General features: G+C 45.8%; 2 protein-coding genes across 2 annotated transcripts; one reads left to right on the plus strand and one right to left on the minus strand.

Moving 5' to 3' along the window:
* The first annotated feature begins 31,672 nt into the window (after positions 1–31,672).
* Positions 31,673–39,642, plus strand: LOC125519689 (TAF RNA polymerase I subunit A). The gene is made up of 9 exons (XM_048684421.2): positions 31,673–32,793; positions 32,893–33,024; positions 34,261–34,340; positions 35,573–35,988; positions 36,610–36,794; positions 36,906–36,991; positions 37,173–37,306; positions 38,224–38,523; positions 39,207–39,642. The coding sequence occupies exons 1-9, from the start codon at positions 32,065–32,067 to the stop codon at positions 39,389–39,391; spliced, it is 2,247 nt and encodes a 748-aa protein (XP_048540378.2). The 5' UTR covers positions 31,673–32,064; the 3' UTR covers positions 39,392–39,642.
* A 1,053-nt stretch (positions 39,643–40,695) lies between these two features.
* Positions 40,696–44,168, minus strand: LOC125523744 (spindle assembly checkpoint component). The gene is made up of 8 exons (XM_087537960.1): positions 43,965–44,168; positions 43,694–43,863; positions 43,532–43,594; positions 43,338–43,357; positions 43,200–43,244; positions 42,602–42,690; positions 41,858–41,997; positions 40,696–41,302 (listed from the first exon to the last, which is right to left on the minus strand). The coding sequence occupies exons 1-8, from the start codon at positions 44,053–44,055 to the stop codon at positions 40,958–40,960; spliced, it is 963 nt and encodes a 320-aa protein (XP_087394086.1). The 5' UTR covers positions 44,056–44,168; the 3' UTR covers positions 40,696–40,957.
* Positions 44,169–72,089: the final 27,921 nt, after the last annotated feature.

Here is a 72,089-nt window from a genome sequence, read left to right on the forward strand (position 1 = left end):
CTGTGTGCAAAGCATATCGGTAGAACCAGTCTCATGAACGCGGTCATGTAATGTCGGTCCGGGCCGCTTCATCCAACAATACCGCCAAATCAAAGTAAGACATTGCTGGTAAGCAGTATGACTATTATCGCCCATGATACGTCTCCAACGTATCTGTAATTTTTGATTGCTCCATGCTATATTATCTACTATTTTGGACTATATTGGGCTTTATTTTCCACTTTTACATTATTTTTGGGACTAACCTATAAACCGAAGGCCCAGCCCAGAATTGCTGTTTTTTGCATATTTCAGTGTTTCAGATAAACGGAATATCAAACGGAGTCCAAACGGAATAAAATCTTCGGGAACGTGATTTTCTCACCGAACGTGATCCAGGAGACTTGGACCCTACTGCAAGGAAGCAAAGAGGTGTTCACGAGGGTGGGGGCGCCCCCCCTAGGGCCCACCCCCTGCCTCGTGGGCCCCTCGGTGCTCCACCGACGTACTCCTTCCTCCTATATATACACACGTACCCCCAAACGATCAGAACAGGAGCCAAAAATCTAATTCCACCGCCGCAACTTTCTGTATCCACGAGATCCCATCTTGGGGCCTGTTCCGGAGCTCCGCCGGAACAGGGCCGTCATCACAGAGGGCTTCTACATCATCATAGCCTCTCCGATGAAGTGTGAGTAGTTTACCTCAGACCTTCGGGTCCATAGTTAGTAGCTGGATGGCTTGTTCTCTCTCTTTGAATCTCAATACAAAGTTCTCCCCCTCTCTTGTGGAGATCTATTCGATGTAATCTTCTTTTTGTGGTGTGTTTGTTGAGACCGATGAATTGTGGGTTTATGATCAATTCTATCTATGAATAATATTTGAATCTTCTCTGAATCCTTTTATGCATGATTGGTTATCTTTGCAAGTCTCTTCGAATTATCCGTTTGGTTTGGCCAACTAGATTGGTAGTTCTTGCCATGGGAGAAGTGCTTAGCTTTGGGTTCGATCTTGCGGTGTCCTTACCCAGTGACAGAAGGGGCAGCAAGGCACGTATTGTATCGTTGCCATCGAGGATAACAAGATGGGGTTTATTTCATATTGCATGAATTTATCTCTCTACATCATGTCATCTTGCTTAAGGCGTTACTCTGTTTTTAACTTAATACTCTAGATGCATGCTGGATAGCGGTCGATGAGTGGAGTAATAGTAGTAGATGCAGAATCGTTTCGATCTACTTGTCACGGACGTGATGCCTATATACATGATCATGCCTAGATATTCTCATAATTATGCTCAATTCTATCAATTGCTCAACAGTAATTTGTTCACCCACCGTAGAATACTTATGCTCTTGAGAGAAGCCACTAGTGAAACCTATGGCCCCTGGGTCTATTCTCATCATATCAATCTCCATCACTTTTATATTGTTTTGCTATTTACTTTGCTTTTACTTTTTACTTTGCATCTTTATATCAAAAATACAAAAATATTCTATCTATCAGATCTCACTCTCGTAAGTGACCGTGAAGGGCTTGACAACCCCTAATCGCGTTGGTTGCGAGTAGCTATCGCTTTGTGCAGGTACGAGGGACTTGAGCGTGGGCTCCTACTGGATTGATACCTTGGTTCTCAAAAACTGAGGGAAATACTTACGCTACTCTGCTGCATCATCCCTTCCTCTTCGGGGAAAACCAACGCAAGCTCAAGACATAGCAAGAAGGATTTCTGGCGCCGTTGCCGGGGAGTCTATGCAAAAAGTCAATATACCAAGTACCCATCACAATCCCTATCTCTCGCATTACATTATTTGCCATTTGCCTCTCGTTTTCCTCTCACCCCAATTCACCCTTGCCGTTTTATTCGCCCTCTCTCTCTCTATCCTCCCTCTCTGTTTGCCTCTTTTGTCTGCTTGCTTTTTGTTTGCTCGTGTGTTAGATTGCTTGTTTGTCGCGATGGCTCAAGATACTATTAAATTGTGTGACTTCACCAATACCAATAATAATGATTTCCTTAGCACTCCGATTGCTCCTCTTACCGATGCTGAATCTTGTGAAATTGATACTGCTTTGTTGAATCTTGTTATGAAAGATCAATTCGCCGTCCTTCCTAGTGAAGATGCCGCTACTCATCTGAATAGCTTCGTTAATTTATGTGATATGCAAAATAAAAAAGATGTCAATAATGATGTCGTTAAATTGAAGCTATTTCCTTTTTCGCTTAGAGATCGTGCTAAAGCTTGGTTTTCGTATTTGCCTAAGAATAGTATAGATTCATGGAACAAGTGCAAAGATGCTTTTATCTCTAAGTATTTTCCTCCCGCTAAGATCATCTCTCTTAGAAACGATATAATGAACTTTAAACGACTTGATCATGAACATGTTGCACAAGCTTGGGAGAGAATGAAATTAATGATACGTAATTGCCCTACTCATGGTTTGAATTTGTGGATGATTATACAAAAAATTTATGCCGGATTGAATTTTGCTTCTAGAAATCTTTTAGTTTCGGCCGCGAGAGGCACTTTTATGGAAATCACTTTAGGAGATGCTACTAAACTCCTAGATAATATTATGGTTAATTATTCTCAATGGCATACTGAAAGAACTTCTAATAAAAAAGTGCATGCGATAGAAGAAATTAATGTGTTGAGTGGAAAGATGGATGAACTTATGAAATTATTTGCTACTAAGAGTGTTTCTTCTGATCCTAATGATATGCCTTTGTCTACTTTGATTGAGAATAATAATGAATCTATGGATGTGAATTTTGTTGGTAGGAATAATTTTGGTAACAACGCTTATAGAGGGAATTTTAATCCTAGGCCATATCCTAGTAATCCTTCTAATAATTATGGGAATTCCTACAACAACTCTTATGGAAATTATAATAAGATGCCCTCTGATTTTGAATCTAATATTAAAGAATTTATTTCTTCGCAAAAGAATTTTAATGCTATGATTGAAGAAAAATTGCTTAAGATTGATGATTTGGCTAGCGATCCAGTCCCGACCGCCACCTCCCCTCATCCTGCCGATGACGCCGAGGTGTTGTCTCAAGAGGCACCGGACCGAGGGGAGACAGTCCCGGAGGTGCCTCAAGGTGACCTTCCGGACTCCGGGAGCCGAGGGGACGGGGCCCCTGAGAGCTCCGAGTTCGGCCCTCAGCCGAACACCGCGCGGAACCTCCAGCGGTTCCAGGCTCGGGCAGGCGACCTCCTTCTAAGAGTTGCAAGACGCCTGTGTCGGTGACCTCTGTCCATCTAGAGGCACCGGACAATCTGCTAGAAGCGCTTCGCAGCGCTTCCATCGACGAGGAGCACCGTACTGTTATGAGTGCGGTGGTCCAGAAGGTTCAGTCCGCCAAGAGCGGGTTGACTGAAGCATGTGCCAGCCTTCTAACAGGCTTTGAGGTAAGTGTTTTAAAATGTAGTAGAAATATTACCGCATAGACAGTAGCCCCTGATGCTTTGTTCGGTGTTCACAAAGAAAAGTCGAACAGAGGATCAAATAATATCGCAGGAGTCTAATATAAGTGTGTCAATATGCATATGCAGGCTTTGCTGCTGGTGTTCGCCACACTGACTGCGGAGGTCGCCGTACTGAAGCGGGACCTCGAGGGGTCCAGGAAAGAGCTCGCCCTTGCCAAGAGGCAGCTCGAGGAGAACAAGGGTAAGTAATACCCTGTCTATAGATATGTATAGATAAAAGAAGATGCGATTGCAAAATGACAGGATCATCGTATATTTGCCAGGGGCCACGACTGAGGTGGCGACCCTGAAGCAAGCGCTAACCAAGGCCGAAGATAAAGTGGCCAAGGAGCGCGCCGAGCGAGAGAAGCACGAGGCTCGGGTGGGCGAGGTGCAGCAAGAGCTCCAGGCTCTCGTGGCGAAGCATGAGGCATTGGAGCTTGACTCAAAGACGCGGGAGTCTGAGCTTGCCGCGGCCCTCGAGAGCGCAAAAAGTGCCAAGGCCAAAGCCCAAAAGGCTCTCCAAGAGATCGACGCGATGAAGAAGATAGCGGCGGGTAAGGCTTTCTATATGGAAAGCAAGCATGTAAAAGTAAATTACCGATTACTTACCCGAATCCGGAGCTCTCTAGGAGCATTCGCAGATTTGCCCCGCAGCGTGTCTGATGCCGCACAATTTTACCAGGCCGAGGATGGAAACTCAATGGAGAAGCTGTTCTGGTCTCAGTATGCTGAGGCCGAACACCCGGTGCCAATCAGCGACCAGCTGAAGCAGATGGTCGAGCTACATAGGGCGGCCGATCGGGCCATGAAGAGCTTTATAGTCCAGCTGTGGCCTAGCGACGCCCTTCCGAACAGCTTCTTCGGCCTGGTGAGGCGGCTTGTGGATGCCTGCCCGCAGCTGGAGGTCGTCAAGCGATCTGTCTGCATTGAAGGTGCACGCCGGGCTTTCGCCCATGTGAAATTGCAGTGGGTCAAGCTAGACGCCGTGAAGCTGATCAAGGAGGGGCCGCCGGAGGGCAAGGAGCACCGCCACCCCGAGATGTACTATGAGGGTGTTCTGCCGGGTGCTCGTCTCATCGCGGATGAGTGTTCAAAAGATGTAATATTTGAATGAGACTTGCTCGTTTTATCCTGTATTTATGAAAACTTGTTTCATATGTGCTATGCAACGCTTGTTTGAATTTAAAATATTACCTTCTGTTTGGCTATTTATCCAATCTAAGAGATGGCTAGTCCTCGGCTTCTGCCCCCATGCCACGAGTACTGGGGTGTTCGGGATAAACCTGAGCACTCTTGTTCCCATGTTTGGGTCCTTCGAGGGAGGTGCTCAGCATAGCGAATAAGGCAACCAGACTAATAATGCTTTATCACTCTCGCTTAGCCATAGAATTCTATAATTTTAAATTTCGGCGAAGCCCCTGGTATTCGGAAGGCCGAATTCGGGGCGCGATACACGCCTTTAAGCCGGACAGGGCCAGCCCCTCGCTCTAAGCGGCATAAGTCTTTAGGGACTTGAAAACCTCGCCGAACAGCGAACAGTCTCTCGCCTTATCATGACAGTCAGTTTCAGCTTTCTCTACTAAGGTGCTGAACCCAGCAGAACCGGGGCACAATCGCAGTAGTTCTTCTAGCGCTACCTTAGCCGATAGAGCGGAACGTAAGGTACCAAAACATAGGAGCCGGGCAAACCCAACATTTGACCAAAGACATGATTCGGAGCTGATGCATATAATGCTATAAGTTCGGGGTGCCGCACTTGTGAAAGTGTTCAGACTTTTCACACCGTATTGTGAGGTACGTAAGCCCCTGGTGTATTAGCCGTACCAAGGTGTACAGTTGCAAGGCGTCATTAATGAACACATAGATATATATATAACAAGAATGCAATAATAGTCGTAATGTCATGCATTGTTTATTAAAAAATTGCGTTAAAGCAGAGTGATACAGATAGTGCGATAAGCAAAGAGTAAGACTATGTCCCTTCCAAGGGCAAGCTGAGGAATGATATTAAATCGAATATTTCGCTCGTTACTGTAATCAACCTGGGAATTTCGTGGTATGACGTAGCTGTCTGCCTCCTTGGTTGCTGCATCATGTGTTCGGCAATAGTGTTGCCGGATAGTGTTTCCAGAGATTAAGGTCCTGAAAAAAAAGAAAAATAACCAAACGGGAAGCCCCTAGTGCGGTTTAAGCCGCGTCTTGGGGCGTGCCGCAGTTGTGCCCCCCTCCCCACCTGTGCCCATGGTATTTTTAATGCGTAATTATGTACGCGCGGCATGAGTTTCGCCGTTGGGCTGGGATTGGGGTGGCCGCCATATTGCTACGCGAGCTCAGATCGCGCCAGGCGGTCTATTTGCCGATTGCCCCGAGCGCGCTTGAAGGTGTGCGGGCTTTGAAGCGCCGAACTGGTTGATTGCCTTGAGAGGCTGCTTTGCACTTCTGCTGTGAGGGCCGCGGTGTGCTCCTCTGTTCGGAGAGAGCGCTCTGTGTTTCCATTGACTGTAATAACTACGCGAGGTCCTGGCATCTTGAGCTTGAGGTATGCATAATGCGGTACCGCATTGAATCTAGCAAATGCGGTTCGCCCGAGCAGCGCGTGGTAACCACTGCGGAACGGGACTATATCAAAGATTAAATCTTCGCTTCGGAAATTATCCAGGGATCCGAAGACCACTTCCAGTGTAATTGAGCCTGTGCAATGGGCCTCCACACCTGGAATGACGCCTTTAAAGGTCGTTTTTGTGGGTTTGATCCTTGAGGGGTCTATACCCATTTTGCGCACGGTGTCCTGATAAAGCAGGTTCAGGCTGCTGCCGTCATCCATAAGGACTCGAGTGAGGTGGAATCCGTTAATGATTGGGTCTAGGACCAGTGCGGCAAATCCGCCATGACGGATACTAGTGGGATGGTCCCTGCGATCGAAGGTGATCGGATAGGAGGACCAAGGGTTGAATTTTGGGGCTACTGGCTCCAACGCATATACGTCCCTGAGCACACGCTTCCGCTCCCTCTTGGGGATGTGGGTTGCGTATATCATGTTCACCGTCCGCACTTGTGGGGGAACCTCTTCTGTCCTCCGGTGTGCGGCTGCCGGGGCTCCTCCTCGTCATCGCTATGCGGCCCCTTGTCCTTGTTTTCGGCAATTAACTTGCCGGCCTGCTTGAACACCCAACAATCCCTGTTGGTGTGATTGGCTGGTTTGTCTGGGGTTCCGTGTATTTGACACGAGCGATCGAGTATACGGTCCAAGCTGGACGGACCCGGCGTACTTTGTTTGAATGGCTTTTTCCGCTGACCAGGTTTAGAGCCTTTGAATCCGGCATTGACTGCCGTATCCTCGGTATTTTCGCTGTTAATGCGGCACTTATGTTTGTTGCGACATGGCCTGCTATTTCCGTCCTTGGTATCCAGGGTACCATGGTTCTTTGATATGTTATTACTGCGAGCCAGCCAGCTGTCTTCTCCCGCACAAAAGCGGGTCATGAGCGTTGTGAGAGCTGCCATAGATTTCGGCTTTTCCTGACCAAGGTGCCGGGCTAGCCACTCGTCTCGGATGTTGTGTTTGAAATCCTCTAAGGCCTCTGCATCTGGACAATCGACAATCTGATTTTTCTTTGTAAGGAACCGAGTCCAGAATTGCCTCGCCGACTCTTCTGGTTGCTGAATTATGTGGCTCAAGTCATCGGCGTCTGGTGGTCGCACATAAGTGCCCTGAAAGTTGTCGAGGAATGCGGCTTCCAGATCTTCCCAACAGCTAATGGAGTCCACTGGCAAGCTGTTAAGCCAATGCCGCGCTGGTCCTTTGAGCTTTAGTGGGAGGTATTTGATGGCGTGTAAGTCATCACCACGGGCCATGTGGATGTGGAGGAGGAAATCCTCGATCCATACTGCGGGATCTGTTGTGCTGTCGTATGATTCAATATTTACAGGTTTGAAACCTTCTGGGAATTGATGTTCCATTACTTCGTCTGTGAAGCATAAGGGGTGTGCGACGCCTCTGTATTGGGCTATATCGCGATGCAGCTTAAAAGGGTCTTGCCCGCTGTGTTCGGCCCGGCCGGATTTGCTTTTACTATATCCGGCGTGACGTTTATCGTCTCGCAGAGTAGTGCGCCCTCGTGATCCGTAGATCGATCTTGCATGCTTTGCTTTGTCCTCCAATATGTCTCGTAGATCTGGCGTATCTCCCCATGCCTTTTTATTTGAATGGCATCGGGGTGGAGGCTGAGCTTTTGGCTGGAATGCCTCTCTATTGCAGCCACGAGGCGACCGATCAGCCGTATCATACGCTTCCTCCTCTAGTCGGGGTAGTAACCTGCACTTTGGGTAATTCTTGGAGGGGCGCTCGAGTTTATATTCCTCGGCCGCGAGGACTTCAGTCCATCTGTCAGCTAGCAGATCTTGATCAGCTTGAAGCTGCTGCTGCTTTTTCTTCAGGCTATTTGCCGTGGCCATAAGCCGGCGCTTGAAGCACTCTTGTTCGACGGGATCCTCTGGTATGGCGAATTCATCGTCGCTGAGGCTTGCCTCGTCTTCGGAGGGGGGCATGTAATTGTCATCCTCCTCCTCTCCATCTGCCGCTCTCTCAGGAGAGCTGGCTCCTCCATCCTCCTGCTCTGAATCTTGCTGGAGGGGAATGTTGTTGTCTTTGGCACTATCCGGAGTTTTATTATCTCCTGTGTCGGTATCACCACTTTTGCTTTGGTGGGACCAAGAGCGGCGCCGCTGACGTCGGCGCTTGGGTTGCTTCTTGGAGGGGTCATCCTCCGCTATCTCATCGCCATTGCCTTCTTTAGGTATATCCACCATGTATATGTCATATGCCGAGGTGGCTTTCCAGTGCCCTATAGGCGCTGGTTCATGTTCGTCTCCTACATCGTCGTCCATACCGTCGATGTCTTCAGAGTCGAAGTCGAGCATGTCGGTTAAATCATCGACAGTGGCTACGAAGTGGGTGGTGGGTGGGCGTCGAATTTCTTCGTCGTCCGCATCCCAATCCTATTGGCCATAGTCCGGCAAGGGCTCTCCTGACAAAGAGAGAGACCTTAGTGAATTCAGAATGTCGCCGAAGGGCGAGTGCTGAAAGATATCCGCGGCAGTGAATTCCATGATCGGCGCCCAATCGGATTCGATTGGCAGGGGCCCGGACGGTTCGGAGTCCGGAAAAGAGTCTGGCACCTTGGAGTCATGGGCTTCGCAGAGGATTAGGCTGGTGTTCGGCTCGATCGCCGTTGAGACTGCAGCCCCTGAGGCGGTGTCTAACCACCCGTCCTCGATTGGCGAAGTTGGCTCCGAGCTAAGGTTCAGAGCTGATGCGGGCGCGGCCTCTGGGTTTTGTTCGGCGGCAGAGCTAGGTCATACCTATCGTGACAGTGCGGAGCGCCCGGCTGTGGCTCGAATCCGTCGAAGATCAAGTCTCCGCGGATGTCGGCCGTGTAGTTCAAACTTCCAAATCTGACCTGACGGCCAGGGGCGTAGCTTTCAATCTGCTCCAGATGGCCAAGTGAATTAGCCCGCAGTGCAAAGCCGCCGAATACGAAGATCTGTCCGGGGAGAAAAGTCTCGCCCTGGACCGCATTGCTATCGATGATAGTAGGAGCCATCAAGCCTAAGGGCGACGACACAGAGGAACTCTCAATGAAAGCACCAATGTCGGTGTCAAAACTGGCGGATCTCGGGTAGGGGGTCCCGAACTGTGCGTCTAGGCCGGATGGTAACAGGAGGCAGGGGACATGATGTTTTACCCAGGTTCGGGCCCTCTTGATGGAGGTAAAACCCTCCGTCCTGCTTGATTAATATTGATGATATGGGTAGTACAAGAGTAGATCTACCACGAGATCGGAGAGGCTAAACCCTAGAAGCTAGCCTATGGTCTGATTGTATGTTGTGGTTGTTGTCCTACGGACTAAAACCCTTCGGTTTATATAGACACCGGAGAGGGTTAGGGTTACACAAGGTCGGTTACAAAGGAGGAGATATCCATATCCGTATTGCCTAGCTTGCCTTCCACGCCAAGTAGAGTCCCATCCGGACACAAGACGAAGTCTTCAATCTTGTATCTTCATAGTCTAACAGTCCGGCCAATAGAGATAGTCCGGCTGTCCGGAGACCCCCTAATCCAGGACTCCCTCAGCCCAAATAAAAAATAAAAAAATGAGAGAAAAAGAGAGAAGGGACAATGCTACTATCCTTTTACCACACTTGTGCTTCAAAGTAGCACCATGATCTTCATAGTAGAGAGTCTCTCATGTTATCACTTTCATATACTAGTGGGAATTTTACATTATAAAACTTGGCTTGTATATTTCAATGATGGGCTTCCTCAAATTGCCCTAGGTCTTCATGAGCAAGCAAGTTGGATGCACACCCACTTAGTTTCTTTTTGAGCTTTCATATACTTATAGCTCTAGTGCATCCGTTGCGTGGCAATCCCTACTCACTCACATTGATATCTATTGATGGGCATCTCCATAGCCCGTTGATACGCCTAGTTGATGTGAGACTATCTTCTCCTTTTTTGTCTTCTCCACAACCACCATTCTATTCCACCTATAGTGCTATATCCATGGCTCACGCTCATGTATTGCGTGAAGATTGAAAAAGTTTTGAAAAAGTTAGAGTATGAAACAATTGCTTGGCTTGTCATCGGGGTTGTGCATGATTTAAATACTTTGTGTGGGGAAGATGGAGCATAGCCAGACTATATGATTTTGTAGGGATAACTTTCTTTGGCCATGTTATTTTGAGAAGACATAATTGCTTTGTTAGTATGCTTGAAGTATTATTATTTTCTATGTCAATATAAACTTTTGTCTTGAATCTTTCTAATCTGAATATTCATACCACAATTAATAAGATTTACATTGAAATTATGCCAAGTAGCACTCCGCATCAAAAATTCTCTTTTTATCATTTACCTACTCGAGGACGAGCGGGAATTAAGCTTGGGGATGCCTGATACGTCTCCAACGTATCTATAATTTTTGATTGCTCCATGCTATATTATCTACTATTTTGGACTATATTGGGCTTTATTTTCCACTTTTATATTATTTTTGGGACTAACCTATTAGCCGGAGGCCCAGCCCGGAATTGCTGTTTTTTGCCTATTTCAGTGTTTCAGATAAACGAAATATCAAAAGGAGTCCAAACGGAATAAAATCTTCGGGAACGTGATTTTCTCACCGAACGTGATCTAGGAGACTTGGACCCTACTGCAAGGAAGCAAAGAGGTGTTCATGAGGGTGGGGGGCGCCCCCCCCTAGGGCGCGCCCCCCTGCCTTGTGGGCCCCTCGGTGCTCCACCGACGTACTCCTTCCTCCTATATATACCCACGTACCCCCAAACGATCAGAACAGGAGCCAAAAATCTAATTCCACCGCCGCAACTTTCTGTATCCACGAGATCCCATCTTGGGGCCTGTTTCGGAGCTCCACCGAAAGAGGGCCGTCATCACGGAGGGCTTCTACATCATCATAGCCTCTCCGATGAAGTGTGAGTAGTTTACCTCAGACCTTCGGGTCCATAGTTAGTAGCTGGATGGCTTGTTCTCTCTCTTTGAATCTCAATACAAAGTTCTCCCCCTCTCTTGTGGAGATCTATTCGATGTAATCTTCTTTTTGTGGTGTGTTTGTTGAGACCGATGAATTGTGGGTTTATGATCAATTCTATCTATGAATAATATTTGAATCTTCTCTGAATCCTTTTATGCATGATTGGTTATCTTTGCAAGTCTCTTCGAATTATCCGTTTGGTTTGGCCAACTAGATTGGTAGTTCTTGCCATGGGAGAAGTGCTTAGCTTTGGGTTCGATCTTGCGGTGTCCTTACCCAGTGACAGAAGGGGCAGCAAGGCACGTATTGTATCGTTGCCATCGAGGATAACAAGATGGGGTTTATTTCATATTGCATGAATTTATCTCTCTACATCATGTCATCTTGCTTAAGGCGTTACTCTGTTTTTAACTTAATACTCTAGATGCATGCTGGATAGCGGTCGATGAGTGGAGTAATAGTAGTAGATGCAGAATCGTTTCGATCTACTTGTCACGGACGTGATGCCTATATACATGATCATGCCTAGATATTCTCATAATTATGCTCAATTCTATCAATTGCTCAACAGTAATTTGTTCACCCACCGTAGAATACTTATGCTCTTGAGAGAAGCCACTAGTGAAACCTATGGCCCCCGGGTCTATTCTCATCATATCAATCTCCATCACTTTTATATTGTTTTGCTATTTACTTTGCTTTTACTTTTTACTTTGCATCTTTATATCAAAAATACCAAAAATATTCTATCTATCAGATCTCACTCTCGTAAGTGACCGTGAAGGGCTTGACAACCCCTAATCGCGTTGGTTGCGAGTAGCTATCGCTTTGTGCAGGTACGGGGGACTTGAGCGTGGGCTCCTACTGGATTGATACCTTGGTTCTCAAAAACTGAGGGAAATACTTACGCTACTCTGCTGCATCATCCCTTCCTCTTCGGGGAAAACCAACGCAAGCTCAAGACGTAGCAGCCCACAACTCATTGTGTTCTACTCGTGCATATAACATCTACGCATAGACCTGGCTCGGATGCCACTGTTGGGGAATGCAGTATTTCAAAAAAAATCCTACGAACATGCAAGATCTATCTAGGAGATGCATAGAAACGAGACGGGAGAGTGTGTCCATGTACCCTCATAGACCGAAAGCGGAAGCGTTTAGTAACGCAGTTGATGTAGTTGAACGTCTTCACGATCCAACCAATCCAAGTACCGAACATACGGCACCTCCGTGTTCAGCACACGTTCAGCTCGATGACGTCCCTCGAGCTCTTGATCCGGTTGAGGACGAGGGAGAGTTTCGTCAGCATGATGGCGTGGCGACGGTGATGATGAAGTTACCGGTGCAGGGCTTCACCTAAGCACTACGATGATATGACCGAGGTGTGTAACTGTGGAGGGGGGCACCGCACACGACTAAGAGAAGACTTGGTGTGACTTTTGGGTGCCCCCTCCCACGTATATAAAGGAGGGGGAAGAGGAGGCCGGCCCTAGAGGGGGCGCGCCAAGGGGAGAGTCCTACTTGGACTCCCGGTCCAAGTAGGATTCGCCCCCCCCCCTTCCTATTCCAACTAGGAGGAGGGAAGGGGGAAGAGGGGAGAAGGAAGGAGGGGGGCGCCGCCCCCTCCTAGTCCAATTAGAACCAGCCCATGGGGGGGCACGGCCACCCCTTGAGGCCCTTCTCTCCTTTACCCTAAAGCCCATTAAGGCCCATTACTCTCCCGGGGAATTCCCATAACTCTCCAGTACTCCGAAAAATACCTGAATCACTCGGAGCCATTCCGATGTCCGAATATAGCCTTCCAATATATCGATCTTTACCTCTCAACCATTTTGAGACTCCTCGTCATGTCTGCGATCTCATCCGGGACTCCGAACAAACTTCGGTCATCAAATCTCATAACTCATAATATAAATCGTCATCGAACGTTAAGCGTGCGGACCCTATGAGTTCGAGAACTATGTAGACATGACCGAGGCACATCTCCGGTCAATAACCAATAGCGGAACCTGGATGCTCATATTGGTTCCTACATATTCTACAAAGATCTTTATCGGTCAAACTGCAATAACAACATACGTTATTCCCTTTGTCATCGGTATGTTACTTGCCCGAGATTCGATCATTGGTATCATCATACCTAGTTCAATATCGTTACCGGCAATTCTCTTTACTTGTTCTGTAATGCATCATCCCGTAACTAACTCTTTAGTCACATTGCTTTCAAGGCTTATAGTGATGTGCATTGTCGAGAGGGCCCAGATATACCTCTCTGATACTCGGAGTGACAAATCATAATCTTGATCTATGCCAACCCAACAAACACCTTCGGAGACACCTGTAGAGCATCTTTATAATCACCCAATTACATTGTGATGTTTGATAGCACACAAGGTGTTCCTCCGGTATTCGGGAGTTGCATAATCTCGTAGTCAGAGGAATATGTATAAGTCATGAATAAAGCAATAGCAATAAAACTTAATGATCATTATGCTAAGCTAACAGATGGGTCTTGTCGGGGATATACCCCACGGTGTAACCCATCTAGATGTATGACCCGGATGGATCTTGGCGACTCACTGGTGACCCGCCTGATCTTGGCGACTCATTAGTAAACTGGTGAGCGGGTCAGACGGATGACAAGGCCCAAGGCCCAGTATGCCGGTTCGTATGATGGTGGGACGGTTTAATAGGAAAGCATAAGGAATATTCCCTTACAAAGGAAGCAAGACTAGGACTCCACTTGTAATAGAGTAATCCTAATCCTAATAGGACTAGTCATGTAAGCCGCCCCTTCAACATATATAAGGAGGGGCAGGGCTCCCCAAGAGGGACAAATTTCACAAGTTAGGTTTAGATAGACAAGTCAATAGCTCTCGAGAAAGAGCACCCTTGTAATCGTGATCATCATCATCAATGTCAATGAAGCAGGATGTAGGCTTTTACCTCCACTGTGAGGGGCCGAACCTGGGCAAAAGCCTCGCGTCTCTCGCCCCGTTCAACCCCTCTCAAGCTACCACATAGATGTGTTGGCCTCACGACTAAATCCTCACACTAGGACATCTGCCGTGACGATTCCACGACAGGTCTTGTCCATCACATCATTCTCCTAATGATGTGATCCCATTCATCAAATGACAACACATGTCTATGGTCAGAAAACTTAACCATCTTTGATTAACGAGCTAGTCAAGTAGAGGCATACTGCACACTTTGTTTTGTCTATGTATTCACACATGTATCAAGTTTCCGGTTAATACAATTCTAGCATGAATAATAAACATTTATCATGATATAAGGAAATATAAATAACATCTTTATTATTGCCTCTAGGGCATATTTCCTTCAGTCTCCCACTTGCACTAGAGTCAATAATCTAGTTCACATCGCCATGTGATTTAACACCAATAGTTCACATCGTCATGTGATTTAACACTCTATAGTTCACATCTCCAAGTGACCAACACCCAAAGGGTTTACTAGAGTCAATAATCTAGTTCACATCGCCATGTGATTAACACCCAAAGTGTACTAAGGTGTGATCATGTTTTGCTTGTGAGAGAAGTTTAGTCAACGGGTCTGCCACATTCAGATCCATATGTATTTTGCAAATTTCTATGTATACAATGCTCTGCATGGAGCTACTCTAGCTAATAGCTCCCACTTTCAATATGTATCCAGATTGAGACTTAGAGTCATCCGGATCAGTGTCAAAGCTTGCATCGATGTAACTTGTCGGTGTCAAAACCGGCAGATCTCGGGTAGGGGGTCCCGAACTGTACGTCTAAGGCGGATGGTAACAGGAGACATGGGACACGATGTTTACCCAGGTTCGGGCCCTCTTGAAGCAGGTAATACCCTACGTCCTGCTTGATTGTTCTTGATGATATGAGTATTACAAGAGTTGATCTACCATGAGATCGTAGAGGCTAAACCCTAGAAGCTAGCCTATGGTATGATTGTATGTTGTCCTACGGACTAAACCCTCCGGTTTATATAGACACCGGAGGGGGCTAGGGTTACATAGAGTCGGTTATAAGGGAGGAGATCCACATATCCGTATTGCCTAGCTTGCCTTCCACGCCAAGGAGAGTCCCATCCGGACACGGGACGAAGTATTCAATCTTGTATCTTCATAGTCCAACAGTCCGGCCAAAGGATATAGTCCGGCTGTCCGAAGACCCCCTAATCTAGGACTCCCTCAGTAGCCCCTGAACCAGGCTTCAATGACGATGAGTCCGGCGCGCAGTATTGTCTTCGGCATTGCAAGGCGGTTCTTCCTCCGAATACTCCATAGAAGATTTTGAACACCAGAATAGTGTCCGGCTCTGCAAAACAAGTTCCACATACTACCGCAGAGAGAATAATATTTCCAAAAATCTAATCTGCTGACGCGTTCTGACAGCACGACGTCATGTCACGGCTCGGTCATTATTCGAACCGTTTTTCTCAACCAGCACTGCACATAACATGGGGCGGTTTTCTCGACACGTCTTGTCAAAGCAGAGATCGTGTCCCCCTTATTACGGGATTCTCATCAATACGGACGTGGGTAACCCAACCGTGCCATCAATTACGGCGCCTAGGGAATAAGCGGTTTTACCAGGCAAGTGGGGAGACGCATCGCCTCTTTTGCCCATATAAAGGGACAAGGATTTACTCTTTTCCCCCACGCCTTCTTCCTCCTTGCTTACCCATTCCCGCACACTCAAGCTCTAGCACCCAAGCTCGCGTTCTTCTTCTCAAACCACTCCAAGCATGTCCGGAGCAGGAGGCAATTGGATGGTCTCCTCCATCACAGAGGAGAACATCAAAAAGTTACGGGAAGCCGGATATCTGGCCACGGATATCGCGCACCGGCTGCCAGATGCGGGGCAGATCATCCCAACGCCCGAACCCCATGAGAGGGTAGTTTTTCTTACCCATTTTGTCCGCGGACTGGGATTTCCCCTCCACCCGTTTGTCCGCGGGCTCATGTTCTACTATGGGCTGGATTTTCATGATCTGGCTCCCAATTTCATCATCAACATCTCGGCGTTTATCGTCCTGTGCGAGGCCTTCCTCCGCATCAAGCCCCATTTTGGCCTGTGGCTGAGGACCTTCAATGTCAAACCGAAGGTGGTGGTCGGATAGCAAGCGGAGTGCGGAGGCGCCATGGTGGGCAAGATGCCTAATGTCACCTGGCTTGAAGGCTCCTATGTGGAGACCATAAAGGGGTGGCAATCGGGGTGGTTCTACATCACCGAGCCGCGCGACAACAACTGGGTGGCGGCCCCTGAATTCTGATTCGGAATCCCCACACGGCTCACCTCCTGGAAAGAGAAGGGCCTGTCCTGGGGTTCCTCGGTAGAGCTGACCGGACTCCAGACCTGCATCAAGAACATGATGAGCAAGAAAATTAAGCTCATCAGCGTGGTCTAGGTCATGCTCTTCCGCCGGATTCTCCCGTGTCAACAACGGGTATTCAACTTGTGGGAGTTTGACCCGGCCAAGCACCAGACACTGCAAGAGCTCTATGGCACGACGCACGAGGACATCTAGAGGGTGTTGTTTAAGGGCGTCGAGGTACCTCCTTCCCTCACCAAGGACTGCGGACTCAGTGCAAAGCGTCGCGCCAATCCGGTAAGTTTTTATATTTCACAAGGTGTCTATTTGCCCCAGTTTAATCATGTGCGAGATCTAAGCCTTCCATGCCTTTAACAGGACTGGGTGAAGACAGCGGAGCAGATCGATTGCCCCGCCCCCCTGCCGAAAGATCCTGCAGATGCTCTCCTGACGGAGATGCTGGTTCCGGCACCTTACGAGGTGCCGGTGAAGAAGGCCAAGAAGAAGGCCGCGGGGACCCGAAAGGGTCTCCGGTGCAAGGTTGTATCAGACTCATCGTCCGACAACTCTGACACGCCCTCCTCCCACAAAAACGAGAAGGAGGAAGAGGAAAGTTCTCCCCCCAGCCGAGGGAGACAAGAAAAGGAAGGCTGACCCAACCGGGGAGGCCGAAGGGTACAAGAAGGGCAAGACCCTCCCTCCGGACTACTCCACGACGGCCGCCTACAGCGGCGACGACTGGCTACCCAGGGTCAAGCCCCTGGCGAAGTCGTAAGTATCCGGACACCATAGTAATTTGTTGTATGTTTTACTGCACTGCTTCTTCTCATGCCAAACATGATTATGCAGTCCGTCCTGAGCTCATCTCGACGTAACTTCGTCGAGCGGTTCGTTGGACTCGTCGGATATGAATAGCGGTTCTCTTCCGACCGCCTCCACTCCTTGCCCTGCGGATGACGTCGAGGTTTTGTCTCAACAGACACCGGGCCAAGGGGAGGCAGTCCTGGGGCGCCTCGAGGCGACCTTCCGGACCCTGGGCGCAAAGGGAGCCGGACTCCCATGGGCTCCAGGTTCGGCCCCCAGCCGAACACTACACCGGAATCTTCGGTGATTCCGGAATCCGGCGGGCGACCCCCCGTTAAGGGGGGCAAGCCGCCCGTGCTGATGTCCTCTGTCTATCCAGAGGCACCGGACAACTTGCTGGAAGCGCTTCGCGGCACTTCCATCGACGAAGAGCACCGTACTATCATGAGTGCGGTGATCGAGAAAGTTCAGTCCGCCAAAAACGGACTGACTGAAGCTTACGCCAGCCTCCTAACAGGCTTTGAGGTAAGCAATGAAGATATAGGAAAATATGCCCACATGGATACTAGCCCCTGATGCTCTGTTCGGCATTCGGAAAGAAAGGCCGGATAGAGGATCAAATGATAACTCAGGAGTCTAATCAGAAAAATGTCTATGTGTATGTGCAGGCTTCACTGCTGGTCGCTGCCGCACGTACTGCGGAGGTCTCTGCACTGAAGCAGGACCTGGAGCGGTCCGAGGATGATCTCGGCCTTACCAAGAGGCAGCTCGAGGAGAGCAAAGGTAAGCAATACCCCTGTCTATATATTTAAAAAGAAAGTTTGGGTGTAAAGTAATAGGATCATCATGGATTTGCCAGGGGCCACGACCAAAGTGGCAACCCTGAGGAAGGCGTTGTCCGAGGCCGAAGACAAAGCGGCCAAGGAGCGCATTGAACGGGAGAAGAAAGAAGCCCGAGTAGGCGAGGTGCGGTAAGAGCTCGAGGCTCTCGCCAAAAAACACGAGTCCTTGGAGCTTGACTCTAAGACGCAAGAGTCCGAGCTCGCGCAGGCGCTTGAAAGCGCCCGGAGCGCCAAGGCTGAAGCCCACAAGGCCCTCCAGGATATTGATGCGATGAAGAAGATAGCAGCAGGTAAGGCATTCATTATGCAAAGCAAGCACATGAAGGAGACTTTCCTTTTACTTACCCGAGTTCGGAGCTCTCCAAGAGCGTTTGCAGATCTTCCCTGCAGTGTACTGGTGGCCGTGGAGTTTTACCGAGCTGAGGAGGGGAGCTCGACGGAGAAGTTGTTCTGGTCTCAGTATACTCGGACCGAACACCCCATGCCCTTGAGCGACCAGCTGAAGCAGTTGGTCGAGCTTCACAAGGCGATCGAATAAGCCATGAGGGACCTTATAGTTCGGATGTGGCCTGGCGAGCCCCTGTCCGGCAGCTACTTCGGTCTGGTAAGGCGGCTTGTCAACGCCTGCCCACGGCTTGAAGTCATAAAGTGGTCTGTCTGCATCGAGGGTGCGCGCAGGGCTTTTGCCCGGGCGAAGGTGCACTGGGCGAAGCTGGACGCCGTGAAGCTGGTGAAGGAGGGGCCGCCGGAGGGCAAGGAGCATCGCTGCCCCGAGATGTACTATGAGAGTGTCCTGAAGGGTTCCCGCCTTGTGGCGGATGAGTGTGCCAAGGATGTAATTTTTGAATGAACATGCTCATGTGATCATGTAATATGAAACGAGTTCATTTGCGCCATGCGACACTTTTTTAATTTAAAATGTTACCTTCTGTGCGGCCGTTTATAAAATCTAAGGGTTGGCCAGTCATCGGCTTGTGCCCCCATGTAACTAGTACTGGGGTGTTCGGGATAAACCTGAGCACTCTTTACCCCAATTTTGGGTCCTTCAAGGGAGGTGTTCAGTGCAACGAACCAGGCAATCGGACTATAATGCTTTATCACTCTCACTTAGCCATAGAAGTCTACAATTTTAAATTTTGGCGAAGCCCCTGGTATTCGGAAGGCCAAATTTGGGGCGCTATACATGCCTAAGCCAGACAAGGCCGACTCCTCGCCCGAAGCGGAACAAGTCTTTAAGGACTTGAGACCTCTCGAACAGCAACCAGTCTCTTGCCTTATCATGACAGTCAGTTTTCGGCTTTCTCTAATGAGGTGCTCATCTGGAAGAACCGGGACACAATCGCAGTAGTTCTCCCACCACTACCTTAGCCGATATAGCGGAACGTAAGGTACCAAAGCATGGGAGCCGGGAAACCCAACTATTGACCCCAAGACATGATTCGGAGCTGATGCATATAATGTTATAAGTTCGGGGTGCCGCGCTGTCGAAAGTGTTCGGACTTCTCGCGCTGTATTATGGGGTAAACGAAAGCCCCTGGCGTACTGACCATACCCGAATTTACGGGTGCGAATTCTCGTAAATGGACATAAAGGAAAAAAAGAATGAAAAATGCAATAATAGACTAATGCTATGCATTGTTATTTAAATAATACGTCGAAGCGTACTGGTACAGGTAGTGCAATAAGCAGAAAGTAGGACTATTCGAAATGTCCTATCCAAGGGTAAGTTGCGTATGGATAGTAGAAAGCGGGTATTATTATTAGAGACCACCTGGGGGTTCCTGTGTACATCTTAGCTTCTTGCCGCCTTGGTTGTTCCTTCCCGTAATGTGTCCGGCAATCATACTGCCGAAAAGGGCTTCCAGAGAGTTAGGCCCTGAAAGAGAAAAGAAATGATAAAGATATACAGCCCCTAGGACGGGTAAGCCACATTGCGGGACGTGCCCTGATCGTGCCCCCGCCTATGTCCATGGTATTTTCAGTGCGTAATTATGTACGTGCGGCACGGATTTTGTCGCTTGACTGGGACTGGGATGGGTGCCGAATTGCTAGGCGAGCTCTGAACGTGCCAGGCGATCCTGTTGCAGTTTACTCCGGACACGCTTGAAGGTGTTCGAGGGCTGTATCGCCGAATTAGTGGTTTGCCTTGAAAGGCTGCTTTGTGCTTCTGCTGCGAGGGCTGCAGTGTGCTCTTCCGTGCGGAGCGAGCGTTCTGTGTTTCCATTCACTGTTATGACCCCCCCTAGGTCCTGGCATCTTGAGCTTGAGGTATGCGTAATGCGGTACTGCATTGAATTTTGCAAATGCAGTTCGTCCGAGTAGTGCATGATAGCCACTGCGAAACGGGATGATGTCGAAGATTAACTCCTCGCTTCGGAAGTTGTCCGGTGATCCGAAGACTACTTCCAGTGTGATTGAGCTTGTGCAATGGGCCTCTACACCTGGGATGACGCCCTTAAAGGTGGTTTTGGTGGGTTTGATCCTCAAGGGATCGATACCCATTTTTCGCATTGTATCCTGATAGAGCAGGTTCAGGCTGTTGCCGCCGTCCATAAGGACTCGAGTGAGATGAAATCCGTCGATGATGAGGTCTAGGACCAGTGTGGAGGATCCGCCATGATGGATACTAGTGGGGTGATCCCTGCGATCAAAGGTGATCGGGCAAGTAGACCATGGGTTGAACTTTGGGGCGACGAGCTCCATCGCATAGATATCCCTTAGTGCATGCTTCCGCTCCCTCTTGGGAATGTGGGTTGCGTATATCATGTTCACCGTATTCACTTGTGGGGGGAACCCCTTCTGTCCTCCCGTGTTCGGCAACCGGGGCTCCTCCTCGTCATCACTATGCAGCCCCTTGTCCTTGTTTTCGGCATTTAACTTGCCGGCCTGCTTGAACACCCAGCATTCTCTGTTGGTGTGATTGGCTGGCTTGTCGGGGGTGCCGTGGATTTGACACGAGCGATCCAGTATGCGATCCAAACTGGATGGAGCCGGAGTACTTATTTTAAATGGCTTTTTCCACTGACCAGATCTAGAGCCTCTGAATCTGGCATTGACTGCCGTATCCTCGATGTTATCGCCGTTATTGCGGCGCTTTGGTCTATTACGACATTGTCTGTCGTTGGCATCTTTGGTATCCGAAGTGCCCGGATTCCTTGATGTGTTATTGCTGCGAGCCAGCCAGCTATCCACGCCCGCGCAAAAGCGGGTCATTAGTGTCGTGAGGGCTACCATAGACTTCGGCTTCTCCTGGCCAAGGTGGCGGGCAAGCCACTCGTCACGGATGTTGTGCTTGAATACCGCGAGGGCCTCTGCATCCGGACAGTCGACAATTTGGTTTTTCTTAGTCAGGAACCGAGTCCAGAATTGTCTAGCTGATTCCCCTGGCTGCTGAGTTATATGGCTCAATTCATCAGCATCCGGTGGTCGCACATAAGTGCCTTGAAAGTTGTCAAGGAATGCGCCTTCCAGATCCTCCCAACTGCCGACGGAGTCTGCTGGCAAGCTGTTCAGCCAATGCCGAGATGGTCCTTTGAGTTTTAGTGGGAGGTACTTGATGGTGTGTAGATCATCACCGCGAGCCATGTGGATGTGAAGGAGGAAATCCTCAATCCATACAGCGGGATCTGTTGTACCATCATATGATTCGATATTTACGGGTTTGAAACCCTCCGGGAATTCGTGATCCATAACTTCATTAGTGAAGCATAGGGGGTGTGCGGTGCCTCTGTGCCGGGCTATATTCCGATGCAGTTCGTATGAGTCTTGTCTGCTGTATTCGGCCCGGCCGGATTTGCTTTTGGCATATCCGGCGCGACGATCATCGTCCCGTGTTGGCGCGCGTGCTCGTGACCCGTATATTGACCTTGCAAGTTTTTCCTTACTATCCAATACGTCTCGCAGGTCCCATGTGTTGCCCCCAGCCTTGGTATTTTGGATTGAGTGGCGGCGGGGTGCAGGCCGAACTTCAGGCTGAAACGCCTCTTTGGCTCGGCCACGTAGTGGCCGGTCAGCCGCATCGTACACTGGTGCGTGGGGTTTCAATGCTTCTTCCTCGAGGTGAGGTAGCAACCTGCGTTTTGGGTAACTCTTGGAGGGGAGCTCGAGTTCGTATTCCTCGGCCGCAAGGACTTCGGTCCATCTGTCTGCTAGCAAGTCTTAATCAGCTTGAAGCTGTTGTTGCTTTTTCTTCAGGCTATTTGTTGTGGCCATAAGCCGGTGCTTGAAGCGCTCCTGTTCAACGGGGTCATCAGGCACGATAAATTCTTCGTCGCCGAGGCTCGCCTCGTCTTCGGAGAGAGGCATGCAATTGTCCTCCTCTAGTTCTCCATCTGCTGCCTGCTCTGGAGGGCTGGCTTGTTCATCCTCCGGCTCTACATCATGCTGGAGGGGATTGTGGTTTTCTTCGGCACTATCCGGAGTGTTATGATCTCCTGTGTCGGTATCACTACTTTTGCTGTGGCGGGACTTAGAGCGGCGCCGCTGACGTTGGCACTTGGGTTGCTTCTTGGAGGGGTCATCCTCCGCTGTCTCGTCACCATTGCCTTCTTTAGGGGTGTCCACCATATATATGTCGTATGATGAGGTAGCGGTCCAGCGTCCTGTGGGCGGTGGTTCCTGCTCGTCTCCTGCATCGTCGTCCATACCGTCGATGTCTTCGGAGTCCAAGTCGAGCATGTCGGTTAAATCGTCGACAGTGGCTACTAAGTGGGTGGTGGGTGGGCAGAGAATTTCTTCATCGTCTGCATCCCATTCTAGCCGGACATAGTTCGGTTAAGGTTCTCCTGACAGGGAGAGGGACCTCAATGAATTTAGCACATCGCCGAAGGGCGAGTGCTGAAAGATATCTGCGGAGGTGAACTCCATGATCGGCGCCCAGTCGGATTCGACGGGCACGGATGTAAGCGGCTCGGAGTCCGTGGCCGGAGGTGAATCCAGTGGTTCGGCGACACGGCTCTCGTAAGGGGTGAAGTCAGTATCCGGCTCCATCGCCACTAAGAGTGCGGTCTCCATAGCGGGGTCTATCCCTCCACTCTCAGATGGCGTGATTTGCTCCGGATTGACGGCCGGAGTAGTTGCAGATGCGATCTCCCGAACACTGTCCGACGGCAGAGTTACGTCGTGCTCATCGTGACTGTGCGGCGCACCTGACACGGGCTCGAATCCATCGAAGATCAAGTCTCCACGGACGTCGGCAGTGTAGTTTAAGTTTCCGAATCTGACCTGATGGCCAGGGGCGTAGCTCTCGATCTGCTCCAGATGGCCAAGCAAGTTGGCCCGCAGTGCGAAGCCGCCGAATACAAAGATCTGTCCGGGGAGGAAAACCTCACCCTGGACCGCATCGCTACCGATGATCGAAGGAGCCATCAAGCCTTATTGTGACAACACAGTGGAACTCTCAATGAAAGCACCAATGTCGGTGTCAAAACCGGCGGATCTCGGGTAGGGGGTCCCGAACTGTGCGTCTAAGGCGGATGGTAACAGGAGACAAGGGACACGATGTTTACCCAGGTTCAGGCCCTCTTAAAGGAGGTAATACCCCCGTCCCGCTTGATTGTTCTTGATGATATGAGTATTACAAGAGTTGATCTACCACGAGATCGTAGAGGCTAAACCCTAGAAGCTAGCCTATGGTATGATTGTATGTTGTCCTACGGACTAAACCCTCCGGTTTATATAGACACTGGAGGGGGCTAGGGTTACACAAAGTCGGTTACAAGGGAGGATATCTACATATCCGTATTGCCTAGCTTTCCTTCCATGCCAAGGAGAGTCCCATCCGGACATGGGACGAAGTCTTCAATCTTGTATCTTCATAGTCCAACAGTCCGGCCGAAGGATATAGTCCGGCTGTCTGGAGACCCCCTAATCCAGGACTCCCTCATAACCCTTTACGACGAACTTTTTGTCACCTCCATAATCGAGAAACATATCCTTATTCCACTAAGGATAACTTTGACCGTTGTCCAGTGATCCACTCCTGGATCACTATTGTACCCTCTTGCCAAACTCATGGTGAGGTACACAATAGGTCTAGTACACAGCATGGCATACTTTTTGTAGAACCTATGACTGAGGCATAGGGAATGACTTTTCATTCTCTTTCTATTTTCTGTCATGGTCGGGTTTTGAGTCTTCACTCAACTTCACACCTTGCAACACAGTCAAGAACTCCTTCTTCAACTGTTCCATTTTGAACTACTTCAAAATCTTGTCAAGGTATGTACTCATTGAAAAAAAATTATCAAACGTCTTGATCTATCTCTGTAGATCTTGATGCTCAATATGTAAGCAGCTTCACCGAGGCCTTTCTTTGAAAAACTCCTTTCAAACACTCCTTTATGCTTTCCAGAAAATTCTACATCATTTCCCGATCAACAATATGTCATTCACATATACTTATCAGAAAGGCTGTAGTGCTCCCACTCACTTTCTTGTAAATACATGCTTCACAATAAGTCTGTATAAAACCATATGCTTTGATCACTTTATCAAAGCGTATATTCCAACTCCGAGATGCTTGCACCAGTCCGTAGATGGATCGCTGGAGTTTGCACACTTTGTTAGCACCTTTAGGATCGACAAAACCTTCTGGTTGCATCATATACAACTCTTCTTTAAGAAATCCATTAAGGAATGCAGTTTTGACATCCATTTGCCAGATTTCATAAAATGTGGCAATTGCTAACATGATTCGGACAGACTTAAGCATCGCTATGAGTGAGAAAATCTCATCGTAGTCAACACCTTGAACTTGTCAAAAAAAATTCGACAAGTCGAGCTTTGTAGATAGTAACACTACTATCAGCGTCCGTCTTCCTCTTGAAGATCCATTTATTCTCTATGGCTTGCCGATCATTGGGCAAGTCAACCAAAGTCCACACTTTGTTCTCATACATGGATCCCATCTCAGATTTCATGGCTTCAAGCCATTTCGTGGAATCCGGGCTCATCATCGCTTCCTCATAGCTCTTAGGTTCATCATGGTCAAGTAGCATGACCTCCAGAACAGGATTACCATACCACTCTAGTGCGGATCATACTCTGGTTGACCTACGAGGTTCGGTGGTAACTTGATCTAAAGTTTCATGATCATCATCATTAGCTTCCTCACTAATTGGTGTAGGAATCACTGGAACTGATTTTTGTGATGAACTACTTTCCAATTCGGGAGAAGGTACAATTACCTCATCAAGTTCTACTTTCCTCCCACTCACTTCTTTCGAGAGAAACTCCTTCTCTATAAAGGATCCATTCTTAGCAACAAATATCTTGCCTTTGTATCTGTGATAGAAGGTGTGACCAACAGTTTCGTTTGGGTATCCTATGAAGACGCATTTCTCCGATTTGGGTTCGAGCTTATCAGGTTGAAGTTTTTTCACATAAGCATCGGAGCCCCAAACTTTAAGAAATGACAGCTTAGGTTTCTTGCCAAACCACAGTTCATACGGTGTCGTCTCAACGGATTTAGATGGTTCCCTATTTAACGTGAATGCAGATGTCTCTAATGCATAACCCAAAACGATAGTGGTAAATCGGTAAGAGACATCATAGATCGCACCATATCTAATAAAGTACGGTTACGACATTCGGACACACCATTACGCTGTAGTGTTCCAGGTGGTGTGAGTTGTGAAACTATTCCACATTGTTTTAAATGAAGGCCAAACTCGTAACTCAAATATTCGCCTCCCCGATCAGATTGTAGAAACTTTATTTTCTTGTTACGATGATTCTCAAGTTTACTTTGATTTTTTTGAACTTTTCAAATGTTTCAGACTTGTGTTTCATTAAGTAGATATATCTATATCTCCTCAAATCATCTGTGATGGTCAGAAAATAATGATACCCGCCACGAGCCTCAACACTCATCGGACCACTTACATCAGTATGTATTATTTCCAATAAGTCAGTGGCTCACTCCATTGTTCCGGAGAATGGAGTTTTAGTCATCTTGCCCATGAGGCATGGTTCGCAAGCATCAAGTGATTCATAATCAAGTGATTCCAAAAGCCCATCAGCATGGAGTTTCTTCATGCGCTTTACACCAATATGACCTAAACGGCAGTGCCACAAATAAGTTGCACTATCATTATTAACTTTGCATCTTTTGGCATCAATATTATGTGTATCACTGTGATCGAGATTCAGTAAACCATTTACATTGGATGTAAGACCATAGAAGGTTTTATTCATGTAAACATAACAACAATTATTCTCTGACTTTAAATGAATAACGGTATCGCAATAAACATGATCCAATCATATTTATGCTCAACGCAAACACCAAATAACATTTATTTAGTTCCAATACTAATCTCGAAGGTAGAGGGAGTATGCGACGGTGATCTTATCAACCTTGGAATCATTACCCAACACACATCGTCACCTCAACCTCAACTAGTCTTTGTTCATTTTGTAACTCCTATTTTGAGTTACTAATCATAGCAACTAAACCGGTATCAAATACCCAGGGGCTACTATGAACACTAGTAAAGTACACATCAATAACATGTATATCATATATACTTTTGTCCACTTTGCCATCCTTATTATCCGCCAAGTATTTGGGGCAGTTCCGCTTCCAATGACCATTTCCTTTGTAGTAGAAGCACTCAGTTTCAGGCTTGGGTCTAGCTTTGGGCTTCTTCATGGGAGTGGCAACTTGCTTGCCATTCTTCTTGAAGTTCCCTTTCTTTCCCTTGCCATTTTACTTGAAACTAGTGGTCTTGTCAACCATCAACATTTGATGCTTTTCTTGATTTCTACCTTCGCCGATTTCAGCATCACGAAGAGCTCGAGAATTGTTTTCGTCATCCCTTGCATATTATAGTTCATCACGAAGTTCCAGTAACTTGGTGATAGTGACTAGAGAACTCTGTCAATCACTATTTTATCTGGAAGATTAACTCCCACTTGATTCAAGCGATTGTAGTACTCAGACATTCTGAGCACATGCTCACTAGTTGAGCTATTCTCCTCCATCTTGTAGGCAAAATACTTGTCAAAGGTCTCATACCTCTTAACACGGGCATGAGTCTGAAATACCAATTTCAACTCTTGGAACATCTCATATGCTCCATGTTGTTCAAAACATTTTTGAAGTCCCGGTTCTAAGCCGAAAAGCATGGTGCACTAAACTATCAAGTAGTCATCATACCGAGCTTACCATAATGTCTGCATCAGCTCCTGCAAAAGGTCCGTCACCTAGCGGTGCATCAAGGACATAATTCTTCTGTGCAGCAATGAGGATAATCCTCAGATCACGGATCCAGTCCGCATCATTGCTTCTATCATCTTTCAACTTATTTTTCTCTAGGAACATATCAAAAATAAACTGGGAGCTATAACGCGAGCTATTAATCTACAACATAATTTGCAAATACTATCAGGACTAAGTTCATGATAAATTAAAGTCCAATTAAATCATATTACTTAAGAACTCCCACTTAGATAGACATCCGGCCCTCTAGTCATCTAAATGATCACGTGATCCATATCAACTAAACCATGTCCGATGATCACGTGAGATGGAGTCGTTTTCGCTGGTGAACATCACTATGTTGATCATATCTACTATATGATTCACGTTTGACCTTTCGGTCTCAGTGTTCCGAGGCCATATCTGCATATGCTAGGCTCGTCAAGTTTAACCTGAGTATTCTTCACGTGCAAAACTGGCTTGCACCCGTTGTATGTGAACATAGAGCTTATCACACCCGATCATCACGTGGTGTCTCGGCACCACGAACTATAGCAACGGTGCATACTCAGGGAGAACACTTGTACCTTGAAATTTAGTGAGGGATCATCTTATAATGCTACCGCCGTACTAAGCAAAATAAGATGCATAAAGGATAAACATCACATGCAATCAGAATAAGTGATATGATATGGCCATCATCATCTTGTGCCTTTGATCTCCATCTCCAAAGCACTGTCATGATCACCATCGTCACCGGCTTGACACCTTGATCTCCATCGTAGCATCGTTGTCGTCTCGCCAACTATTGCTTCTACAACTATCGCTACCGCTTAGTGATAAAGTAAAGCAATTACATGGCGATTGCATTTCGTACAATAAAGCGACAACCAGGAGGAGGAGAGAAAAGTCATGGTGGGCCCCGCTTGTCAGCCCCTCAGCGCTGACCCGGGCTGCCCGTTGACTGAACCCGCCGGCCGAAGCGGCTAAATTGCGAACGTTCACTGTTTAAGCCACTTTTCTGCCTAAAAAGTGAACGGCCACAACTTTGCAACTGTGACTCCGATTGAGGTGATTCCAATGCTCACATTCTCTGTTCGTTGAGCTCTTTTTGATGGGCCTATTTTATTTATGTTTGCACATTCTGAAAATGCCTATTTTCCCTTGCCCGTAAACAGCCCCCTCCGAGAGAGAACTGTTTCCGGCAACTCTTTCCGCGATTGTTTCACACTTCTTCCCGAAGTATTTGTCGACCCCCAGGCAAGCCAACCTCTTATCATGAGCCCCGAACTTGCATGTTTATTTTGCTGGTACCTCGTGTGTGTGATTAGTTGCAGTAGTTTTTGTCTATTTCGTCTACCGTTAGTTCAGTTGTGCTATATGTTAGTACTTCTTGCCACATCATGCTTGATTTTCATGATAGCATTTGCCATGCTAGTTATATTGTTGTTGATAATGTCATACCTGTGTTTTGGTTAGTTTCATGCCAGTAGTATTGATGCTATGATGATTTTGTTACACCATCGATAAGCTAGTACCCAGTATTGTCATGTTTCATAGGATTTATCTGTTCACTTGAGGAACTTGATATTTGTTAATGCATTTGCATGTTGCATGCTCATTGTTGCATCTTTGTTAAATATGATCATACTATTAATGATGGTGGAGAAGTTAATAACATGACTTCATAATAAAACTCCTCCGTCATCGATGGGATCGAGTCATAATGCCACCAAATCGAGCTTTCTCTAGTGCAGCCACACTTGCCTTTATGGGAGGCCCTAGCTGGGTCTGTTGTCATGCCTCTCGCAGGTGCCTCCAACTAGGAAAGGTTATGGGTGCGCGCTACCCTGATCAGGTAGGCGGACATAAGCCTTGTGAGCCCGAGTTTAGTTGTGTGCACATGTCCCTGTTTGGGACCGTTTTTGCCACGACGGTGGCCGTAGGTGCCTTTGGTAGGCACGGGGCCACCCATGACTTAGCCCAAATGGGAGTTGGTCGGAGTGGCCGGGAGAGTGTCATGGCAGTAGGACAGCTTTGTCAGAATGCCGTTGGTCCACCCGAATGGGAGTGCGAGGCCACGGATTATGTGGTGTGGGTACAGTGCGCTACCTTTGCAGAGTGTATATTAAGTCTATCGATAGCAGCACAGTTCGTAGTAGGTCACACTATCGGGTCTTGGTCGAAATGGAGGATAAACCTGCTAATAACTTATGTGATAAACAATGTGGTGACTTGGACTATGAGAAAATCGTGAGAAGTCATGATGATGTGTTGATATGACCCCGAGACGAGGTCTCGGTAAGTCATGAGTTTGCTCCGAGGAGCCGTGGCAGAGTAAGTGATTGTTGCATAAGGTTAATACAATCTGTCTTCACGGGAGGTAACTAGTAGTTTATTTTCAGCACAGTTTCATGATGCCATGCCATGTTTGGATATGCTATGTTTTGCGGTTGCTATGTTAGAAGTAAGTTTGATATGTCCTGTTATTGCCATGCTAGTAGATGCTATGATGTTGTTCATGATTTATGATTCTAGTTAATATCATGCCATGCTTAGTAGTGGTGCTAAAGTAGACTGTTGCATATGCTTGGTTCTTACTTTGTCATCTGCTCGTTTGGTTGCTATGTATTTGGTTGTCTTGCAAGTACATTCAATGTACTGACCTGGCGTGTCATGCTAGTTTTGTAGGTCGTGCCCAGGTTATTCGCTTGTTCCGTCGTGCTAGACCGTAATCTTGTCAGTCATGTGAGTTATGGAGCTCAGCCAGAGCGATATGCTGCCAAACCAAGACTTCCGTCGCCAGTTAAATAGACTTCCGCCACCATTTAAATAGCCTTAGGGCTATGCCACATAATTGTATTCATCAATGATGTAATCTTATACACATGTATTTGATGAATATTCTTGTACCTGGAATGCTGTATCATGGACCTGTCGTGCGTTAGGTGTTATCCTGGGCTCACGTGCGAAGGCCCCATGCTCCAAGTGGATCGGGGTGCCACACTCTCCTAGCTCAGGATTTTCTTCTTGTACTTCTGCCATCAAATCCTCAAATTCCTTAGTATAAGCTGTTACTATACTGTTGAGCTGTTTCAGACTGGTAAACTTCTCTGTTAGATCATAAGTACCCTGTTCAGGAAACCTTTTCACCACTTCAGCTCCAAATTGCTTCCAGTTAAACTGTTTCTTTAATAAACCAGACCTTCTCAACCAAGTATCTGCTTTATCAATAATGTACATTTGGGCTAGAGATACTTTATATTCTTCAGGTGCCCCAGACATTTGAAAATATTTGTTACATTGCCTTATCCACCCCACAGGGTCTGTGCCGGAAAATCTAGGGAAATCCAACTTGGGTCCTCTAGTATAGATTTCATGAACTGTGCTTGCATGTCATGTTCATATGTTTTATAATACCCCTGCCATAACTGCCTATCTCTATTCTGCTGATATATTTGATTGAATGCAGGAGTATACTCTTTGTTTCCGCCAGTTACTGAAGTTCCCATCTGACTAGCTGCATCTTGCCTGCCCTGGTTATGAAATCCAGGAGGAGCTGCTGGTCTACTAGTCCTGATAGGTGGTAAGTTGTGTAGCCGCATGTCTTCTAACTGCTTTGATTTCTCCTTTTATGCTGCTAGCTGTTTCCTTGTTCCGCTGTGCCCACTGTTTTTGCAATTTTCTCCTTGCTTAGAGCCAATGGACTGCACCTCGTCTTGCAACTTGGACACCTGAACTTGCATCTCCATGCTATCCTTCTCTAAGACTGCAAAATCTTCACGAATTGCCAGCATCTCTTGCAGATCCGCATCATCATTGCCTTTGCTCGCCCCATCTCCTTGATTCGAGGTGTGGGTACAAAATTTTACCTCTGGATCACCAGGAACCCTTCCCAAACCTCGAATCATGCCGCCGTTGCGATCCACGCCTCCCTAGCACACGGATCAATGCTGGAACACGGAATTTTACTGCTCGAGCAGTGTGCTCGAACAACCGTTTTCGCTCGGCTAATCTGTGCCAACCAACCGCTCCCCACTACCAATGCCACCGGAAAATCCTACCGCCGTCGTTGCTCACGGAGAAGGGTGGGAATCGCCGATCTGGAATTTTTTCCCCATCGGAGCGTGTTTCTGCCGAAGAACTATGGCTCATGATACCATTTGTCAGGACCGATCTAGACTTATGCGAATTTAGCAAGCAAATCAAAGAAATTTGGGAGCGGGGAAATCTCAGATCTGGATGTATTTGCTATTGATTTAACTTTGAAGTATCCCGTAAGCCATCGACGCGAATTCTGTAAGAGAAAAGACAGATCACACGCCAGCCACATCCCGGCTGGTTATATAGGCGAAAGTGATTGACAAAGTGAAAAGTAACAGTAACTACTACTGTATAACGGTACATTTAGGAAATCAACGGCTCTCGACGAAGCGGTAAGGCGTGGAGGCATCTCAGTCGTTGGATAACTGAATCTCATCGACACCTGCAGGTTCAGGCCTGACACTAGATTAGGAGCGGGAGCCAGCGTTTTCTGGAAGCCAGATAACCCTAGCGCCGGCCGCCGCCGTCCCTACCCCGTCAGGTTGTCTCGCAGCCGCGCCGCCTCCTCTCTCCCCTCTCGGCCATCGACCCGCCGTCTCCCCGTCGTTTCCGGCGCCCCCCGGCTGCCTCCATCTGCACCTGGTGTGCCGAACGGGGCCCAGCTCCTCGCGAGAAGCTATCGCGCGGAGTGCGGCGCTGGAGCCACAGATTGCACCAAGCCGTGCGGCCTCCGAACAGGGCGTCTCGCGGTAGCGTCTCCGCTCCTCCCGGCCGCGCTCGCGTCTCTCCTCCGCCCGCGCAGCTCACCTTGCGGCCGTCGCGGTGAGCCTCCGCCTCATGCTATGGCGCGGCTGCCGCTGTCGCCATCTCCACCGGCTTTCACCCCCGTCAAGGAAGATCCCGACGTCGGCACCACCGCTGCCGCTCGCACTTCGCGCCCACCGCCCCGCAAGAAGCGCCGCCGGGACCACCTTCCGGTAACCCCAAGCCAGCCGCTGCTCACGCCCCAAACTATTCTGTCCGGGATTTCGAAAACCGATTCCTTCGATGTCAAGCGGTGCGGGGAGCTGGACCTAACGCCGATGACCGTGCCCACCTCCATAAAGAGCGAGCCTGACGCCGACGACGGGGCTGGCAAGAATGCAGGAGGGGAAACATTGCGCGCACAACCGCACAAGAAGCGCAGCCGGCACTGCCTGCCGGCAACCCCAATCCAGCAGCCCCTTTTCACTCCCCAAGCTACCCCGCCGGGCATTTCAAGGGCCGATTCCTCTGTGGATAAGTGGAGCGAGCAGCCCAGCGCAACGCCGACTACCACTGTCAAGCGTGAGCTCGATGCAGACGCTGGCAAGGACACGGGAGGGAAGGTGGTCCGGAGACGACGCCCCTACCCTCAGAGGCCCATTACAGAGCAAGCCCCCACCATGTGGGCTAATCGTGGACGCCTTGGCCGTCTCCTCCACAGTCATGTTCGCACGCACCAATGGCGAGATGCTGCAGGGGTCTTCTCCGTGCTCCTACCTGGCATCCAGCGCCCTGACTCCTTCGAGGAGGTCCGCAGCATTTTAGTGGTAAGCAGAACATGCAGGGTGTAATTACTAATTTTTATAGCAGCTCATGGTTTTGGTAAAGTTAGTGTTTTCTAATGAAGGCTAGTTGCTCGATTGAAGGATGCGATGGATATTCATAGACGCCTTGTTCAGGATAGTGGCAACCATGGGAGGAGAACCTACTACCACCGGACGCAGAAGGTTTTTGATGTTTGGATACAACGGCTAATGTGGTTGCCTACTTCTGCAAAAGTAAGTTCCTAATTTGTTGTCAACTTTTAGACTAATACAATGTTAAATTAGTTAATTATCTTATTCTTATATATACCATGAGTAAATTTGTTAATACAACCATATCTGAACAAACACCTGAAAATGGAACCAGGGTTTTGTTATAATCCGTATTGTTACCAATCAGTACTATTCAGAGCCTAATTGGATAAAAAATGTTTCCGGGAACAACATTGAATTCCAAATCCAACAGGAATTAGGACTGTTCATTTGTTTGGATATAAGCATAGTAGCATACACATGAAAGTTCCTTATTATTGTACCTTTCGTTGTATTTTTGTATGAACTTTATGGGGAAAGGGCATTTGCTGTGAAGTCTGGTCAGCAATCTTCTGCTAACTTGTGTCTATAGGAGTGATACCGTTGCTATAGTAGAGATTATTGAAGCCCATCTGGCATGTGCGCATTGCCCTGTAGCCCGCACAACTGTGAGCTCTGCCTTCTGATGCACCTATATTTTGTTGCTACCTGAACTGTCTGCAGTTGCTCAACACCAGCTGTATTTGGTAAAACCATGGGTGGTCCTTCATCAGTAGAACAACATGAACTTAGGGTGAGGTAAAAGCTGACACAGGGCAGAGGATCAAAGTGTATTGTAGTACTCCTGTTTATGTTCTTCAAAAGTATCCTACATCTGTTCTTTTGTTTTGGGATTCTTATATTCCAAACGGCCTATTTTTTAAGGCGACGCCTTACCGCCTTAGGGAGGGGGGGCGCTTTGGCGCCTAGGCGACGCCTAGGCGCCCAAAGCGGTCGATTTTCCAAAGCGGAGGGGGAGCGCTTCGACGCCTAGGCGTCGCCTTAGGGACGCTTTAAAAACATAGCAAATGGCCCTCTTTTTGTTGAGTTCGAAATCACAATATGCAGTTTTGTGCACGTGTGTTTTTATTCTGTTGTGGCTTGCTAGTATTTTATAGTTAGGTTGGTTGCAATTTAAACTTCTGCATGCCATGGCAAAATTGGATTCAGTTGATCGGAAACATTGAGTCATAACTTCGTATGTTCATAGACTCACCTGAATACTAAGGTCATGGGATTAGCTTAATAAAAAGATCATGTTGTACATCATAGTCTTCAGTTCTAATTGTGTTCTGTTTTCTGTATTACCTCTGATCTAATCCTTTTTATTATACGGTAATAGATGTACAAACATCATGCTCCTTTGTATTTGCTAAACCCTGTTAATTTGTTTGGCAGAAACACATGGTTAAACTCGAACTGGCTCTATTTTATCTTTCACAAGGCAAGATCGACGATGCACACAATGCAACAAGAGTGTGAGTTACCGGCACAGTCTGTTAGTGTTTACATCTGCCATGTCTTGTACACATTTTTTGATATGCCTTTTCTTGGGAATACACTGATCTGTGATAGGCTTATAGCCATGTCATCTTGTTTGTTGTTACAATTTACATGCCTAATTCATTTACTTCCTTAATGAAACCAAGTATAAGTCTATCATGTTAAATCCAAAGAAATTGTTTTTTCACATGTTATCAGGCAAGGACTGTATTGCCTGCGAGGTACTAGGTAACTTCTCATTAAGGATACAATCCATTTTGGTCCAGGTATTTGTTACATAGTAACAGGTTGAACCACCTTTTTGTTTTTGCTCAAAACATTCCACTTTGAACCACATTTAACCATTTCAGATTTTGAAGTGGTTCTGACATGATTGCCCCATTTGTCTGGGTAGTGTGTCACTCGCAACTTGACACATTGCAGGCCAATTGGGACATGCATCTCACAGATACTCTCTGACATGGCATAGGCTAGCCGGCGATATGACAGAGGCTAGCTAGAGATGCGATGTCCATCGTGGCAGAGGCTAGCTGGACTGTCCAACGTAGCAGAACTTGGGTTACCAGAGAGCAGTAATAGCTAGCAGAGAGCGGCTGTTGGACCTTCGGTTAGCCTCTGCCACATCGGATGCATGTTTGCAAAATGTACGCCACAGTTAGTCTTGCGATGTGTCAAGCAATAGGTGACTGTTACATCACCCTGATGAGTGTGACCATCACATCAGAACTAATTCAAATGCTAAAGTGTTTTTCAGAGTGGAATAATTTGTGCAAAATCTGCTTCAAAGTGTCACCGAAAACTAAATGTGGTTCAAACTGTCACGTATCACAAATATCTGGTCGAATGTGGAATTTATTCTTTCATTAACAGAAGTAGGCACCCAAATTCAAGTACATGGTTGGTGGTGTACACTCTCACCTCCAGCCAACTGAGTGGCTCACGACACATTTGTGTGGTATTCATATGCGTCAATCTAGGAAATTTTTTATGATGATGAAAGGAATCTACAGATAGTACAAAAGTATGCATTTGTTAAATGCATACATTGTGTTAAGATATGTGTAGCATCTTAATTCTGGTAACTAGAGTACTTTTCAAGTGTTGAAGCTTTTGGATGATTTAGTTTCTTGTTTTAATTTTCTCTTCCACAGACATGTCTTGTCAGCACTGAGATAAAAGAATTGAGAGCTTCTATTCCTTTTTTCAGCCTCATCGCGAAGGATGGACTACAGAAGGAACCAACTCTAAATCTGATACATGGCTTGATATCATATGATAAATGGTACTCTGGCTTGCCCAAAGATATGCAACTTGAGAGATTTGATGTGTACAATGAATCATGCAAAATTTCTATGTCATCCAATACCTGTGGAGAAAATGGTCTTCAGGATAGTTCAGATGACAATTGCAGCATTGATGTTGATGATGCCAGTTTTCCTGCTTGCTCTTCAGAAAGTTCTATCAATAATGGGAATATAGACAAAAAATGCAAGATTCCCAAGAAATCTCGTTCTGTTTATCCTGTTAAGGAAAACGATTCAGTAGATTCACAAGTGAAAGAGGAAGTGGTTTCTGCAGATTTTCGAAGCGTATTTTTTAATACCTCTGATGCCCCTACCTGTGGTTAGTGACTTTCCATCTACTTCTTCAAGATGTTCATCTGTTTTTTCCCTTCCACTAAGTACTAGGTAGTTTCGAGTTCTGGGGATCTGTAGAAAAATGACACTGAGTGATTACATTACTGGAACATCTAGAGCAATCATAAAGAACCACTGGTTTGATGTCATATACCTTCTAATACATTTTGTTTTTCGACCATCCACTTCTATTTGATAGCAATACTGCAACCAGTTTTAGCCTTTATTTACTTTTATTTGATGCATCTGGATCCAAAATATGAGAGTATGACATGAATTTTCAAAGAGGTATATAAACAATGCTTGACAACTCTTAAGGTTTGTTACTTCTTTTTGCATCCGGCAAGTCAGAAACAGATTTTGATGAATGCGCTGGAAGCATCGTGTAGATTTATCCTTCTTTTTGTTAGAGTTGGATCGATCCTTCATCGTTGGTAGTAATGTATTGCATGTACATTATAGCTTCGTGGCTGTCCCTCATCAGATCAACTAGCCTCATTAATCTGAGCAACCGTTTGTCCATTACTTTTGTTATCTTTATCAAGCTTGTTTTATAGCTCCGCATAATTATGTATTAACATGTTAGATGTTATTATGGTACTTGAAGGGTTGGAACAAAGCTTGTTGCCACTATGTCTAAAGCATGCTGCTGGGACTTCAAGTGATTGCTTTGATTCGTACTGGAAGTACAAGTCAACACCTAATGCCTTCTACGCAGATGCAGAAAGATGTCTAAAAGTGGCTCTTCATTCGTCACCACCAGTAATGGCAGCCTTATTGCCATTAATACAGGTACTTGTCTATCAAACCAGTACCCCATGTTTTGCATATAACCATACAATTTCTTGTATGGATTTTGTTTTCATCTGTAGACCCATTTTAGCTACCTTTACTATGGTGTAGATTCTCCTGCTTGGTGATAAACTGAAAGATGCACTTTGTGAACTTGAGAAGACCTGCCGCAGTTCTACTACAGCGCTTCCTTTCAGGTTGTCAAGCCATCATGTCGTTGGTTATCATTTAAAGCAATTTGTTATCTTAAATCTCATCTCTCATTTTATGTTTCTAAAACATCTTTTGACTATGGTAGTTTCTGTTTTTTTGTTCCTTGTCTGTACTGATATAAGCTGTTGTGAGCTAAGTGGCTGAAGTTTAGTTTTTGTAATGCAGATTGCGAGGCAGACTGCTAGAGTATTTTGACCAAAATCAAGTATCAACTATATCTTCTTGCTATGAGGAAGCTTTGCAGAGAGATCCTACATGTAGCTACTCGGTTGAGAGGCTAACTGAAATGCACAGAAAAGGTTTTGGCTGAAGACTTTTTCTCCCATGGTGCTCTACTATTTGATCAATTCTAGTTTAGTAGTCGACTCCTTACATTGGTACTGCTACATACATTCTAGAAGAAAAAAAAATTGGTATCAGCAAAACTGGACTGAAGTAATGAACTATTTCTAAAGTCCATATTTCCCCTGCAGTTAGGCCATTTGTCACGGAATAAGATAAACAAATGGACTATTGAGGAAAGAAGTGTTAAATCGATGTGTTGCTATTACTCCAATACCTACCTTTGACATCACTGAAACCTGCTGTATGGGAATTATAGTGGTTTACGCTAAGGTGTTTACTTGGACTGGTTTCATCAATTGGAAGGTCTAAAGCAAAGGGTTTTAGAAGTTAGTGGTGGCTGGTTGGCACTATAACTACTAACCTTCTCTTGTGGCACTAAATTCGGTATAGAGAGTGGAAATATTGCTATCTTGTAACTATGCTCTTGATTTCATCACTGGAAAAGTAACTCGAAACTACAATCCCGAAGAAACCGAATTATTCTTGCTTGTTGCATGTCAAGTATTCTAGTCTCAAGCAATCCATACAATTATTACTGATACTGGTCATTTTATTAGTAAAGTAGAAATGTCATTAGATTGTTACATCAAAACAGAATAGTAGAGAAGATCGTGCATGAAGTATTTTACAGGACATCGTAGAATGTAAGCATGTTGATCTTTCTATGAAGCCATTTTTGTGATCATCAAAACAGAATATTAGTAGTGATATCACTATCAGAAGAAAAAATGAACTTCAATGCTACTCGTGGTTTCCCAGTTTCTAAAGTTTATTACATTGCTTATCTATGCGAACTTCAGAAATGTTAACGATTTGATTATTTTGCTAGTGGCAATGGTTACATTTTCTTAACCTGTTGTTGGTTCCCCAGGATATTATAATACCACCCGACTACTTGAGAGAATTGTTTTGCATCTAGACTGTGTGAACGGGAAGCCTTCCATCTGGGAGGAGCTTGTATCATGCTTCCTTCGGCTTTTTTCTGATCGTACTACTGACTACGAGGATTGTATTTCATGTAATGTTGAAGGAGATGCATCGATTGATGCTTTTAGTAGTCTTTCTTCAGTCTTCTTTGAGCAACATACGAGGGAATCATGGAAGCTCCGATGCAAATGGTGGATGAACCGTCATTTCAGCCAAAACATCTATATGTCAGAAACTGCAAAAGGTAACTGCTTGTCCCTCTCTAACTCAATTATTGCTGAAATGCAATCACGTGGTGCTCCCCTTCATTTGATCAACTTTGTCAGATAGTAAATGCTAAGACTACATTGATATAGGGCAATCTCTAGTCCATTGGCATTTAAACTCGTGGTTTTCTTGGCAGCCCATGTTTAAAAAAAGTTGACGGGTATCTGTATAACGTGGACCCTGGCTGGCCCAGTTTGATATTAGATTTTGTTGGTTTATAGAACTGGCATACCTTATTACAGCAGGATAAGGCTATCACTTGTTAAAATATTTTTTAGGTAGCTGTTAGTAATTGCCAGGCGTATGGTGCAATGCCTTCACCTTGAAACGATCATGGCATCACGGGGTTCTCCTGTATGGGACAAGACAATGCTATGGAGTTAAACGTACTAAATTTGGCCCTTTGTGTTTTCCATACCGATAAAGAGCTGACTACAGATATTAATAACTGTAATAAAATATCTATTGTGCAATATAGAAAATGAATATATGTCAGCTACACCAGACTATTCTGTGCGCACTAAATTCTAGGCATTCATGATTTCTTTCTCTTTTTGCAACTTCCATTTTACTCTCAGATGCATGTCCCCCACTTGGCACGATTCCAGTTGCACTGCTGTGTTGTGATCACAGATAATGACGTCTTCCGTGTTGTTACAGGTGATTGCAAGCTCCTCGCTTCCAAGGCATCTTGTGCTTCTCACATGCTTGGGCCTGGATTCCCATATGTCAAAGCAGCCAAGAGCTATCTTTCCAAGCAAGAGGCTAAGCATGAATCCGGATTCTTGTCCAGTAACATGGAAAATTCTGTCAAGTTATTACAAAGTTTGGAGAAACTAACGTGATGACTCCGTTTAGTTCAATCTTTTCTTTTTGATAGGGTAGTTTATGTTGTTGTATAATTTTGACATATAGTTTTAGCGTCCTTTGCGAGGTTAGTTTCTGTAGAGCGGGAGATCTACATCAGTGCATCCCAATATTTTGTGTATCTGGCGATTGTGAGAAATATCAGGATCAACAGCGGTGTGTCCCAATATATAGTGTACTACTAGTATTTGGCACTTGTTAGCCACTGGTCAACAACTTCTGTTGTCCCCGGTGCCCTATTTGGACAAGTAGCAAACGAAGTCGATTTCACTCCCAAGGCTTAAGAGAATGTAAGAGCAGAGCAACACAGTAGAAAATGTTGGGGGTGAATGTGGAGTTGGCAGCGATGGAAAGCCTCACCCTAGACCTGCATTGGTCACTCCTTCCATTGACGATGGAGACCGACTGTTCTGAAGCGGTATCCATCAACGCCTAACACGTCGCAGTATTCATCCAGGGTTCAGATATTCATGAATTTGTTGAGGAAAGGAATGTATCTATTGTTAAGATAAAGGGTGTGTCTGGCACATCTAGATATGTTCTAATTATTGCACATCTAGATGTGCTCTAGTTATTGCACATCTGAGTGAATCAAATATAAAGAGAAAAAGAAAAAAGAGAAAGAAAATATTGGGTGTGTCTAGGGCACATCTAGATGTGCTCTAGTTATTGCACATCTAAGTGAGTGAATCAAGCATAAAGAGAAAAGAAAAAAGAGAAAGAAAATATTCACACGAATCTCAATGTAAAATCAATGACATATGACTTAGATGTGCAATACTTATGGCACATCTAGATGTGCTTTAGCAAAACTGGAAAATATTCACACGAATTTCAATGTAAGATCAATGGCATACGACTTAGATGTGCAATACTTATGACACATCTAGATGTGCTTTAGCAAAACTGTAAGATAAACCACAAAGCCAATTCTGCGAGTCATGGCCTAGTAAGGCTATGTACTTCCTCCGTCCAGAAATACTTGTCATCAAAATGAATAAAAAGAAATGTAACAGAGAACATCTCTTTTTATTCATTTTGATGACAAATATTTCCGAACGGAGGGAGTAGGTGAAAGCAGCAGTGTGGATTCATAACTTTCCACCGGAAATTGCCCCTGCTATGATCTCTGATTGCGTCTACTGGAGTATTTTTGCTAGCTAATAGAAATACTCTTTCCCTGCAAAAAAAACAAAAAAAAAGAGAAAACACAGAGGATTTTGTGCTTGACCAATTTTAGTCAAGAGTGCTCGTAAACCGTTCAGATCACAATACCGGACAGTGACAGCAAAGAAACAGATACAAGACGTGTATTCGTACTGATCACTGAAAATTTTACGACTGTGTCCCAGCGGTTTCGACAGGCACTGCAGGTCAGGTAATGCAACGACAAGAGCTAACCGCTCGCCAAAGTACAGCCGGCTAATCTAGGGGGGTTTTATCGTCCACAAACAATCTGATCCGTGTCACTGATTTACTGGGAACTCATACCAGGTACCAGCCCTGCCGATTCGCAGCTACCAGCGTGCTCTCTACTTCTCTAGTTAGTTTGCCACCGCCGCTGCCGGTGCTGCCTCCTCCTCCGGCGCCATGTTGTTGGTTCCGCAGCCAGGGCATATGTAGCGCTTCTGGAGCTCCTCAGCGAGTGAATGGTGCACATTCTCCAGTTCAGACACGCGCTTGCGTCGAGTCAAGGAAAGCTTCCGCAAACACACACGGATGAAGAAGCGGCAGGAACATATGTACATATAAATAATAGTTGCGCAAACAAAGTGATTTTTAGACAGGTGAAAAGGATATCCTCCGAGCTCCTGCAACTTCTTCGTCTCTTTCATCACAGCCTCCATAAGAGCTCTCTTTGCTCGCACATCAGCCAGTTCATGACGCAGCTGTAAAACAAGGCAACAGTCTTGAGAGAGCTGTTAAAATTTATGTCCATATAAAACGTCAGACAATGCGCATTCCTGCAAAAGCAGCGAACTGAATACATAAAAAAAGCAAGTACTGCTATATTCTTGTTAAAATTATGAGAATCGCTATAGCTTGGAAGTTGGAACTATAGTTCTCACAATGCAGCAGCAGCATGTGAAAAAAACCCGCAGCAGCAGCATCTGCCTCAGTACGTGCATGTTAGCCCCGTACGGTTGGAATTATGGTGGTCCTAGTGTTTATCATACAAATGTCTTTGGAAACATTTAGCACAACAAATATTTATCAGCATAAACTACTATATTTCGCACCGTGACGAATAGCATTGGCATTATTTTCTTTGACTTTTGAAAAGGATAATGCAGATAATACACACATGTCTAGCACATTAGTTCACAGCATGTAAAACTAGTTGAGTGATACACGGAGAAAACCAAACAAGTGTATCACATCCATTGAATAGTTGAATAGTTAATAAATAACACAATATTGGGTGAAAGAATGGAGAGAAGAACCTTTTCAAGTTCAAGCAGGTCCTTTTGATACTCTACCTCCAATACATGCACCTCAGCATTCATCTTGTTCATCTGATCAACCGAATCTGTCAACATACCTTCTGAGTCCATAGTTTCATTCATGTCGCTCACATTTTGACCTGCCAAGGTGAACATTTCAGTCCAAGAGGAAACAAGTAGCAATATAGAGCACAGTACTTTAGACAGGAGATTCATAAGGGCAAATGAGAGAAGTATCATGCAGCTCATACCCTTAGCACATTGCAGAGCACATAATTAACAAAATGATCGCAGAAAAACAAAGCCAACAATAGCTTGCCTTACAATAACAGAAATTATATCTGTAAGTATATGTACAACACAGAATGAAACACATTTCCAGCTTACACAACACCGAATGGAACACATTTCAAGATTCTTTATCTTATTAAGCAATCACATATTTATCTTATTATGGAGGATAGAATACAAGAGCAGCTTATCAGCCATTACATTATTATGTGCACCCTTACTCTTCTACGCCACAACAAAGACATAGATTGATCTAGCTAAAAATAACAAGCTTTTGGGTACAGACATAATAAAGAACAGCACAGAAGTACAACTTATAATTCCGGTTACCCTTCAAACTATGCAAAATGAATCAAACAGAAACAATATGGGAACTGCAAAATTACAGGAACCCTTCTTAAGGTATTCAGGAACCGAAAGTGTTATGTATGCACTGCGAGTTGGCGTCCTTACCCTCTGCTGACTTGCCTTGCTTACCATCTGCTGATGGCGGTCCAGAGCACCTCTCTGCTAATTCTGCAGAAGCCTTCTGTTGAAACTGCCTGCAGAGGAGGAATGAAGTTTATCTCGAGATAATTAGCAAATAAGAAACTTCTAATGCAAGTTTCAGCTAGCAGGCAAAGAAAATATACCAAGTAGACATAATAAAAAAAGAAAAGGTAGAAAAGTGATTCTGTTCGACTATTCTGAAGAATTAAACAAAACTTAGTAGTATCCCTTGACACTATCTTCATAAGGTTATAGCAAAGGATCTTAATAATGCTGTCCAAAATATCACATGATTACCCTTACTGCAGGTTAATGTGTTAAAACATATTCAATGTTCTATTTCACGGATCACTGTAATTTCGAGATCCACATATATATCCCTATTCGATCCCTCACTGTAGTTTGAACATAGGCGAAGTACTATGCCAGACAATGGCATGGTCGTTTATATATAGTACCAAAGCAAACAAGAGATGCAGCCCAAGCCACAGCTGAATAGCTGATTGCATATCCAGGGAACGACATGTAGTCAGTGCCGGCAAACCAAAAGAATAACACATACCTTATCCTTGCATTCATTTCAAGCATCTGTCTCAAGAACTCCTCTCTGAAACAACCAGCGCAGGCGCATGTGTAAATTAGTTGATATGTACTGGAGCACAACAGAAACAGCACGATAGACAGAGTCCATCCCACTCACCTCTCGATGTCCTCCGTGCTCTTTGGAGCCATTTCATCGAGCACCAAAAGCGCAGCCCCGCCAGTTCCAATTCCAATCACACACACACACACACACACACACACACACAACACCAACACACAAAGCGCGTCATATTTAAGCAACAACAGGCCAGGATCCTAACTGAACCCGCTTCGATTATCGAGATTTCTGACCTTAAGCGCCTCCAGTTCAGAGCCCAGCTTCGCGATCTCCTCCTGGAGACGAGAGATCGTCGCCTAAACGCACCACGACAACACGTCGAACCAAATCAGGCGAACTGGCACTGAACGGAGGCACGATTCACACGTTTCGGGGCGAGGGAGATGGGGAGATACCTCGAGCGCCTGTATCGACGCGTCTGCGATGGATGCCTGCACCTCGCTCCCGCGCAGCTCCGTCTCTGCCGCCTCCCGCGCGCGCTTCGCGGCCTCGAGCTCCGCCGTGGCCGCGTCGGACGCTGAGACCACGTCGTCGAGGCGGCGCTTCAGGCCCGACACCGTGCGCTCTGCACTCGAAGCGGCGGCGGGCTTGGGTTAGCCGAGGACGCGAAACCCTACGGTGCTACAGGGGTGGATGCGGCGAGGCCGCGGGGAGGGGGACGCTTACCGCCGTGGGACTTCTCGGCCGCGAAGTCGCGGATGATGGATAGGAACTGCTTCTGGGGCTCGCCGCCCGCCGCCGACGCCGACGCGGCCATGGGGAGGAGAGGAGGAGAGGGCGACGATTGCGGGACGTTCTTCTGGAAGGTTCTGGAACTCGAGAGGGTTTTGAGGGGGGCGGGAATGGAGCTGGCGACTGGTCGTGTTGGACAGCTGGAGCTTATAAGACTACCCACGGTAGGAGTAACATGGCTAGTAACACTACACATATCTACTCTCTCCGTTTCATATTAGTTGTCACTGAAACGGATGTATACTAATATGAAACGAAGAAAGTAGATAAAATAGATGATGTAGCAATCAATAAATAAAGAAAGAGAGGCATGTGGTAACATAGCTAGTTACTACTAGTATGAGTAACATCACACATATTAAGACCCTATTTGGTTCATAAGTCCTAGGACTTTTTCTAGTCCCAATTAAAAAGTCCCTAGTCCCTAAAAAGTCCCTCCCTGTTTGTTTTCAGAGACTAAAAAGTTCCTAGTCCCTTCCTAAAAGTTATTAAATGACCATGTTGCCCTTACTATATAGAAAAATAACAATCAAACAACATCATGGGATGGCGGGCCAATGGATGCATGGAGGGACATTGTTGGAAAAGTCCCAAAAAAGACTCTTCTTGATTTAGTCCCAAATGCCTAGTTTAGTTCCTAAAAAGTCCCTCCCGTTTGGTAAAAAAGTCTCTGAGAGGGACTTTTTCTAGTCCCTACACAAAAAAGTCTCTGGAAACAAACACCCCCTAAGGCAATATGAGTCTATATCCTAATAAATGAAGTGTTGCATGTTACCACACATATGTTACTCCTCACTATAGATGTAGTAACATGGCCATGTTACTACTATATGTTACTACCGATTGTGGCTAGTCTAAACCCTCGGCAACCACTCTATTTTGTTTTTCCTAAAATCCAAAAGTGCGCGCGCGCGATTTCGACTTGCCGAGCGGCCGAGCGTGGACCGTCTGATGTGATCTTACGACAGAGTCTAGGGTAAGTTTTTGTCAGATTGTGTCGTGTGTACCGGTCCAACCCAAACCAGTCTCATCTTCCTCCTCTGTTTCCCCCGCCACCACACACAGGCAGGGAGGTGCGGACGCGCGTGTCCACTACTTCCGGCGACCGGCCACCGGAGTGTGCCGCCGTCCCCCGCCCCTCTCCCGCAGAGGTCGACAATTTCTCCCCCGACTTGTGGCGCCCCATGGGGACCTGCAGGTAGGTGGTCACCTCCCTCCGAATCCATCGATCCAGAAGGCTGGGAGTGAAGGAGAAGGGCAGGGCGGCCGGATCTGTCGTGGCTGTGGGTGGAGGACACGCGGTGGTGTGCATGCATCATTGTAGACAGGAAGAAGGGAGCACAGATGAATGCATCACGGTGGTCTACACGCGGCTATGTGTTCGTGGTGGTCTGCATGCAGCTGTGTGTTCGTCCATCTAGACTCTTCCTGGATGGGTCAACCAGGGCTCGATAGTGGATCAAAGCAGCAGAAAATATTCCTGCAACAGGCTATAGTTAATTTTGCTTTGAATTAAATCAATCTGGTTGGGCGAGTCTGAATAGTTTGGTCCATCGCCAGATGGCAGAAATCACCGCTAGTATATGTTTCGATGATTATATGTTGCAATAGTCACATTTTTTTTGCATCGCAGTAGTTATAATTGCACACATACGACCAAGGCGTTGCACACGTGCAGTGGCATAGTCGCATGCACAAGACCAAGAAGATGCACACTTTCGTCGGCATAGTAGCTCATGCACGACCGTGGAGTGATACGTCCATTTTGCATCATGCTTTTATATCGATATTTATTGCATTATGGACTGTTACTACACATTATGTCACAATACTTATGCCTTTTCTCTCTTATTTTACAAGGTTTACATGAAAAGGGAGAATGTCGGCAGCTGGAATTCTGGGCTGGAAAAGGAGAAAATGTTAGAGACCTATTCCGCACAACTCCAAAAGTCTTGAAACTGCACGGAGGCACTTTTTGGAATTAATAAAAAATACTGGCGAAAGAATCAACCAGAGGGGTCCCACACCCTGGCCACGAGGGTGGGGGCGCGCCCTACCCCCCTGGGTGCGCCCCCTGCCTCGTGGGCCACCTGGCAGGCCTCCGGTGCCCATCTTTTGCTATATGAAGTCTTTCGCCCTGGAAAAAAAATAAGAAGGAAGCTTTCGGGATGAAGCGCCGCCATCTCGAGGCGGAACCTTGGCGGAACCAATCTAGGGCTCCGGCGGAGCTGTTCTGCCTGAGAAACATCCCTCCGGAGGGGGAAATCGCCACCATCGTCATCACCATCGATCCTCTCGTCGGGAGGGGGTCAATCTTCATCAACATCTTCACCAGCACCATCTCCTCTCAAACCCTAGTTCATCTCTTGTATCCGATCTTTGTCTCAAAACCTCAGATTGGTACATGTGGGTTGCTAGTAGTGTTGATTACTCCTTGTAGTTGATGCTAGTCGGTTTATTCAGTGGAAGATCATATGTTCAGATCCTTTATGCATATTAATACCCCTCTGATTATGAACATGAATATGATTTGTGAGTAGTTACGTTTGTTTCTGAGGACATGGGAGAAGTCTTGTTATAAGTAGTCATGTGAATTTGGTATTCGTTCGATATTTTGATGAGATGTATGTTGTCTTTCCTCTAGTGGTGATATGTGAACGTCGACTACATGACACTTCACCATTGTTTGGGCCTAGGGGAAGGCATTGGGAAGTAATAAGTAGATGATGGGTTGCTAGAGTGACAGAAGTTTAAACCCTAATTTATGCATTGCTTCGTAAGGGGCTGATTTGGATCCATATGTTTCATGCTATGGTTAGGTTTACCTTAATTCTTCTTTCGTACTTGCGGATGCTTGCGAGAGTAGTTAATCATAAGTGGGATGCTTGTCCAAGGAAGGGCAGCACCCAAGCACCGGTCCACCCACATATCAAATTATCAAAGTAACGAACGCGAATCATAGGAGCATGATGAAAACTAGCTTGACGATAATTCCCATGTGTCCTCGGGAGCGTTTTCCTTTATATAAGAGTTTGTACAGGCTTGTCCTTTGCTAAAAAAAGGATTGGGCCACCTTGTTGCACTTTATTTACTTTGGTTACTTGTTACCCGTTACGAATTACCTCATCACAAAACTATCTGTTACCGCTAATTTTAGTGCTTGCAGAGAATACCTTACTGAAAATTGCTTGTCATTTCCTTCTGCTCCTCGTTGGGTTCGACACTCTTACTTATCGAAAGGACTACGATAGATCCCCTATACTTGTGGGTCATCAAGACTTTTTTCTGGCGCTGTTGCCGGGGAGTGAAGCGCCTTTGGTAGGTGGAATTCGGTAAGGAAAATTTTATATAGTGTGCTGAAATTTACTGTCACTTGTTACTATGGAAAATAATCCTTTGAGGGGCTTGTTCGGGGTATTTTCACCCCGACCAGTAGAGCAAAGAGTTGCTCCTCAACCTACTGAACCTACTGAAAATGTTTACTTTGAAATTCCTTCGGGTATGTTAGAGAAACTGCTAGCTAATCCTTTTACAGGAGATGGAACATTCCATGCCGATATGCACCTAATCTATGTGGATGAAGTTTGTGGACTATTTAAGCTTGCAGGTATGCCCGAGGATGTTATCAAGAAGAAGGTCTTCCCTTTATCTTTGAAGGAAAAGGCATTGACATGGTTTAGGCTATGTGATGATATTGGATCATGGAACTACAACCGGTTGAAATTGGAATTTCATCAGAAGTTTTATCCTATGCATTTGGTTCATCGTGATCGTAATTATATATATAATTTTTGGCCCCGTGAAGGAGAAAGTATCGCTCAAGCTTGGGGGAGGCTTAAGTCAATGTTATATTCATGCCCCACTCATGAGCTCTCAAGATAAATTTTTATTCAAAAAAATTTATGCTCAGGTTTCTCTCAACAATCGCTCCATGCTCGATACTTCTTGTACTGATTCTTTTATGATGAAGACTATTGAATTCAGATGAGATTTATTGGAAAGAATTAAACGCAACTCTGAAGATTGGGATCTCGACGAAGGTAAGGAGTCAGGTAGAACACCTAAGTTTGATTGTGTTAAATCTTTTATGGATACCGATGCTTTTCGTGAATTTAGCACTAAATATGGACTTGACTCTGAGATAGTAGCTTCTTTCTGTGAATCATACTCATGTTGATCTCCCTAAGGAGAAGTGGTTTAAATATCATCCTCCCATTAAAGTAAAAGTGGTTGAACCTATCAAAGTTGAAGAAAAGGCTATCACTTATAATGTTGATCCTATTGTTCCTACCGCTTATATTGAGAAACCACCTTACCCTGTTAGAATAAAGGATCATGCTAAAGCTTCAATTGTGGTCAACAAAAGTAATATTAAAACACCCGAACTCCCTGAGCAAATTAAAGTTGAACCTACTATTGCTATGGTTAAAGATCTCTTGGTTGATAATATTGATGGTCATGTTATTTACTTCTGTGATGAAGCTGCTAGAATTGCTAAACCTGATACTAAAGATAAACATAGACTTGTTGTTGGCATGCCTATTGTTTCAGTTAAAATAGGAGATCACTATTATCACGTCTTATGTGATATGGGTGCTAGTGTCAGTGCAATACCTTATACCTTATATAAATAAATTATGCATGATATTGCACCTGCTGAGATAGAAGATATTGATGTTACTATTAAGCTTGCCAATAGAGATACTATCTCACCGATTGGGATTGTTAGAGATGTTGAAGTCTTGTGTGGGAAAATTAAATATCCTATTGATTTTCTTGTTCTTGCTTCCCCACAAGATAACGTTTGTCCCATAATCTTTGGTAGACCCTTCTTGAATACTATTAATGCTACGATAGACTGCAAAAAGGATATCATTTCTGTTGGTTTAGGGGTCTGTCTCGTGATTTTAATTTTGCTAAATTTCGTAGACAACCCCATGATAAAGAATTACCTAGTAAGGATGAAATTATTGGTCTTGCTTCTATTGCTGTGCCTCCTAATGATCCTTTAGAATAATATTTGTTAGACCATGAAAATGATATGTTTATGAATGAAATAAGGGAAATAGATGAAGTATTCTTTAAACAGGGACCTATTTTGAAACACAACTTGCCTGTTGAAATCCTAGGGGATCCTCCTCCACCCAAGGGTGATCCCGTGTTTGAGCTTAAACCATTGCCTGATACTCTTAAATATGCTTATCTTGATGAAAAGAAGATATATCCTGTTATTATTAGTGCTAACCTTTCAGAGCAGGAAGAAGATAAATTATTGAAAACTCTGAAGAAGCGTCGTGCTACTATTGGATATACTCTTGATGATCTTAAGGGCATTAGTCCCACTCTATGTCAGCACAAAATAAAATTGGAGAAAGACGCTAAACTGGTTGTTGATCACCAACGACGGTTAAATCCTAAGATGAAAGAAGTGGTAAGAAATGAAATACTGAAGCTTCTGGAGGCAGGTATAATTTATCCTGTTGCTGATAGTCAGTGGGTAAGTCCTGTCCGTTGTGTCCCTAAGAAGGGAGGTATTACTGTTGTTCCTAATGATAACGATGAATTGATCCCACAAAGAATTGTTACAGGTTATAGAATGGTAATTGATTTCCTCAAATTAAATAAAGCTACTAGAAAGGATCATTACCCTTTACCTTGTATTGATCAAATGCTAGAAAGATTATCCAAACATACACATTTTTGCTTTCTAGATGGTTATTCTGGTTTCTCTCAAATACCTGTGTCAAAAGAGGATCAGGAAAAGACCACTTTTACTTGCCCTTTCAGTACCTTTTCTTATAGACGTATGCCTTTTGGTCTATGTAATGCACCTGCTACCTTTCAAAGATGTATGGTGGCTATATTCTCTGACTTTTGTGAAAAGATTGTTGAGGTTTTAATGGATGATTTATCCGTGTGTGGAACTTCTTTTGATGATTGCTTAAGCAACCTTGAGAGAGTTTTGCAGAGATGTGAAGAAACTAATCTTGTCTTGAATTGGGAGAAGTGCCACTTTATGGTTAATGAAGGTATTGTCTTGGGGCATAAAATTTCTAAAAGAGGTATTGAAGTTGATAAAGCTAAAGTTGATGCTATTGAAAAGATGACATGTCCTAAGGACATTAAAGGTATAAGAAGTTTACTTGGTCATGCCGGTTTTTATAGGAGGTTTATTAAAGACTTCTCAAAAATTTCTAGGCCTCTGACTAATCTCTTACAAAAAGATGTTCCTTTTGTCTTTGATGATGATTGTGTAGAAGCATTTGAAATACTTAAGAAAGCCTTGATTTCTGCACCCATTGTTCAGCCACCTGATTGGAATTTACCCTTTTAAATTATGTGTGATGCTAGTGATTATGTTGTAGGTGTTGTTCGAGGACAAAGAGTTGATAAGAAATTAAATGCTATCCAATATGCTAGTAAAAATCTAGCTAGTGCCCAGAGAAATTATGCTACTACTGAAAAAGAATTTTTAGCAGTTGTATTTGCTTGTGATAAGTTCAGACCCTATATTGTTGATTCTAAAGTAATTGTTCACACCGATCATGCTGCTATTAAATATTTTATGGAAAATAAAGATGCTAAACCTAGACTTATTAGATGGGTTCTCTTGCTACAAGAATTTGATTTGCATATTATTGATAGAAAGGGAGCTGAGAACCCCTTTCCAGACAACTTATCTAGGTTAGAGAATGTTCTTGATGACCCACTCCCTATTGATGATAGCTTTCCTGATGAACAATTAGCTGTCACAAATGCTTCTCATACTGCTCCATGGTATGCTGATTATGCTAATTACATTGTTCCTAAATATATACCACCTAGTTTCACATACCAGCAAAAGAAAAAGTTTTTCTATGATTTAAGACATTACTTCTCGGATGATCCACACCTTTATAAAGGAGTAGATGATGTTATTAGACGTTGTGTACCTGAGCATGAACAGGAACAGATCCTATGCAAGTGTCACTCTGAAGCTTATGGAGGACACCACGCTGGAGATAGAACTGCACATAAGGTATTGCAATCTGGTTTTTATTGGCCTACTCTCTTCAAAGATGCTCGTAAGTTTGTCTTGTCTTGCGATGAATGTCAAAGAATTGGTAATATTAGTAGACGTCAAGAAATGCCTATGAACTATTCACTTGTTATTGAACCATTTGATGTTTGGGGCTTTGATTATATGGGACCGTTTCCTTCCTCTAATGGGTATACACACATTTTAGTTGCTATTGATTACGTTACTAAGTGGGTAGAAGCTATTCCAACTAGTAGTGCTGATCATATGTGACGCCTGTTGGGGAACGTAGTAGAAATTCAAAATATTCTACGCATCACCAAGATCAATCTATGGAGATACTAGCAACGAGAGAGAGGGGAGTGCATCTTCATACCCTTAAAGATCGCGATGCGGAAGCGTTACAAGAACGCGGTCGGTGGAGTCGTTCATGACGCAATTCAGATCGCGGCCGAATCCGATCTAAGCACCGAACAACGGTGCCTCCGCGTTCAACACACGTACAGCCCGGGGACGTCTCCTCCTTCTTGATCCAGCAAGGGGAGAGGAGAAGTTGAGGGAAAACTCCGACAGCACGACGGCATGGTGGTGATGGAGCTCGTGGTTCTCCGGCAGGGCTTCGCCAAGCACTACGGAGGAGGAGGAGGTGTTGGAGGAGGGAGAGGGCCGCGCCAGGGGAAGGGTGTGGCTGCCCTCTCTCTCCCTCACTATATATAGGGGAAGGGAGGAGGGGGAGGCGCCCTAGGGTTCCCTAGGGAAGGGGCGGCGGCCACAGGGGAAACCCTAGATGGGTTTGGGCACCCCCACCCCCTAGGAAACTTGCCCCCAAAGCCGGGAGGGGCGGCTGCCCTAGGGGTGGTGCCCCCATCTCTCCTGGTTATGTGAGATGGGGTGGGAGGGGCGCTCAGCCCCTTAGTGGGCTGATGTGCCCTCTCCCCTTGGCCCATAAGGCCCCCCAACACTTGTCGGGGCCTCCGAAACCCCTTTCGGACACGCTGGTCATCACCTGGTACCCCCGGAACAATTCCGGACTCCAATACCCTTCGTCCAATATACCGATCTTCACCTCCGGACCATTCCGGAGCTCCTCGTCATGTCCGGGATCTCATCCGGGACTCCGAACAACCTTCGGTAACCACATACTATTTCCCATAACAACTCTAGCGTCACCGAACCTTAAGTGTGTAGACCCTACGGGTTCGGGAACCATGCAGACATGACCGAGATGTTCTCCGGTCAATAACCAACAGCGGGATCTGGATACCCATGTTGGCTCCCACATGTTCCACGATGATCTCATCGGATGAACCACGATGTCAAGGATTCAAGCAATCCCGCATGCAATTCCCTTTGTTAATCGGTATGTTACTTGCCCAAGATTCGATCGTCGGTATCCCAATACCTCGTTCAATCTCGTTATCGGCAATTCACTTTACTCGTTCCATAATGCATGATCCCGTGACTAACTACTTAGTCACATTGAGCTCATTATGATGATGCATTACCGAGTGGGCCCAGAGATACCTCTCCGTCATACGGAGTGACAAATCGCAGTCTCGATTCGTGCCAACCCAACAGAAACTTTTGGAGATACCCGTAGTGCACCTTTATAGCCACCCAGTTACGTTGTGACGTTTGGTACACCCAAAGCACTCCTACGGTATCAGGGAGTTACACAATCTCATGGTCTAAGGAAATGATACTTGACATTAGAAAAGCTTTAGCAAACGAACTACACGATCTTGTGCTATGCTTAGGATTGGGTCTCGTCCATCACATCATTCTCCTAATGATGTGATCCCGTTATCAATGACATCCAATGTCCATGGTCAGGAAACCAATGACCATCTGTTGATCAACGAGCTAGTCAACTAGAGGCTCACTAGGGATATGTTGTGGTCTATGTATTCACACATGTATTACAGTTTCCAGTTAATACAATTATAGCATGAACAATAGATAATTGTCATGAACAAGGAAATACAATAATAACCATTTTATTATTGCCTCTAGGGCATATTTCCAACAGTCTCCCACTTGCACTAGAGTCAATAATCTAGTTCACATCACTATGTGATTGTAATGAATTCAACACCCATGGGGTTTGATCATATCTCGCTTGTGAGAGAGGTTATTAGTCAACGGGTCTGAATCTTTTAGATCCGTGTGTGCTTTACAAATCTCTATGTCATCTCCTAGATGCAGCTACCACGCTCTATTTGGAGCTATTCCAAATAACTGTTCTACTATACGATTCCGGTTTACTACTCAGAATAATCCGGATTAGTGTCAAAGTTCACATCGGCGTAACCCTTTACGACAAACTCTTTTACCACCTCCATAATCGAGAAAATTCCTTAGTCCACTAGTTACTAAGGATATGTTTGACCGTTGTCTTATTATCCATTCCTGGATCATTCTTGTACCCCTTGACTAACTCATGGCAAGGCACACTTCAGGTGCGGTACATAGCATAGCATACTGTAGAGCCTATGTCTGAAGCATAAGGGACGACCTTCGTCCATTCTCTCTCTTCTGCCGAGGTCATGTCTTGAGTCTTACTCAATACTCACACCTTATAACACAGCCAAGAACTCCTTCGCCGATCTATTTTGAACTTCTTCAAAATCTTGTCACGACATGTATTCATTTGAAAGTATTATTGAGCGTTTTTGATCTATCCTTATAGATCTTGATGCTCAATGTTCAAGTAGCTTAATCCAGGTTTTCCATTGAAAAACACTTTTCAAACAACCCTATATGCTTTCCAGAAATTCTACATCATTTCCGATCAACAATATGTCAACAACATATACTCATCAGAAATTCTATAGTGCTCCCACTCACTTCTTTGGAAATACAAGTTTCTCATAAACTTTGTATAAACCCAGAATCTTTGATCATCATCAAAGCATATATTCCAACTCCGAGATGCTTACTCCAGTCCTTAGAAGGATTGCTGGAGCTTTGCATACTTGTTAGCATCTTTCAGGATTGTCAAAACCTTCTGGTTGTATCACATACAACCTTTCCTCAAGAAAAACGTGAGGAAACAATGTTTTGACATCCTATCTGCAAGATTTCATAAATAATGCAGTAACTGCTAATATAATTCCAACAGACTCTTAGCACCGCTACGAGTGAGAAAGTCTCATCGTAGTCAACTCCTTGAACTTGTCGGAGAACATCTTAACGACAAGTCGAGCTTTCTTAATGGTGACACTTACCATCATTGTCCGTCTTCCTTTTAAAATCCATCTGTACCCAACAGCCTTACGACCATCAAGTAGTTCTTCCAAAGTCTACACTTTGTTTTATACATGGATCCTCTCTCAGATTTTATGGCCTCGAGCCATTCATCGGAATCCTGGCCCACCATCGCTTCTCCATAGCTCGTAGGTTCATTGTTGTCTAGCAACATGACCTCCAAGACAGGATTACGTACCATTCTGAACTAGTACGCATCCTTGTCGACCTACGAGGTTTGGTAGTGACTTGATTCGAAGTTTCATGATCACTATCATAAGCTTCCACTTCAATTGGTGTAGGTGCCACAGGAACAACTTCCTGTGCCCTGCTACACACTAGTTGAAGTGACGGTTCAATAACCTCATCAAGTCTCCACCATCCTCCCACTCAATTCTTTCGAGAGAAACCTTTCCTTGAGAAAGGACCCATTTCTAGAAACAATCACTTTTGCTTCTGGATCTGAAATAGGAGGTATACCCAACTGTTTTGGGTGTCCTATGAAGATGTATTTATCTGCTTTGGGCTTGAGCTTATCAGGATGAAACTTTTTCACATAAGCATCGCAGCCCGAAACTTTCAAGAAACGACAGCTTATGTTTCTCTAAACCATAGTTCATACGGTGTCATCTCAACGGAATTACGTGGTGCCCTATTTAAAGTGAATGCGGTTGTCTCTAATGCCTAACCCATGAACGATAATGGTAATTCGATAAGAGACATCAAGGTATGCCCCATATCCAATAGGGTGCATCTATGATGTTCGGAAACACCATCACAGTATGGTGTTCCAGGCGGTGTTAGTTGTGAAACAATTTCCACAATGTCTCAATTGTGTACCAAACTCGCAACTCAAATATTCATCTCTATGATCATATCATAGACATTTTATCCTCTTGTCACGAAGATCTTCAACTTCACTCTGAAATTACTCAATAATTCAGACTTGTGTTTCATCAAGTAAATATACTCAACATCCACTCAAATCATATGTGAAGTAAGAACATAACGATATCCACTGCATGCCTCAGCACTCATTGGACTGCACAAATCAAAATGTGTTACTTCCAACAAGTTGCTTTCTTGTTCCATCTTACTGAAAACGAGGCTTTTCAGTCATCTTGCCCATGTGGTATGATTTGCATGTCTCAAGTGATTTAAAATCAAGTGAGTCCAAACGATCCATCTGTATGGAGTTTCTTCATGCATATCTACCAATAGACATGGTTCGCATATCTCAATCTTTTCAAAATGAGTGAGTCCAAAGATCCATCACCATGGAGCTTTTTCATGCGTTTTATACCAATATGACTCAAATGGCAGTGCCACAAGTATGTGGTACTATCATTACTATCTTATATCTTTTGGCATGAACATGTGTATCACTACGATCGAGATTCAGTAAACCATTCATTTTAGGTGCAAGACCATTGAAGGTATTATTCAAATAAACAGAGTAACCATTATTCTCCTTAAATGAATAGCCGTATTGCGATAAACATAATCCAATCATGTCTATGCTCAACGCAAACACCAAATAACAATTATCTAGGTTTAACACCAATCCCGATGGTAGAGGGAGCGTGTGATGTTTGATCACATCAACCTTGGAAATACTTCCAACACATATCGTCACCTCGCCTTTAGCTAGTCTCCGTTTATTCGTAGCCTTTTATTTCGAGTTGCTAACACTTAGCAACCGAACCGGTATCTATTACCCTGGTGCTACTAGGAGTAGAGTACACATTAATATAATGTATATCCAATATACTTTTGTCGACCTTGCCTGCCTTCTTATCTACCAAGTATCTAGGGTAATTCTGCTCCAGTGACCGTTCCCCTTATTATAGAAGCACTCAGTCTCGGGTTTGGGTTCAACCTTGGGTTTCTTCACTAGAGCAGCAACTGATTTGCCGTTTCATGAAGTATCCCTTCTTTCCCTTGCCCTTCTTGAAACTAGTGGTTTTACTAACCATCAACAATTGATGCTCCTACTTGATTTCTACTTTCGCGGTGTCAAACATCGCGAATTGCTCAAGGATCATCATGTCTATACCTGATATGTTATAGTTCATCACGAAGCTCTAGTAGCTTGGTGGCAGTGACTTTGGAGAAACATCACTATCTCATCTGGTGTTGGGGAACGTTGCAGAAAACAAAAATTTTCCTACTCGTTTCACCAAGATCATCTAGGAGTTCATCTAGCAACGAGTCATTGGATGCATCCACATACCTTTGTAGATCGCGCACGGAAGCGTTCAAAAGAACGGTGATGATGTAGTCGTACTCGACGTGATCCAAATCACCGATGACCAGCGCCGAACGGACGGCACCTCCGCGTTCAACACACGTACGGGACGGGAGACGTCTCCTCCTTCTTGATCCAGCAAGGGAGAAGGAGAGGTTGATGAAGATCCAGCAACACGACGGCGTGGTGGTGGATGCAGGGCGTCACAGTAGCAGGGCTTCGCCTATGCTACAAGAGGGAGAGACGTAACGGGGAGAGATGGAGGCGCCAGGGGCTGGGGTGAAATCCCTCCTCTCTCCCCCCACTATATATAGGGGTGCCAAGGGGGGTTGGTGCGCAGCCTAGGAGATCCAATCTCCTATGGCCGGCGGCCAAGGGGAGGTTTCCCTCCCCCCCAAGGCACCTAGGGGTGCCTTCCACCACTTGGACTCTTCCTTGGTGGAAACCCTAGGCGCATGGGCCTAGTAGGGCTGGTGCCCTTGGCCCATGTAGGCCAAGGCGCACCCCCTACAGCCCATGTGGCCCCCCGGGATAGGTGGCCCCACCCGGTGGGCCCACGGGACCCCTCCGGTGGTCCCGGTACAATACCGATAACCCCGAAACTTGTCCCGATGGCCGAAACAGCATTTCCTATATATAATTCTTTACCTCCGGACCATTCCGGAACTCCTCGTGATGTCCGGGATCTCATCCGGGACTCCGAACAACATTCGGATTTCTGCATATACATATCTTCACAACCCTAGCGTCACCGAACCTTAAGTGTGTAGACCCTACGGGTTCGGGAGACAAGCAGACATGACCGAGACGACTCTACGGTCAATAACCAACAGCGGGATCTGGATACCCATGTTGGCTTCCACATGCTCCACGATGATCTCATCGGATGAACCACGATGTCGAGGATTCAATCAACCCCGTATGCAATTCCCTTTGTCAATCGATATGTTACTTGCCCGAGATTCGATCGTCGGTATCCCAATACCTCGTTCAATCTCGTTACCGGCAAGTCACTTTACTCGTACCGTAATGCATGATCCCGTAACCAGACACTTGGTCACTTTGAGCTCATTATGATGATGCATTACCGAGTGGGCCCAGTGATACCTCTCCGTCACACGGAGTGACAAATCCCAGTCTTGATCCATGTCACCCAACAGACACTTTCGGAGATACCCGTAGTCTACCTTTATAGTCACCCAGTTACGTTGTGACGTTTGGCATACCCAAAGCACTCCTACGGTATCCGGGAGTTACACGATCTCATGGTCTAAGGAAAAGATACTTGACATAGCAAAACTCTAGCAAACGAACTATACGATCTTGTGCTATGTTTAGGATTGGGTCTTGTCCATCACATCATTCTCCTAATGATGTGATCTCATTATCAATGACATCCAATGTCCATAGTCAGGAAACCATGACTATCTGTTGATCAACGAGCTAGTCAACTAGAGGCTCACTAGGGACATGTTGGTGTCTGTTATTCACACATGTATTACGATTTCCGGATAACACAATTATAGCATGAATAAAGACAATTATCATGAACAAGGAAATATAATAATAAGGCTTTTATTATTGCCTCTAGGGCATATTTCCAACATCTGGAAGATTAACTCCCACTCGATTCAAGTGATTGTTGTACCCAGACAATCTGAGTACAAGCTCAACGATTGAGTTTTTCTCCCTTAGTTTGTAGGCTAAGAAACTCGTCGGAGGTCTCATACCTCTTGACGTGGGCACGAGCCTGAAATCCCAATTCAGCCCTTGGAACATCTCATATGTTCCGCGACGTTTCAAAACGTCTTCGGTGCCTCAATTCTAAACCGTTTAACATTACTGAACTATCACGTAGTCATCAAAACGTGTATGTCAGATGTTCGCAACATCCATAGACAACGTTCAAGGTTCTGCACACCGAGCGGTGCATTAAGGACACAAGCCTTCTGCGCAGCAATGAGGACAATCCTCAGTTTACGGACCCGGTCCACATATTTGCTACTATCAACTTTCAACTATATTTTCTCTAGGAACATATCTAAACAGTAGAACTAAAACACGAGCTTATGACATAATTTGTAAAGACCTTTTTGACTATGTTCATGATAATTAAGTTCATCTAATCACATTATTTGATGAACTCCCACTCAGATAGACATCCCTCTAGTCATCTAAGTGATACATGATCCGAGTCAACTAGGCCGTGTCCGATCATCACGTGAGACGGACTAGTCATCATCGGTGAACATCTTCATGTTGATCGTATCTACTATACGACTCATGTTCGACCTTTCAGTCTCTTGTGTTCCGAGGCCATGTCTGTACATGCTAGGCTCGTCAAGTCAACCTAAGTGTTTTGCATGTGTAAATCTGGCTTACACCCATTGTATGTGAATGTTAGAATCTATCACACCCGATCATCACGTGGTGCTTCGAAACAACGAACTTTCGCAACGATGCACAGTTAGGGGGAACACTTTCTTGAAATTATTATGAGGGATCATCTTATTTACTACCATCGTTATAAGCAAATAAGATGCATAAACATGATAAACATCACATGCAATCAAATAGTGACATGATGTGGCCAATATCATTTTGCTCCTTTTGATCTCCATCTTCGAGGCTCCATGATCATCATCGTCACCGGCATGACACCATGATCTCCATCATCATGATCTCCATCATCGTGTCTCCATTAAGTTGTCTCGCCAACTGATTACTTCTACTACTATAGCTAACGGTTTAGCAATGAAGTAAAGTAATTACATGGCGTTATTCAGTGACACGCAGGTCATACAATAATTAAAGACAACTCCTATGGCTCCTGCCGGTTGTCATACTCATTGACATGCAAGTCGTGATTCCTATTACAAGAATATGATCAATCTCATACATCACATATATTTCATTCATCACATCCTTCTTGGCCGTATCACATCACACGGCATATGCTGCAAAAACAAGTTAGACGTCCTCTAATTGTTGTTGCAAGTTTTTACGTGGCTGCTATAGGTTTCTAGCAAGAACGTTTCTTACCTACGCCAAAACCACAACGTGATATGCCAATTGCTATTTACCCTTCATAAGGACCCTTTTCATCGAATCCGATCCGACTAAAGTGGGAGAGACTGGCACCCACAAGCCACCTTATGCAACAAGTCCATGTCAGTCGGTGGAACCTGTCTCACGTAAGTGTACGTGTAAGGTCGGTCCGGGCCGCTTCATCCCACAATACCATCGAAACAAGATAGGACTAGTAACGGTAAGCATATTGAACAAAACCAACGCCCACAACTACTTGTGTTCTACTCATGCATAGAATCTACGCAATAGACCTAGCTCGGATACCACTATTGGGGAACGTAGCAAAAATTCTAAAATATTCTACGCATCACCAAGATCAATCTATGGAGATACTAGCAACGAGAGAGAGAGGAGTGCATCTTCATACCCTTAAAGATGGCGATGCGGAAGCGTTACAAGAACGCGGTCGGTGGAGTCGTTCATGAAGCGATTCAGATCGCGGCCGAATCCGATCTAAGCACCGAACAATGGTGCCTCCGCGTTCAACACACGTACAACCCGGGGACGTCTCCTCCTTCTTGATCCAGCAAGGGGAGAGGAGAAGTTGAGGTAAAACTCCGACAGCACGACGGCATGGTGGTGATGGAGCTCGTGGTTCTCCGGCAGGGCTTCGCCAAGCACTACGGAGGAGGAGGAGGTGTTGGAGGAGGGAGAGGGCTGCGCCAGGGGAAGGGTGTGGCTGCCCTCTCTCCCCCTCACTATATATAGGGGGAAGGGAGGAGGGGGAGGCGCCCTAGGGTTCCCTAGGGAAGGGGCGGCGGCCACAGGGGAAACCCTAGATGGGTTTGGGCACCCCCACCCCCTAGGAAACTTGCCCCCCAAGCCAGGAGGGGTGGCTGCCCTAGGGGTGGCGCCCCCATCTCTCCTGGTTACGTGAGATGGGGTGGGAGGGGCGCTCAGCCCCTTAGTGGGCTGATGTGCCCTCTCCCCTTGGCCCATAAGGCCCCCAAACGCTTGTCGGGGCCTCCGAAACCCCTTTCGGACACGCTGGTCATCACCTGGTACCCCCGGAACAATTCCGGACTCCAATACCCTTCGTCCAATATACCGATCTTCACCTCCGAACCATTCCGGAGCTCCTCGTCATGTCCGGGATCTCATCCGGGACTCCGAACAACCTTCGGTAACCACATACTATTTCCCATAACAACTCTAGCGTCACCGAACCTTAAGTGTGTAGACCCTACGGGTTCGGGAACCATGCAGACATGACCGACATGTTCTCCGGTCAATAACCAATAGCGGGATCTGGATACCCATGTTGGCTCCCACATGTTCCACGATGATCTCATCGGATGAACCACGATGTCAAGGATTCAAGCAATCCCGCATGCAATTCCCTTTGTCAATCGGTATGTTACTTGCCCGAGATTCGATCGTCGGTATCCCAATACCTCGTTCAATCTCGTTACCGGCAATTCACTTTACTCGTTCCATAATGCATGATCCCGTGACTAACTACTTAGTCACATTGAGCTCATTATGATGATGCATTACCGAGTGGGCCCAGAGATACCTCTCCGTCATACAGAGTGACAAATCCCAGTCTCGATTCGTGCCAACCCAACAGACACTTTCAGAGATACCCGTAGTGCACCTTTATAGCCACCCAGTTACGTTGTGACGTTTGGTACACCCAAAGCACTCCTACGATATCAGGGAGTTACACAATCTCATGGTCTAAGGAAATGATACTTGACATTAGAAAAGCTTTAGCAAACGAACTACACGATCTTGTGCTATGCTTAGGATTGGGTCTCATCCATCACATCATTCTCCTAATGATGCGATCCTGTTATGAATGACATCCAATGTCCATGGTCAGGAAACCATGACCATTTGTTGATCAACGAGCTAGTCAACTAGAGGCTCACTAGGGACATGTTGTGGTCTATGTATTCACACATGTATTACGGTTTCCAGTTAATACAATTATAGCATGAACAATAGACAAATGTCATGAATAAGGAAATACAATAATAACCATTTTATTATTGCCTCTAGGGCATATTTCCAACAACGCCCCCGATTCAATCGTACACTAATCATACAGGCAAATGTGTACGATCAAGATCAGGGACTCACAGGAAGATATCACAACACAACTCTAAAAATAAAATAAGTCATGCAAGCATCATAATACAAGCCAGGGGCCTCGAGGGCTCGAATACAAGTGCTCGATCATAGACGAGTCAGCGGAAGCAACAATATCTGAGTACAGACATAAGTTAAGCAAGTTTGCCTTAAGAAGGCTAGCACAAACTGGGATACAGATCGAAAGAGACGCAGGTCTCCTACCTGGGATCCTCCTAACTACTCCTGGTCGTCGTCAGCGGGCTGCACGCAGTAGTAGGCATCTCCGGTGTAGTAGGAGTCGTCATCAACGGTGGCGTCTGGATCCTGGGCTCCAGCATCTGGTTGCGACAAACCAAAAAGAAAGGAAAGGGGGAAAAAGGGGGAGAAAAGCAACCGTGAGTACTCATCCAAAGTACTCGCAAGCAAGGAGCTACACTACATATGCATGGGTATATGTGTAAAGGGCCATATCAGTGGACTGAACTGTAGAATGCCAGAATAAGAGGGGAATAACTAATCATGTCGAAGACTACGCTTCTGGCAGCCTCCGTCTTGTATCATGTAGAAGAGAGTAGACTGAAGTCCTCCAAGTAGCATCGCATAGCATAATCCTACCCGGCAATCCCCTCCTCGTCGCCCTGTTAGAGAGCGATCACCGGGTTGTATCTGGCACTTGGAAGGGTGTGTTTTATTAAGTATCCGGTTCTAGTTGTCATAAGGTCAAGGTACAACTCCAAGTCGTCCTGTTACCGAAGATCACAGCTATTCGAATAGATAAACTTCCCTGCAGGGGTGCACCACATAACCCAACACGCTCGATCCCATTTGGTCGGACACGCTTTCCTGGGTCATGCCCGGCCTCCGAAGATCAACACGTCGCAGCCCCACCTAGGCCAACAGAGAGGTCAACACGCCGGTCTAAACCTAAGCGCACGGGGGTCTGGGCCCATCGCCCTTAGCACACCTGCACGTTGCGTGGGCAGCCGGAAGCAGAACTAGCCCCCTTAATACAAGAGCAGGCTTACGTTCCAATCCGGCGCGCGCGCCGCTCAGTCGCTGACGTCACGAAGGCTTCGGCTCATACCACGACATCGAGTGCCCATAACTGTTCCCGCGTAGTTGGTTAGTGCGTATAGGCCAGTGGCCAGACTTAGATCAAATATCAAGATCTCGTTAAGCGTGTTAAGTATCCGCGAATGCCGACCAGGGCCAGACCCACCTCTCTCCTAGGTGGTCTCAACCTGCCCTGTCGCTCCGCCACAAAGTAACAGTCGGGGGCCGTCGGGAACCCAGGCCCACCTCTACCGGGATGGAGCCACCTGTCCCTTCAGCCCCCTCATCAGAATCACTTGCGGGTACTCAACGAGCTGACCCGACTTTAGTCACCACATGTATCATGTATATAAAGTATATAGTATATACCCGAGATCACCTCCCGAAGTGATCACGGCCCAGTAGTATAGCATGGTAGACGGACAAGAGTGTAGGGCCACTGATGGAACACTAGCATCCTATACTAAGCATTAGGATAGCAGGTAAAGGTATCAACAATTGTAGCAACAATGACAGGCTATGCAGCAGAATAGGATTAACCAAAAGTAGTAACATGCTACACTACTCTAATGCAAGCAGTAGAGAGAGAATAGGCGATATCCGGTGATCAAAGGGGGGGCTTGCCTGGTTGCTCCGGCAAGAAGGAGGGGTCGTCAACTCCGTAGTCGTACTGGGGGTCGTCGGCAGTCTCGGGGTCTACCGGAAAGAAGTAACAGAGGGGGAACATAATAAATAATAGAGCAATCAAAGCATCACAAAACATAACGAGGTAATACACGGTGCCAGGGGTGATCAATCGCAGGGATAGGTGATACCGGCGAAGGGGGGAAACATCCGGGAAAGTATTCCCGGTGTTTCGCGTTTTCGGACAGATGAACTGGAGGTGAAATGTTGCATGTTCGCTATGCTAGGGATGTGTGGCGGACAAATGGACTGCGTATTCAGATTCGTCTCGTTGATTTGAGCAACTTTCATGTACAAAGTTTTCCCATCCGAGTTACGGATTATTTAATATTAATTTTCAAAGTTTTAATTCATTTTTAGAATTAACAGAATTAATTTAATTAGGAAATGCCATTATGACATCAGGGTGATGTCAGCAGTCAACAGTCAGTTGACTTGGTCAAACTGACGCGTGGGTCCCAATTGTCATTGTCCAAGACTAACTAATCAGGTTTAGTTAGTCTAACTAAAATGATTAGGATTATTAACTACAATTAATTAGGTTAACTAATTTAATTAATTAACTAATTAATTAAACTATTAATTAATTCTTTTTTATTCTTTTTGTTTTTTTTCTAGAAGGTTCCAAGGGTGGGGCCTAGTGGCCAGTGGGTCAAAATGCTAACAGATTATATTAGAGTTAAGCCTAATCGCTATAGATGCATGGCCCACCGTTAGTGGCCATCAAGATTAATTTAATTAGCCTGCTAATTATGCCCATGATTAATTAGGTGCGGGTCCCGTTTGTCATTTTCACATGGGTGGTGGATTAGAGTCTAGCTTAGCGGCTAATCCCGCTGGGTCCACTTGTCGGTGGCCCACGTGACAATTCGAATGGCCGCCACGCCGGTGAGGCAGAACACGGCGGCGCCACGTGGGACCTCACCGGAATCGCCCCTCCGGCCATGAACGGCCCCGAGGTTGGGCGCGTCCGACAGCGCGAGAGATGGCGCGTTGGACGGTGGTCGTGACAGTCGCGTGAGAGGCCGGGAACGCTGTCGACGCTGACGGCAGGCGGCGGCCGGAGCTCAACCTCGCGGCAAACGACGCTAGGTATGGCCAAAACGAGCAGGGGGAGGGGGAAAACGGACGACGGCTCATAGTGGAGCTGTAGGGATGGCAGCGGGCTCGTGGTGGTGCTTGAGGCAGCGAGGCCAGGGCCGAAATGGCGACGACGACGCGAATCCCGACGAGGTAGGGGAGGCGGCAGTAGCTTCGTGCTCCTCGGGCAGCGAGGCGGCACAAGAGGACGGACTTGGCGCCGGGGACGACGTGGATGCAGCCGGATCCGTCCGGGAACGGGAAGGGGCGGCGGAGGCCGGTCGGACTTGCTCGTTGGTGCGGCGGAGGTCGGGGCCGAAGGACGTGGAGGCGTGAGATCCAGCCAGGTCCTGGGTGAGGACGACGACGCAAGGACGGAGAGAGGAGTTGCGAGCGGAGGTGGCAGTCCTCGGGCGCGGGCACGCTCCAGATCTGGTGAGGGAGCGAAAGAAGGGGATCGGGGCGAGTGGGGAGAGCGACGGGGACCGAGCGCCCTCTCCTGTGACGGCGCTGGAGGGAGAGGGTGGAGATCGTGGTGGGGGTGGGGTTGGTTCTAGGGTTTGGTTGGGGGGAGTGGCCTAATAGGCCAGGGGCAAAGTGGCCGGCTGGGCCGGCCGGCTGGCTAGCTGGGCCGGTTGGCCCAGCGTGGGGAGGGGGTTGTTTCTTTTCCTTTTTCTTTTACTTTTCTGCTTATTCAGTTCACCACTGTTTGACATTTTACTTTATTACCAAATGAGTTTTCTTCAACATGAAACTTGTCACATAGATAGTGGTCATTATTTTTGAGAGGCCCACAAAGTTTCAAGTGGTTTGGGAAAGGTAAGACTACTTGTTGAAATTTTAAACGACCAAATTAAATGTTGCTGATCCACCAAAATATTGCTAGGGCCAAAATAAAATTCCAATTTGTTTTGATTTCTTAATGAGAATTACTCAAGGGTGATTTGAAATATCTCGAACATTTTTGTCTCAATATTTGAAAACTTTTTTATGTTTGCCTCTATTTTGAATTTTGAATTTGAATCCGTTTTCGAACTAACGTGAACTTAGCAACAGTAATCGAGGTGATGTGGCATCATTAGTAGAGGTTACTGTAGCTTAATTACCCGGGCGTCACAATTCTCCTCCACTACAAGAAATCTCGTCCCGAGATTTAAGAGGTAGTGAAAGGGGGAAAGGTTTTGGTTACGGATCTAGCGGGTCTTCTTGATATTGGCTGCTCTTCTCGAAGAGATCGATCCATTACATTGATGTCTTCATTCCACTGCTTTAGGTCATCATTATGAAGTCGTCATCCTTTCTTTGGGGGTTCCATCGTACTTACGAATAGGTAATGGGGCAGATCGGCAACGACAGAATGCTATAAGGGTAATAATCTGGGATTAACCCATGAATGAGCCTATGAGTACCTCTCGAGTTGAACAAATAAAACACCTCGAGAGTAAAGTTCGAATGTACAATAAGAAGTTTCAAGTAGCCAGGCAATCGTTCAATGCCTAGTCAGAAGGTGAAATAGCTTCAGGGTAACGTGAATAAATATTGCGTCTGATACCAGAATAGATCACTAGGAATGTGGCTCGTGAATTGCATACGAAGCCAAGTGCGAGGAGTAACTTTGGAAACAGGGTGTACAGGAGAGTCAGGTTTCGATCCTGTGGAACTGTGGGTTATGGCCCACCATGTGGATTAACAGTAGGAAGGGCGGTGACGTCTTGCACGACCATGCAAGCATGGCAAGTCATAGGATAGTCTGTCGGTTATGTCGGCAACAACATCGGTACCAAGGGCGAGGGACGAAGAGAACCATTTTCCTGCTCGTTGAACGAGGCGGACCTGTAGGCAAAGTTCTCGTCCATCTGTGGTTACCGAAATGTCATCAACAATAGTAACAGGGTCTTACTGACTAGGTTGTACACCGAGGTGTTTACGTAAGAAGGAGAATATTACTGCTTAGATCATATAGATCACAAGAAAGGTTAAACCAAACAATGGAAAGGAAAATATGATTATCAGATTAAACAGAACAATGGAAAGGAAAATGTGTTTAAACACATATTTCAAGGGTATATCCTTCCCAAGGACAAGCAAAACATGGCATACAGGGTAGGAGAGCAAGTACCCAACCATTCAGATAAGAGGCAAGGATTAATCAAGATGTTACCCATACAACGGTGTTTGGATAGCTGGCCAAGAAACATTTAGCATTGCGCCTCCAATGTTCTTGTTGAAGAGCGGATTATCATAGTCATGCTTCGAGGTAGCAATGATATGGTGTTTCAATCAAGGGCCAGACTCTGGATACACAAATGATCCATCAGGAGCAACTTATAAAATAGGTCTTACAATTTCCTCCAGGAAGAATGGTTATCCTTACAAAAGAAATTATAATGATAGGTCCTCCAGCCATGGGGGGGTGCTAGGCATGAAATCATGTTACCGGGTCATCAAAGGACCAACATCATAACTCTTGGAAAGTTGTCCCAACCATCATATCTGACCGAGATTCAGATCTGATTGGTTTCAGGATACCTCAGACTCAGGGAATGAACTATGGGAGTGGGTTCCTGAAACAATAGTTCATCATTAAACCAAGGAGGGGATGAGAAGGTGGCTGATGGGCTCAGCGACAATTCATCGAGAATTCCAAACGGATGGCTTTCCACAATAATGTGAACAAGAAGATGACACTTGTCAATTCAAATGATATAATGTTGTATGCTCTAGGAAATCATACACCATCAATCATTAGTTGAAAGGTGTGCCCGAAGTATGACCTTAGGCAGCAAGATCAATGTTAGAGTGACGATTCAATAACCAACAGTCTAAGAACGAACTGTCGATCGTTAACTTCAAAGCAATAGGGTTGCTAGAAGTACAGAACTCAAACAGCATTGTTAGCATATTGGTATCCTGGTTAAAAACAACACGGGGACCAAGGAAGAATGGTGATGGTGCGAAGTATCATCATACCGAGAATTTCTAAGAGGTGGAGCAATCCCCACAACATTCTTGACAGAAAAGACAGTAATACTTCAAGGCGGAACACAACACTAGTTGGAGAGCAAGTTTTATTCATAATGTGGACAAGTTCGCGATGAAAGGAAGTCAAGGGCGTTGTTGATGATAATAAAATCATCAAGGGCAAGGAGGGTATTTCTCATCACGAACATAGTTGACATCTCGGAAGAAGTCAAAGTGTTGAAGGTGATCCGACACATTTGCCGGGAGATTTCAAGATGATGCAATGAAACAACAACGGCAACAAGCAAGGAAATGACGAAGTGGCAAGTTATAGGATCAATATATAAGATGCAAGCTCGAGACCAAAGTTGGCTTTCAAGACAAGCAACATGGTGTTGAAAGCTCGATGTAAGTCGTGCTCACACACTAAAGAATTCATGCCCCAGAGAAGGACGCGGTAGCATAGTCAAAAGTAGAAAGACCAGGATGCAGCCGATAGTCTAGGAATGACCAGATTGGGTTCAGAATTTCCTAGTAAAAATACTAGGGGTATTTGATTTGTAGTGCGGAATAATTTCACTAGTCGGTGCCCTCGGTTGACAACAACCCAGAACCCGTAGAGTGATTACGACAAGGAAAGACATTACTTCAACAAAGTTAGTAAGATGTGGTGCAATGGCAAGGCATCTCCGAGATACCAGGGGGTAATACTCGAAGGTAGAACATGATAGAAGTAGAACCGGGTCATTGACCTATGACAGTAGATACTCCAACCTTGCCAAAAATAGACGAGGCACTGGAATGAATTCCCATCAGATATATCAGATCAGGACAGCATGTTCGGAACCATAACTGTAAGGAATCAATTTCAAAAATACCGAAAGAATCATATAGCTGGATAATCATTTTGCAAGAAGCTTCCAAGATGGTCTACATCATTTTCATGGGCATGAACACAAAGTTCAAGGTCGACTCCCACTTCTTTAATGCATAACATTTCATTCACCTGTCGCTTTGATAAAACTGTAGTGTTGGAATTTATCTGGTAGAACACCGGAAGAGTATGACTTGTGAAAACCTTCGGGTTCTCACGGATTAGGGGAAGACATAGGTTCAACCCATCAAACATCTTTGTAACATATACCACAAGTTTCAAAAGTAAATACACAAGCTCGAAAACAGAGCATGGTTGGCCAAGCAGAGGATACAATTTACCAAAGGCATTATGTATCAGGGGAAGGACTCGCAAGGTGATTGAATATGAAGGACACTGTCAGATAACAATCCAACAATGGATCGGGCGATCCGCAACGGAGCTGATGTGAGTATCGGTACTCACTCAGAGGAATAAAGAATGCAGAGGCATCAGATTCAAGAATCACCGGATTAGTCTGATGCTTAAGTAGAAGAAATTATGGTTTCCTAATCGAAGGATGAGAAGCAAACGCTCTGATCAAGGATGGATAAGTTGAAAACACTTAGTTGGGCAATCAATAAAGGTTTGAATTGCCGAGAACCAACTCATGTCCGGAATGACGCCTGAGTCGGAAAGATAATGTTTAAAAAGGATAACCTGATGACTGCGTGCGTATGCAGACATTGGATCAATAGTCTCAAAATGACTAAGACAAGGGATGTTAACGAGAACTACTAGTCATATGGAATTAACCATAATGCAAGCAGGCAAGAGTTTCAAGAGTAACAGGCTGCAGAGGATTTTCAAAAGATCGAAAAGTATTCCGAAGAATTATGTGAGACACATGAACAATTGAGAAGAACGGATCCTCGATAAATGTGAGGAAAAACCCGTAAGGGTTTTCATGCGAAATAAAACTGCAATACAATAAACTCAAAGGATTCTCGGGACAACGACGAATATTTCAAGGCATCTTGTAACAACAAGAGCGACGAGGAATGATCAAGAGAATGACAAGTGCATACAGATATCCATAGGGATATATCAGTGATAGTGGATTGCAAAGGCGATGAACACAAGGGTCTCGGGAAATTATCGAGGGATATCCTCAGAATCTTCTGACGAAGCAGGTGATCTTCCGGAATGAGGGCTCTCCGGGAGAAATAGTTACGAGAACCTAGAGTTAGAGTTAGCAACATCATTTACCCCGAATAGAAGAGAGATCAGAGTCCCAGAGTATAGACGAGGAGTAAAAGATCCTAGTACCACCCAATGGCGACGTGGGCCCGTAAGGCACACAACCATGTTAGTAAAAGTTTTGTAATGTCTAGACTCGACTTCGGCTAAGGAGTGTGGAAGGGGGATTCCTACAGGCAGTTGGCTCTGATACCAACTTGTGACGCCCCCGATTCAATCGTACACTAATCATACACGCAAATGTGTACGATCAAGATCAGGGACTCACGGGAAGATATCACAATACAACTCTAAAAATAAAATAAGTCATACAAGCATCATAATACAAGCAAGGGGCCTCGAGGGCTCGAATACAAGTGCTCGATCATAGACGAGTCAGCGGAAGCAACAATATCTGAGTACAGACATAAGTTAAACAAGTTTGCCTTAAGAAGGCTAGCACAAACTGGGATACATATCGAAAGAGGCGTAGGTCTCCTACCTGGGATCCTCCTAACTACTCCTGGTCGTCGTCAGCGGGCTGCATGTAGTAGTAGGCACCTCCGGTGTAGTAGGAGTCGTCGTCAATGGTGGCGTATGGATCCTGGGCTCCAGCATCTGGTTGTGACAACCAGAAAGAAAGGAAAGGGGGAAAAAGGGGGAGAAAAGCAACCGTGAGTACTCATCCAAAGTACTCGCAAGCAAGGAGCTACACTACATATGCATGGGTATATGTGTAAAGGGCCATATCAGTGGACTGAACTGCAGAATGCCAGAATAAGAGGGGGATATCTAATCCTGTCGAAGACTATGCTTCTGGCAGCCTCCGTCTTGTAGCATGTAGATGAGAGTAGACTGAAGTACTCCAAGTAGCATCCCATAGCATAATCCTACCCGGCAATCCCCTCCTCGTCGCCCTATTAGAGAGCGATCACCGGGTTGTATCTGGTACTTGGAAGGGTGTGTTTTATTAAGTATCCGGTTCTAGTTGTCATAAGGTCAAGGTACAACTCCAAGTCGTCCTATTACCGAAGATCACGGCTATTCGAATAGATAAACTTCCCTGCAGGGGTGCACCACATAACCCAACACGCTCGATCCCATTTGGCCGGACACACTTTCCTGGGTCATGCCCGGCCTCGGAAGATCAACACGTCGCAGCCCCACCTAGGCCAACAGAGAGGTCAGCACGCTGGTCTAAACCTAAGTGCACAGGGGTCTGGGCCCATCGCCCTTAGCACACCTGCACGTTGCGTGGGCGACCGGAAGCAAAACTAGCCCCCTTAATACAAGAGCAGGCTTAGTTCCAATCCGGCGCGCGCCGCTCAGTCGCTGACGTCACGAAGGCTTTGGCTGATACCACGACGTCGAGTGCCCATAACTGTTCCCGCGTAGTTGGTTAGTGCGTGTAGGCCAGTGGCCAGACTCAGATCAAATATACCAAGATCTCGTTAAGCGTGTTAAGTATCCGCGAATGTCGACCAGGGCCAGACCCACCTCTCTCCTAGGTGGTCTCAACCTGCCCTGTCGCTCCGCCACAAAGTAACAGTCGGGGGCCATCGGGAACCCAGACCCACCTCTACCGGTATGGAGCCACCTGTCCCTTCAGCCCCCTCATCAGAATCACTTGCGGGTACTCAACGAGCTGACCCGACTTTAGTCACCACATGTATCATGTATATAAAGTATATAGTATATACCCGTGATCACCTCTCGAAGTGATCACAGCCCAGTAGTATAGCATGGCAGATGGACAAGAGTGTAGGGCCACTGATGGAACACTAGCATCCTATACTAAGCATTAGGATAGCAGGTAAAGGTATCAACAATTGTAGAAATAATGACAGGCTATGCAGCAGAATAGGATTAACCAAAAGTAGTAACATGCTACACTACTCTAATGCAAGCAGTAGAGAGAGAATAGGCGATATTTGGTGATCAAAGGGGGGGCTTGCCTGGTTGCTCCGGCAAGAAGGAGGGGTCGTCAACTCCGTAGTCGTACTGGGGGTCGTCGGCAGTCTCGGGGTCTACCGGAAAGAAGTAACGGAGGGGGAACACAATAAATAACAGAGCAATCAAAGTATCACAAAACATAACGAGGTAATACGCGGTGCCAGGGGTGATCAATCGCAGGGATAGGTGATACCGGCGAAGGAGGGAAACATCCGGGAAAGTATTCCCGGTGTTTCGCGTTTTCAGACAAATGAACCGGAGGTGAAATGTTGCATGTTCGCTATGCTAGGGATGTGTGGCGGACAAATGGACTGCGTATTCAAATTCGTCTCGTCGATTTGAGCAACTCTCATGTACAAAGTTTTCCCATCCGAGTTACAGATTATTTAATATTAATTTTCAAAGTTTTAATTCATTTTTAGAATTAATAGAATTAATTTAATTAGGAAATGCCATTATGACGTCAGGGTGACGTCAGGGTGATGTCAACAGTCAGTTGACTTGGTCTAACTGACGCGTGGGTCCCGGTTATCATTGTCTAAGACTAACTAATCAGGT

This window comes from Triticum urartu, chromosome 7A, assembly GCF_056163025.1.
Source record: "Triticum urartu cultivar PI428250 chromosome 7A, HENAU_Tu73, whole genome shotgun sequence".
NCBI classification, from domain to species: domain Eukaryota; kingdom Viridiplantae; phylum Streptophyta; class Magnoliopsida; order Poales; family Poaceae; genus Triticum; species Triticum urartu.

Bases quoted from the DNA above. Each gene is read 5' to 3' on its own strand.
- LOC125519689 (XM_048684421.2), top strand. From the start codon at position 32,065: ATGGCGCGGCTGCCGCTGTCGCCATCTCCACCGGCTTTCACCCCCGTC. The intron at 33,025-34,260 runs GTAAGTTCCTAA...TTTGTTTGGCAG, and splicing joins GGTTGCCTACTTCTGCAAAA to AAACACATGGTTAAACTCGA. The intron at 34,341-35,572 runs GTGAGTTACCGG...TCCTTTTTTCAG, and splicing joins GCACACAATGCAACAAGAGT to CCTCATCGCGAAGGATGGAC.
- LOC125523744 (XM_087537960.1), bottom strand. From the start codon at position 44,055: ATGGCCGCGTCGGCGTCGGCGGCGGGCGGCGAGCCCCAGAAGCAGTTC. The intron at 43,864-43,964 runs GTAAGCGTCCCC...CTTCGAGTGCAG, and splicing joins GGCCGAGAAGTCCCACGGCG to AGCGCACGGTGTCGGGCCTG. The intron at 43,245-43,337 runs GTGAGTGGGATG...TGGTTGTTTCAG, and splicing joins AGCACGGAGGACATCGAGAG to AGAGGAGTTCTTGAGACAGA.